The following is a 71,387-nucleotide window of genomic DNA, read 5'->3' as shown; positions in this document are numbered from 1 at the left end:
AACCTCCCTCCATCCCAAAATACTACACTCTACAGAAAGATTCTCCTGCCTCCACTATTTCTTTGCAGGGTTCAGCATTTTCCAAGTCAATCACTCAAACCCGCAAACAGAGAGCGGCCCCTGCCTTCTCCCTCTCTAGGTCTTTCCATCACCAACACCAAACACAGAGCCTCCTTTCCATTCCCAGCGCCATCACCCTAGCTCAGGACTGTTTGACTTTGTTCCTGGATTTCTATAATCATCTTTGGACAACCTTTTTAAAATAAGTTTTTAAAATTATATCTGAAAATCTCACTCCCACCCCCAAAATAATAATTTTCCAAGCTTAATATGTGTCTGAATAATAGGAGCACTCATCAAGTATGTCCTATGTGCCAGGCACTATTCAAAGCACTTTAAATAGATTAATTTATTTAAGCCTCACATCACACAACCCTAGGACACATGTACTCTTATTATCTCTATTTTCCATTCAAGGAGAATAAATTTTTGAGAGGTTAAGCATCTTGCCGGAGGTCACACAGCCAGCAAGTAGCTATTCATTTACTTAAACACATTTTCACATACGTTATATGTGAAATATAACATATGCAAAAATATCGTTTTAGTCCTTTCTCTTATTTTACACAAAAGGGAAAACAGTATGTGTATTTTCTTTGTATTTGCTCTTAACAATACATCTTGGTTATCTTTCCATGTTGGTACATATAAATTCACCTCATTCTTTGTTATATGTTATTACAAAGTATGGCTATAGCATAATTTATTTGACCAATTCACTGTTGATGGATATTCAGGTTGTTTTCCATTTTTCACTGCTGTAAACAATGACGTGATTCCTATGTACATAAATCATGGCACTCATGTGAATAGATTTATAGCACAGATTGGTGGAAATAGCACTGCTGGTATTTCCATTTTTAATTTTGATACATTCTGCCAAACTATCTCCAAAAAAAACCTGCACCGATTTACATTCTCACTAACAATAAATAAAGGTGCCCGTTCTTCCAAACGCTTGGCAACTTGGATATTATCCATCATTTTAATTTTTAACAATCTAGGGTCTCTTTGTTGCTTTAACTTGCATTTCTCAAAATTCACATGCAGTAGATCATCTTTTCAGATGTTTATTGGACAGCTATACTTGTTCTGAAAATTCCTACTCATGCCTTTTGTCCAATTTTCTATTGAATTGTTTGTCTTTTATGTGTATTTATTAAATATTCTACATATTATCAATTTAATACTGTGTTATATATGTTGTAAATAAAATTATCCCAATCTGTAACTTACTTTTAAATTTTGCTTACAGTGTCTACAATTATATCAATTTTTAAAAATCCTGCAGTAACCTACTGTATAGCACAAGGAACTCTCCTCAGTATTCTGTAATAACCTAAATGGGAAAAGAATTTGAAAAAGAATAGATATATGTATATGTATAACCGAATCACTTTGGTCATTCAATCACATAACATTCTGCTACAAAAAATTTTCCCACTGACATTGGGCTAAAGATAAAACTTTTCAGTGTCTGGTTTTCATGTCCTACCTTCTCAAATTTGGTTTAAAGCCACCTCACCAAATTTATTTCCCTTTATTCTTATCCACAAAGTTTTTCAAACAAACTAGTGTACTTGACTGTATCCTAAATAATCATTCATTACCTTTGCTAGACATGCTTTGCAATTAGGAGAGAAAGAAAGCAGATACATCCTTTGTCTACACATCTTTAGTCTGAAGCACTGGCATTGTGGGTCTATCCAAGGTCCACCACTACCCTTTGGCAAGGCAAGAATGGGTGTATTTTCTCTTATTAACTTAAAAAGCTCTGACGTTGAGGGTAAAAAAGAGGGTATTTCTATGATTAAATAACCTATGGCAACATACCGCTCTTTCAGCATTCCTAGGCCAGAGAACTTGGTGTTAAACAAGGCAACAGATAATGGGATCTGAAACTTGAAGAAGCCTTACTGGCATCCAAACTCATAACATTCAGGATACATTTCTTACAGAATCTATGACTTATGAGATGAATATTAGAAAGGAATAGGGAGAGGTTAGAAGAACTGAGATAATACTACCGGAAGAGAAAAGACTGAAGTTAACCTGAAAAATGTTGTATGTATGTGTTCAAAACTCAGAGGAGTTGGGAGCCAGTTCTGCTGAGAAGCTGGGAAGAGGCTGCATTACAGCAAAGCAACCACAGCGAGGGAGCAGAGGACCAGGAATGGTGAGGGGTCAGGGTGGCCACACGAGGGTAGCAGAGAGCAGGCTAAACAGAAACGCTCTGGGTAAGAGTGAACAAGTTATTGGAACCGAACATCTAGACCCAAGAAGTACTTTCTATTCAGACAATGGGCACAGAGCAAAACTGTATGGTACACACAGGCAGAACAGAGAAACATCCCTCACACATCTGCTCTAAGGTGAAGGGGCACAGAGAAAAGTAACTAACATGGATTGAGTTCTTAGCTAGGAGTTTTGCAGAAATGTCTTCATTTAATCTTCACAGCAAGATGGAAAATAATAATGTGGAATATTCAACTAGTGAAAAGACTGATCTCAAATAAAAGAAGTGGCATGGTTGGTATTTAAGTCCAGGACAGTCCAACTTCAAAAGCCATCCTTTGTCCTGCACTGTTTCTACAAGGAGTCAGGAATAGCTCCTTGCAGCTGGACCCTAGAGCCTGTTTAACTTCCTTAGAGCAGGACACACAGCCTTTCCTGGCCTCCTTTGTCCACACCAGCACTAGCCAGGGCTCCATGTGACTGTAGAAAGAACACCCTAATGTACCTGCCTCGGCGTCTGGCTTCATTCGCCACAAGAAAAGCAGCAGCAATGGTCAGCCTGACAGGTGGTAAGAGGTAGTGGGGACAGTAGTTCACAAGGAAGCCCTGGGACTGGAATCTCTGGTGGCGAATCTCATCAAGTGTCACCTGGCAAGAGAATACTACTCGAGTGGTAGCAAGCTCTGGAATTTTAGGGCTTAAAAAGGTCTTAGGACCAACATGGACCACAAGTGATCATGAGTTAGCCAAGAAGACAGATTTAAAATCAAGGATAGCAGAAAAATATACAAGAGAGCCTGGAATAGTACCTCATGTTCAACTCATAACCATCAGCCATGGCCTTACCTACTGGGACCTGTTCTGAACTCAACTATCTAAGAGAAATCAGAGAAGAGGTTCTGAAATAAGAAAGGAAATGGCAGAAGGTTAAGAATTAGGACACTTCACCTGATATATAGGAGGTTGAGGGGTAATTTAATAACAGTCTTGAAGGCTCTAGAGGGACATTACACAGATGCTAGGAAAGAGGAAGAGATGTCTTCTTTCGTGAACCAGAGGGAAAAGCCTTAAATGACAGTGGGAGGTTCTTGATTGTAAAATCAACGTGTAGAATCAAAGAACATGGACACTCTTCTCCAAATGTGATGGATAGAGTTCTCTTTCATGCATTCATTCAAACAACATTTAATAAGCACCGATTATGTGCCAAGCATTCTTATGTGCAATATCCTTTCTGTTTCTGACAACACAACTTGACAGAAAAATTGACAGGGTTTCTTTCCTCATGAAGTTTACATCTACTGGGAGAAGGAGTACAGACAACAAATAAACCAAAGATAAATTATTAAGAAAATAGCAGAAAATGCTAACTGATTACAAGGGGATGAGAAGGCTTCTCTGAGGAGGCGACATTTTAAGCTGAGATGTGCAAGCAAGGCCAGCTTTGCATAGAGCAGAGAGGGAAGATTACAGATCAGGAAGGCCAGCCAGTGCAAAGGATTAGGGTGGGCATGAGCTTGGTGTGTTAGAGATACAAAAGGAAGAACAGTGTGGGAGGGGTAGTGTGGCCAAAAAGTAACATGAGGTCAGAGGCATAGGCAAGGGCCAGATTGCATAGGGTTTTATAAACAAGGTTAGCAATCGCTGGATTGCTATGTGTTGAAAGACTCAGTTATATTTTTTTGGTTTTAAAACTTAACACAAAAGACTATTTACAGACACAGTTCTCTCAGGAGTCAGTCAGCCCCTTATGAGGAGACACAAGCTGTGGTGTGTTGCTTCTCAGGAATGTCAGGACCTAGGCATCATTTGGAAGCACTTATTAACAGTGAGGTCAGGAATCTTCATTATTACCCTATGGAACAAGAATCTCATGGGTACCTGTATTATTTTTAACCAGTGCCCCCATGTAATTCCTATGATCAGGCATAGATGGATATACTGGGTTTCTGGATGACCAAGGACTCCACCAGTTAATGTGTGACTTGTAGGAAGTTACCACATCTCCTGAGCCTCATTTTCTTCATCTGTAAACTGGGAATAATAATACCAACAAGACACAGGGCCGTGTGTGAAGGCTGAATGATATAGCATGAGCAAAGTGCCAGGCACATAGTAAGCACTCCATGAATGCTGAAGGAATAAATACATGTGTGAATATGTGTCACCCTTCAGTAACCACAAGGAATTGGTTCCAGGCCCCCACCCACATCCCCAGGATACCAAATCTGCAGATGCTCGAGTCCCTTACAATTGGCGCTCTGTATCGTCAGGTCCCACATCCTCCAACAAAGAGGGTTGACTATATGTATTGAAAAAAATCCACATGTAAGTGGACCAGTGAAGTTCAAACTCATGTTGTTCAAGAGTCAACTGTATATGAACTCCATGCATGAATGAAAAGCTAAATATATAAATTCAATTCATTCTTTGCAATGCTTTCTGTTTCGAGTCTGCAGTACTCCTTACCACCAGCAGAGAGCCCGGGATCTCAGAGAGAATGGAGGTGAGATCCTGGACCAGAAACTAACGTCCACCCTCTACCTCCTGCCTAGCCTTTCCTCTTCCCTCTCGTTCAATTGGTCTAGCTATTCTGACTCATCGCCACCTCTACCCATTCCCACTGCTACCCTCCCCTAAAACAGAAAAGAGCACGCTCAGCTTTCCTCCCACTCCAGCCTGCCCTGGAGATGACCCTAGCTCCTTGCCAGGGAGATGGTCTAAGTAACAGGTGCCCCTGAATGCAGGCTGTTTCTGCCAGGAACTGCCTAAGGAGACCAACCTCATCTGAGTTTGTCTGGAACTTTTCCAATTTTAACACTGAAAGTCCTGGCAAGTGCCTCTGGCGAGCAGGGACAGTTGGTCATGGTATCTAACTCCTTTCTCTATACAACTTTACATTGCTGTGCACCACTGTGTGTGTCTGTATGTTCCACAGCATTGTCTACACTATATATTGATGTTTGGGGCTTACAACAGTATCCTGGGGTTACCTTCACCCTACCCATAGGATCAGACAAGACCACACTCAGTGGGTCCTATTCAATGTCATGGAACTGGATTTGTGGTCCCCAGAAGGGTCAGGCTTCTGAATCAAATGATGTGCCTCCTCCAGTACATCCATCCACCACTGCCAGAGTTATCACTCTAAAATGCAAATGTGACACTGACATTTCCCTATTTAAAACCCTTCAATGACTGCTTGTCTGCAGAATAAAGAGCAATCTCTAGCATAAATTCCCTTCACAATCTAGCCACAACAGACTATACTGTTGCCTGCTTTCCTGCTTTTGTATATGCTGTTCCCTTTTGCAATACCTTTCATCCTTTTTACACATGACCAACTCCTAGTCATTTCTTAAGGTTTTCCATAAATTTAATCCCTGCCCCTTCCCTGATTCTATGATGCCTTATATATAATTGTACTGTAGCATTTATCACATGGTGTAGTAATTATATGTTTGCCTATCTTTCCTACTGGACTATGAGTTCCTTGAAGGTAAATTTCAGGACTTGTCTTTGTATTCTCTAGAGGCCAACACTAGACATAACAGTTTTTAACATTCACTCCTACTTTATGATTCTAAAAAGTAAGCCATTACTGTCAGATTGGTCTTCATCATCATGAACTTTGCATCCCTGAATATTATCCTGACCCTTGCATTATTCTTTGCAGATAAAGTGAGCCTCAAAAAACAGGGTGGGAATTGGGGATAGGGTAAGAGCATCCACTGATCATTTTGTTTTGTCATTATAAAAATAAAACCTGGGTTTATAGATTTTTTTTATAGATTGTAAAAAAACAGCTGTGTCAAAACACCCACTTTCAACTAGCATTGTGCACTGCACATAAAAACTCAATAAACTATAAATGAATGAATGAATGAATGAATAATCAGAGATCTATTCTGGACAAATGATTTTTTGTGTTCTTATACTCGAGTGTGACTATAAAATGACAAAACTCCTGTTTGACTTTGTTTATATTAAACTGATCAGAATGCCACTGCTCAGAAATTTTCTAGAACTCCTCTTCAGAAACTGCCTTAAGAACCAACATATTAGTCAACCTATAAGCCATTTACTATTACTTTACAGCCAAATTTTGTTTTTGTATTACCCAACATGAACCACCACTTATCTATAAGGCTTGGATCCCAGACTTTGGCTATTTTCAAAATTAAAAGCTAACCTCCAAGGATAAAAATTTTCCACAATTGAAGATATGCAAAAGGAAGTGGGAGGCTCTAAGTTAACTCCAAGAATTACAAAATGTATCTTGAATAAGTGGATGAAAATATGTGTACGTGTGTATTAGACTCATTCACCTAATTTGGGACACACTGTATCTATATGAACACATGCAAACGTACAGGAAGTATACCAATGAAATCAGTGTGCCCATGATTCTGAAAAAAAATCGGTTGATTAAGCCTATGTGTTTGTAAACATATTTCAGTTTAATTCAGCAGAATTAACAGGGAATCTACTATTTTTCTGTTTCTACACTAAGCACTGAGAATAACAAGATTCATAAAATATTATTCCTGCCCTCAATGAGCTCACAGTTAGACGAGAAAAACATGTAGACAAACTATCGTAACACAGTGAGAAAAGTGTAACAGTGGAAGGATATATGCAATATCGTGGTAGCACCTAGCAAGGAGTGATTAACACTGTGCAGAAGGCTTCACAGAGGCAACGACACCTAATCAAATTTTGGATGAATAAACACAAACACAAGTTTCATCAGGCTTAATGAGATGGGCAATCCAGGTACAGAAAATAGTATGTGCAAAGACACTGAGGCATGAAACAACATACTGTGTTTGGGAAATTACAAGCCATTTGATATCGATGGAGCACAGAATGTGAGGGGAGGGATGCGGAGATATTTTGTTGGAGAGGCTACAGATACCCATGTAACTGAAATGTGTATTTTTGTTTGCAGATGATTATGTGTGTCTACTGTCTTTCCAAAATACATCAATCAACCTGTAGCTGAAACAACAGTGGCACACATATTTATTACATGATTTTATTTTTGCCTGAATTCATCACAAAAAATTCCCCAGGTCTCTGCTCATATTTGTTCTATTTCCCTGTTATGCTCTCACCTTTTACTCATTTCCCTCCATTTGCTATCTCACTCCTTTTCTCCTTGTATTGTCTCCTCCCATATCGATCTGAGTCTATCTACAGTCTCATAGGTCATCCTTCTTTCTAATATCAAGCAACTTCCCTACTCTCCTTTAGAACAAAGCTCAAATGACCTCTTCTCTAACAAGCCTCCCTGGTTAAGTCTAGTGGTTAAAAATTGAGGCTGTGTAGTAAGACAAATCTGTCTTTGAAACCTGTGTCTCTCATTCACCATCTTTGTGATTTTGTGCCAGTCGTCTGGCTTCTCCAGGCCTTGCTGTCCTCACCTGTAAAATGGGGGTAAGGCATACTCTGCACCAGGAGCTAGTGAATATTAAAAGGGATAATAAATGTAAAGAGCTTAGCATAGAACCTGGCACACCCTTAGCCTTTAACAGTCATTGTTAATTGTAAATTCAAATTGTCTAGAGGGCCTCACGCCTAAGTCGTGCATATATACGGTGATTTCATTGGTAGGTATTTATTTTGACTTTAAGTGCTTTCCTGATACACAGTGGGAGGCAGGGCAGCTGTGCTGCAAAACTCCAATGGGAACAATGCCCCCAGGGGTAGCACAAGCCTGGGGAGGAGAAGGAGGCTTTTCCTTTTAGTTTGCTTCTTTCCATAGTTTGATTAGTTTAACTCTATAAATACATTACTTTAATGTTTTAAAGTGGCAGTGGGGTTTCTGGGCAGGGAGAATTTGGGCCTTTTTGTTGGTTTGTTTGGTTTCTACTTTGTACCAATATTTTTTTTTTAACGTAACTAATAATATACTTTCAAGAAACTCAGTATTTTAGAAGTTATTCTAGTCAGAATTAGGATTTTAGGAAAAGATGGATCAGAAAGTATTTGTTAGCAGAAAGAGAGATGAACATCAACAGTGGATTTGGATCCACTATTTACAAATTACATAATCTCATTAAACCTTTATTTCCTCACATCTGTAAGGCAGCTAATAATTCCAACCACATTAGGGTACTTTCAGGTACCTTAATGACATACTGTGCATGTAAAGTACCCAGTGCAAAGTCTGGCATACAACGGATTCCCAAAAAATGGTACCTGTGATCATTTTTATTATGCGCAAGTTGCTGTCCTAAATTGGTGGCTTATAACAGGTTAGAATTAAGATGTTGCTTAAAATTAACAATTAAATTGGGGTTGGTATTAGGATTAGTAGTTAGAGTCTGTAATAGATTAGGGTTAGGGTTGAAATTATAATTCAATTAAAGTTAGAATTAAAACACGTACAAAGGTTATTATTAAGGATAGGGTTAATTAAAACTGTATAACAGAAACAAGAAGCAGTATAAGGAATCCTGGTTTGGTTGGGTGGAAAATTAAAGGGGAAAGCAAATATGGAAACCTGTGTAGAATTTACTGATAAAGAAAAAGTCATACAGAGGCGAAGGGTTAGAGGGCAAAGCAGAACTGAGCCAGGCTTCTGAGATTTTTCCTTCAGGTGCCGTCATCCCCCTCCTAGATGAATATGTAGTATTCACCCTACTCAGGCCGAGTTCCTGCCCTCCCCCCTCCCTGAGAGGAGGCGCGTGGGGAAAGGAATGCCCAGGGCCCACACAGCTGCATCCAGCCCAGCACCGGTGCCAGCGCCACATTCCTCAACCCTAGCCACCCAGGCTGCTGCTGAGTGGATAGGGGCACCCAGGAGCCAGAACTCGCCTTCTCTCCACTCCCCTTCACTGTTCCCCCCAGTTTTCACTGTGGTGACCAGTTCTTTAATCCCACAGACAACCTACTCCAGACTTTGTGCAAGTCTCTGGGAAACACAGATTGTATGTCATAGCACTTCAGAGTGAAAAGTAACCATAGAGATCACAATGCAACATGGATACTTTTATTTTACCTGTTTTCAGGATGAGGATAATCCTTGTAGGTCAGGTTTTCTTTGTAAAATTCTATTCCTAGTGAAAAGGGTGCCTGTAAGATGTTGGGTGCACAGGGACAAAGGGCTTTAGAGTGATTATAGGTAACGAGTTATTCCAAATGGAGACATCTGCCTCTGTAGGAGACACTACCCTTTCACTCTGAGACACGCACAAGTGGAAATTCCTCAAAGAGGACAATGCTGAAGAGTAATGATTCTCCTTATTCCTCCTGCCCCCAAGAGTATATCTGCCTCCTTTATCCAATACCTTAACCCCTCTACCACATACCGGCGTGAACACAGAAAGTCACCTAACTTCTCTGAGTTTCATTTTCCTCATCTGTTCAACAAGGGGTATTAATTAGGTAATCCTGAAGGTCCCTTACAATTCTAATACTCTTTTATCCTATAATTCTAAAAGCCAATGACTGCTTCCTATTCCCAGGGCCTAAAGTGCTGCCAAACTGATGCTAATGATGCAGAAAAGAGAAGGAGCCAGTAGGAAAAGAGCATTCCAGAGTCTCATTTGCTTGCTCTTAATACTCTCTCTCCACAAAAGCTCTCGCCCTCTCCTCTCACACTTGGTTCTCATCCCGTGCAGTTACAGCAGAGGGTGGGGACAGACCAGCAGAGTTGTTAGAGAATTAAAGGACAGGCAGAAGGGGATCATGGCAGAGTAGCAGATGGAAAAGGTGATTAGTTACAGGAGCTTGGGACCTAATCCCACATCCTGCCATCCCAATCCCACCCATCCCCACTCACATTCCCCCCAACACTAACCTGTCCTCTCTTAATCCCACTTAGATGATCTCTAAAACTTCTTCTAGCTCCAAAGATAATACTCTTTATCCATCAAGACTCTTTAACTAGGATAACCTGATCCTTCTTCTCTGAAGCCGTATTCTCTCTTTGAAAACACACCCACTCGTTCTTTTTCTCTGCAGGACTAAACTCATGCCAACCTAATCCCACCTCTGTCAGAAGGTCCAATTTTCCCCTTATATCCCCTCCTGTCCCACCCCATAGCCCAGTCTCACCTCTCTCTTACATCCAGTTGTCTGTATCCCTCAACCACACTCCTCCCTCTAGCTTTGCCTCTCACAGATTTCAAGGTGTCAGAGAACCCCCAGGGAGGCAGAGAACCCCAGGGCAGTAGAACGGTTTGGAGTCACTAAGATCTGTCAAGGTAGGCAAGTCAGGCAACCCAAGGTGGTCAAAAACTCTTACAAATAATTCTTAATAAACACCCAGACACTCAGGAAGTGTTCAAGAGGTAGGCAGAGCTCTTCTCCCAGAAACTATAGATAAACTCCACAAACAGCGAGAAGAAAAACAGAGGGGCAGCTTTCTGGCTATCCTCAAGGGTCTTTCTGGAGAATATTCTTTCTCATCCTCTCCACCAGTGACTAACATTTATATAGAGCTTTACTGATTACAAAGTACTTTCCACATCCTTGTCCTTGAGTTACTAGGTGACAGAGACATTAAGTCCATCACAAACAGCTGCGAAAGCCTATCTGAGAGGAAGAAAGATTACCCAAACGTTGCAGATTAGCACAGTGAGGTACAGGCAGTTAGTTCAGAGAGGGGACTGGTCCAGGGCTTAGAAGACAGGCACCCAAATCCCTCATCTAGGGACAAAATTGGCCTCCCAAGATTGGATGACACTTTAATAAAGCATATGATTCCATGCCCTAGCCAACACTGTGTTTTCTACTATTAATTGTCAGTATAACGTTGGGTAGATCAATTCATACCCTTTGGATCTCAGTTGCACCTGTGTAATAAGGGATTGGACCAAATATTTTCTAAGAATCCTTATATACATACAATTCTTTGATTCAGAGATTCTAAAATTTAGGAATGTATTCCCAAAAGCTAAGTTTGAGCAAAACTGACTCAGAAGGATCTCTTTCTGAGATGTACCAAGACTCTTCCAGAGAACTTCAATCACTCACAAAAAAGCAAACCCCAGGGGCTTGGGACTCATGAGCCAAGAGCAAGTACAGACACCCTGCCTCTCTCATTCATCTTATATGTGGCCTCAGGGGCAAGAATTCCATTAGCCACAGATGCACTGGCCCTTAAGTGGGCAGCTTCCTGAGGGTCTGTAGATCGGATCATTCACCCAGGAATCTTACTCACTAAAATTTGAGAAGGAAGGACAAACTCCTTTGAAATATTAAGAAGAAAAATATTGGGGGTAAGGGCTGGGAGTAAAGTGGGGGAATAGGAAGGATTAAGAGGGGAAACCACTGAGTTGCTTTGTAGGCAGCTTGGTTGGGCAGAGTCTGAAGGGAAGTCACTGTTTTTAGATGGGGAGTAATTTCTTTGAGGAGGGATTGAGGGAAGTGTTGATTCCCATGGCCTGGGGGCTTGCTGGAAGATGCCTTTCAAAGGAAGTTGCCTGGGGCTACAAATTGTTACTGGGCATATAACTAGGGGCTCATTTGGTCAGAGGAACTGGGGATGTTAGTGCTTTGGAGAATGACCTGGGTAACTGGTTACCCATGGAAGAGATGTCCCTGGGCATACTGTTGATAGGGGAACCCCAGGGCTCCTGGGGATCCCGGGTTGCCAAAGGAGGGAGGGTGGGGCTGGAGGATCTCGGGCTGGTGGGCACGCCCTTGCCCAGGCAGGCAGTGGCCGATCCCGCCAGTTGGCCCAGGGCCCTGCCCGACCCCTCCCTCCCTCCACTCCGAGCCTAAGAGGGGTGGGCACCAGGTCCCACTGCTGAGCCAGCTCTCTCCCTCTGCTCCACGCCCGAGCCAGGCTGGTGGAGCTCCCGAGGGAGAAGGTGGAAGGCACCACGACTGCGCGCAGGGGGTGCGTGAGGCGGGGGGGCGTGGGGAATGCGGCAACCTGTCCCCCCCGCGACCAGCCCAGCCCCCGTCACCCCCCCTCCACCTCCAACCGAATGGTTTGCTCCGAGCGCCCTATTTAATCCCAGCGACTGCAGCAGCGCCGGCTCCCTCCCGGTCCCCGCCTCGGCCCCGGGCTCCGAAGCGGCTCGGGGGCGCCCTTTCGGTCAGTGTCGTCGTCTACCCCCCTCCCCAGCCCCAGCCCCTGGGGACCCAGGCTCGCCAGCGCCCAGCCAGGGAGCCGGCCGGGAAGCGCGATGGGGGCCCCTTCCGCCCTGCCCCTGCTCCTGCTTTTCGCCAGCTGCTGGGCGCCCGGCGGGGCCAACCTCTCCCAGGACGGTGAGTGAGGGAGGGGGCGGCGCCAGGGGAGGTGGGGTGGGACCGGGGCGGGGGTTCCGACCGGCTGCGGGGGCGGAGGGAGCCTGTTGGCTTTGTTTGGAAGCGGGGGTTAAAGTCGCCAACCGCTGCTGATACCCGTGTCTGTCTCTGAGCGTCCGTGTCTCTGTGGATCGTGGGGTGTGCCGGGTATGCCCCCTCCTTGTACACCGTCGAGTGTGTCTGCGTGTGCAGTCGGGGTTTGGGTCTAAGCATCCCGGGGTATTGATGTATTGATGTCCGTGTGTGTGTCTGGGTGTGCGCGTCTGTGTTGGTGTCTGGTTCTGCGTTTCTGTGTCAGTATCTGTGTGTATGTCTGTGTCAGTGTGTGTTGGGGGCGGAGTGAGATTTGTCGCTGTTTCAGTCAGGGCGTGTGTCGGGTGTTTGTGTATGTATGTCTGGAGGGGTTGGGTAGCCAGTGCAATCCCCCAAACTGCTGTATGCAAACATTTCTGCTCCCCAGCCCGTCCCCACCACCCGCGGCGGAGCTCCGAGTGGGCAGGGAAGGGAGCCTGGGTGAGGCTCTTGAGGGGGGCGTGGGCAAGGAAGTCGGGGGCTTCTCCTTGGAGCAAAACAACAACACTGGGCAGAGAGGGCCCCGGGATGGCAACATCCCTAGCGGTGGCAGAAGCTGGTAAAAGAAACCCAGACGAGAGCGGAGGGGGGTGGGGGGGCAGTGGGGAGAGGCTGGGCAAAGGGAAGGATGAAGATATTTGGGGAGGAGGATGCATAGAAAACCCAATGCTTTCCTGGGCTAAGGATTTATTTTCCAAATTTGGGGTGGGGTGTCTTGCCTAGCCCCCTTTGCTTCAGTCAGGAACTCAAACCTTCTTGGGTTTGTCACGGTAGAAAGATGAAGGAAGAGAGTGGGGGGGGGAGGCGGGGCCAGGGGTGAGGGGACTTGGGGCCCCCTCCTGCCCTGGACCGGGCTATGTAGGTCAGCTCTGTCGGGGCACCTCAGCTTTCTTAAAGGCTGCTGACGATTAATGGGGTGGCAGGGGGCAGTTTGTAGGGAGACCAGGAAGGGAGCCACAGCTTCGAGCCTCAGGTCCCTGGAGGAGGGAGGGCAGGCTGTGAAGGGACTAAAGGAATGCATCCTTCGGTCTCCTCCGCCCCTATCTGAGGCAGGCTGGGCTGGGGGAGGGGAAGAGGGACCGGGACCTCTGCAGAGCCAAGGGATGTGGGGACAGTGAAGGGGAGGGTGGTGGCTATGCCCGGCCAGATGCCAAGGAAAAACAGAAAGAACCGCAGGGGAGGAGAAAGGGGAGGCGGCTCCTGGGTGATGGACCCAGTGGCCAGAAGGGATGGGCACAGGGCGGGGCGGGGGTGGAGAGGGGAGGGGTTGAAACTGGGGATGATGATGTAGAGAATTTCATCTGAAGGAAACAGGCGAAGAGCCAGGGTGCTGGAGGAATAATTGCTCCATCTCGCCTGACCTGCTCCCCCAGCCCTGTCTCCATCATGATAAAGGAGTTTCTGCTGGTATGAGGACACTGGGGATCCCCTACCTACAGCTGGCTGGCTGAGTCCTTCTACTCTGTACCCATTAACACTCCCCAGGGGAGTTCCTGTCCAAGTCACCATAGAGACAGCGGCCCCTCCTCTCCCCTGTGTGGAATCCCCCTTCCCCAGAGGACTGTACTGATGACCCTACTCACTGAGGAGGTGAAGAGAGTCCTGAGGGAGGGCAGGCTAAGTGCAAGGCAAGGAGAGGCTGCTGGGTGTATGTACCACAATAACGAGTCTCTACTAAGCCTTGACTTTCAGCTGCAGCCCCTGGCCTTCCCATCCTGGTAGCTGGGTTTAAAAGAGACAAGCATGACCCAAACTGCCCCTGTTCAGCAATGGGAACTGATGGGGCCAGGCTGAGACCTAAACAGAATGAAGTCATCCCAGAAAGCTGTGAGCTCAATCCTAGGATGTAAACATTGGAGAAGAGAGAAAATCCATACCCTAGCCAAGTCTTTCTTCACCAACTGCACTATTCTTTCTTGGTCTTCAATTTGGGCTCCAGCCCCTACTCAGGCTTTAATGTTTAGAGGAAGAGAAATGCTTTACCCATATATATATATCAGAGCAGTGGCTTGAGGGAAGAGTGGAAGGCAGTAAATTTTGAATGGAGAATGTCCGGAGGAGGGGTTGAGAATTTGGGGGTGGGGAGGGAGATCTGTTCCCAAGACAGAGTCAAATCAAGCATCATTTTCCTTGTAGAGCATCATCTGTGCAGACAGTAGACATATGTCTGGTTGTAATGTCTCAGGATGTACTGATGTACAAGAGGCACAACCACATGTGATCTTCTATCTAAATTAATTCTACTTCTTAGCTTCAGGATCAAAAAAGACCCACTCTGATGGGGGAGGTAGGTGCATAGATTTAATGCTCATGGGTGGTGATCCTAAGGCCATTCTGCCCAGGATCATGAAGAAGGTGTGTCTAGTACCCCTGACTTGGCCTGAGGCCCCTGGGCAGGGAGCTAGGCAGTATATAGCTTACCTGGTAACATTTGACCAAAACAAGAAGAGATGTGGTGTGAAAGTTTAAGGACAAGATATCCTAATACACGGATGCTGGAGTGGTCAAGGGTGTATGGCAGAGTGGCTATTTCCATTTAGAATGAGGAAAACAAACTTAATATGCTGCTGGGATATACAGCTCCCTGAAGTACAGCATACATTTTTTTTTTTTTTTTTTTTTTTAGGTTTCATAAGGCTGAACAGGGATTGAGAGGTTGGAGAAGGGCAAACAACTGTTATCTGAACCTGGCCATGAGTGCTGTGGCTGGAAACTCAGGGATGGCTTAGATATTCAGAGTTTGCCACCTGCCCCTTCCTTCTCACGTTTCTCCACTAGTATTGGTAGACGTTGGCAGTTCCAGCTTTGGGGAATACAAGGCCTGTGAACTTAATGTATTCTGTGGTTGTCTTTCTGGTGAGCAGCTCAACATTCAACATTGTAACCAGACTTCCTTGGATTCTTCCTTTTCAAGTTATTTCCAGCACTCTGTGAGTTGATCTAGTGCAGAGACAGACAGGTGGGCAGCCTCACTTTGCTTTATACCAGGATATAGCAGTTTAACTTTGGACTGCACTGCCTCACACATGAATATCTTTCCCTTCCCAATGACCTTCTGTCCACTGCCATCCATTCTGCAGCCCCCTGGCCAGGTGCCCAGTGCAGAGATCATGCCCAGTGTGCCGGAGAAGTCCAGCAGGCATTCACTCTAGAGCTGCCCACAGATCTGCTTGGCAGACCTACTCCATCCAGTTTCTGTTCCTTGCAGCTGTAGCTGTTCTGTTTCTGTACCTGTTCTCTTCCCAGTTGCAGCTGGGAACCCCTGGGAAGGAGATGCTCTCCCTGCAGACATGTGCATTTTCTGGCACAAAGAAGTTGAAACCATCAGAGAGACACTGATATCATACAGTCTGTCTGATGTGGGGTACAAGCTGTGGCATATCAGCGGCCTATCCAGCAGTTACACCAAAGATTCTGTCCTAAGCTCTCCCTAGGGCTAGGCAGCACTGTTGATTTTAGTAGTTTCTTTTAGTACAGTGGTTTTCTCACTTTTATCTTTAAAGATGTGAAATTCCTTTATCAAATAAATAAAACAGATCCAAGGAGAATTACTCTTATTGAAACAGATAAGTAAGACCTGGAGCCCTCTCACCCTTCTTCTTGTCTTCCCCTACACTCCCCCTAATCCTTAAGGCATAGACAGAGGTTCTGCCACATACAGTTTGAAATCCTCTGCCCTAGACTGACAGTAAATGAGACAGCTCACTACCCTTAGGTGTCTTCTCTCTCTCTCTCTCTCTCTCTCTCTCTCTCTCTCTCTCTCTCTCTCTCCTTCCAACTGAGGAGAAAAGGAGGGCCAAATCTAATTTCAAGAGGGCCTTGTTGGAGACATTCACTATTCACTTGAAGAATGACTCATAGTTCTGCAGCCATAAAATTCCACAGATGGCATCTTTTTGGTGCTCTGGTCACTTTTAAACAGCAGACTAAGTAGTTGTGCCATTGCTCTGAAAATCCTTAGATCTGATTTTGGTACCCCTTGTTATTACTACTACTTTCTTGCAGTCCAAATAATATATACAATAGAATCAAAAGCTGCTTGTCCTTAGGTCACAAAAAAATAACCTAGGAAAAGATCCTCACAGTTCTCGTCAGAGAAATAATAAAACCCCTGGGGCTGTGGCTAGTCACATTCTTTGTTGTTTCCTACTCCAATAGAACCAGCCCAACAATCCCTTTTTTGTCATCTATTTCTCAGTAATGGAATTTCACTGAAGGGTGGTAATCTAGGCTCCAGGTTCTCCACGAAAGCAAGCTGTGGACTGGACGAGCTCCTTACTGACTACTGAATGAAAAAGCCAGGGTATTAGATAATTTGGTTAATTATATCTTCTCCTTTCATTTTTCATGCTAAAAGTTAATATTTCCTGTTTAATCATTGGCTATAGGTCCACGTACTGGAACATTTTGTTTCCTGGATAAGGTCATGTCCTAGAGGTCCATCCATAAATTCCGAGAATAGCCATCCTCATGGGAATGCTTATAAGAAATAGAGAGAAACAAACCACCAGAAAAGCAAGCTATCAGAAAAAGATTCAGGGTCTCTAAGAACTCAGTCAAATTAAGAACAAACACTCCACGTAATTGTAAAATAGAGAAGAACAAGTCTCTGGGGCCAAAGATCTGCTTCTTCCTCTAGGATCAGCAGCAGAGATGATTCTTTACAAGGTCAGAACCAGCTGATGCTCAGAGGTTTTATAACCCAAGTAAAAACCCAATCCAATCCTGTTATAACAAGGAGATCCATCCATTCTAGCACTGAGAAGTCAAGTTGTCAAGAGTCTTGAACACATGAAGCTGCTGAGATTTTTTACAAAATATAAGCTCATTAAAGCTATATATTCTTCACAGAAGCAACAAGTACTGAAAGAGAGAACTATCTGTCCCTTTACTGAAATTCCCCTAAGTCTAAAGAGAGTGGCCAAATTTCCCAACTAACACAGAGGCCTCTAAGTCCTGAGGACAATACCCTTTTTAAGAGTCATAATCCATTCCATTTTTCTGTGTATGATCAAGACTGGACTATTCACAGCAATTTGGGGTGTCTTAGAGCACTCGGACTCTGATACATCTCATACCCTATCTGACTGTAATACACATTTTGGTTTCCTCATGCCTCGTGTGTCTCTGAGGGGACGCAGGCTTTGTGGTGCTCTTTTCCCCACACTGAAAGATACTATTAATTTCATTCATAATTGGTTGTAGCAAGTCAAAACCTCTTCCACCGCCACTGATACTAATGTAATTTTCATAATTACTGAGGCTTATGTTGACAAACTCAGTCTGGTGGCAGTCCTCACTTTTTAGCACAATCTCTTGGTTGTATGTGTGGCAGGTTCAAACAGAGTACTTCAGGAGGCCTCTGAGAGCAAGTGGTGTGTGTGGTGTGATCCTAGCAGAAGCCCTGATGTCTGGTTTGTTTGGTTTGTTTGAGAGCTGGCTGCCTTAACCTATGATCCTGGTTGCCCTGTTCTTTGTGGAACAAACCACAGGTGCTTTGAGCTCTCCATGGTGCTAGACCCTGATAGGGATGCTCCAGGCTCTTCTTGCTGCTCTCCGTGGTCCTGCTCCCCATCCAAGCTCCTAATCTCTTTACTCTCTACACTGCAGCCCTCAGAACAGGGCTGGAATTTCCCTCCCCCTACCACAAACACACACATGATCCTGGTTATGATCCCTGACCTGCTCCACCAGAAAGAGGTACACAAGACCTGTAGATATAGATCTGGAGAGTCTTCATAACCACCTAATCCCCTGTAGGAAGGGGACAGAAAGAGCAAATAATACTGAGGTTGAAAAGAAGTGTGGTTTGCAGTGTTCAGGAGACTAGGACATAGAGTGACCTCAAATGGCCTCAAAAGAACTGAATGTTTTGCCATATATCGACTCATAGATTTAAAACAGAACTACAAATAGTCGTGGTTTAGATTGAGACAGCATTGCTCATATACTATAACCACATATACACTATAAATGTGGAGTGCAAAATGAGTCCTACTCAGTTTATGAGCATGTACCTCTTAACACCACTCTGAGCCTGACAACCAACTCTAATTGTCCTGTCATGGTACCCATTTTTCCTGTCCCCTCAGCCTTAGCAGTAAACGTAAAGACAACGTATAGGATAGGTTATCAGAATAGATAATAGAGGAATTCAATATATGAGAGGCATAGAAGATAAATATCACATCCCTGACTCATGTCCCTCATCATTATAACCATCTAGTACAGACTACATGGCCTTAAATATAACCACCCTATCCCAGAGTCCAAGTCCTTGGCCAGATCTCAGGAGATGGATCTTTAAACTGGACTCTGCTACTCTTTTGGGGTATCTGCCAATGATCCCAATGAGAATGCTCAGCCCCTGCCAGTCTGAGACTAGACAGCCTGTTCCTCCCATCACATCAAAGCTACACAAGCTTCTCTTCCCTTAAATGCTGATTTCCCCATGTCAATTTTGCATAATAATTCATATAATAGTGAACACTTATGAATGACCTACACCAGAGTGAGGCTGGGGAAACAGGTTTCCAGAATTAATTTCCAGGATCCCTCTTCCATTTCCTTATTTGATACAAGGAGAAACTTCATTCCTCAAGGACAGGTAATGGAAGTGATTTATCTCCATGAGCGAGCCTTCAAGAAGACAGAATTAGGGTTATGGTAACAGCTGGAGTTTCTCCCATCTACTCATCTCCCTGAGACCCCGTTCTCTTAAAGAGCAGACATGTTTCTGAAAGGATTCTAATGCAGAGACTCCAACATTTTTTTCAATATGTGTATCATTCTTCTACGTGAGCTCTTACCTCTGGGATCCTTTAGCCCTCTCATCTCTCTCCATCTTTCTCCTGGACATCTCCAGGAGAATAAGAAAGCTAAATAATATAAAGAACTAAAATGTTGTTTTCTCTAAGGATTTATTTTTCCTTACCCCAGCTAGACCTACACTAATTGTGTATTGATTGCTAATTATAAGCACCTTTGGCTCATTTACTTCCAGTTCAGGGTCAGAAAGGTCAGATGCATCACCTCACCCTAAGAAAAAAAGAAAAAGAAATGAAGGCTGATATTTCAGCCATTCATCTCTAAGCTAGCCATTACTTAGCTCTCCATTTCCTTCATATAATCCCAGGTGTTACCAAAATAGAATGGAGAACTATACTTCCAATAGCAGATTTCATTGGGAATATGCAGATCCTTGTTTCTTGTGTTCATTTTTCTTCTGGGACCTGGCTCTTTGCTTCCAATTTGGATTCTAGAATTCCAGCCAAAGCCTCAGACAGAGTAAAAAGCTCCAGAAAGTGAACTGGTTTATTGAGTCTCTGACTTAAATACCCGATACTCCTTGGAAACCCAGCAAACCTCTAATAAATACATCGATGACAAGTAACTTAAGGCTTAGCCTAGCCTACGTCAGTCTTTGAAGAGCCTAGAGTCAAGTTCTCTCATTATCATAAAATGAGGGGCCCGTTTTACCATCTGCTCTTAATCATTTGTCCCTCAGCAAATGCAAACTTAACAGTGAGACAGTTATACTCACTTGTTCTTACTCGTTCTTACTCTAGTTCTTAAGGATGAGATATTTCCAAACACATATTATATATTCCCTCCTCCAATCTCCATCCTATAATCTCAAACAAATATAAAAACCACCATCACTAAGCCCATGGGCCTCACACATTCTCATTTATCCTCAACTGCTGCTTAATGCCAACTCTCTTCTGGTTTCCAAGCCCTGGAGTCCAGTGTCAGTGACAGATGGACTGAGCCTCAGCCCTGGGGAGAAAAGGATTCTGGCCCTCTCCTGGGGAGTTTGAGCAGGAGAGAGAGCCTGAATTCTGCTTTGGGGAGAGTCTCTGAGTTTAAACCATATGGTTTGCTGGACATTAGGGGTTTTGATTAATAACGGGCTTGTGAAAAGGGCTCTGTATCTGGGTCATAAGAAAATGCTATGTTTATGACCAAAAAAAAATGAAAACAGAGATACAAATAGTGAAAATTGTAGTTGTCATGTGTGTAGTGAGGGACACATACTGAAGGAGAAAAAGAGAGTCACCAGGTTGGAATATATGTGCATCTTGGGGAATAAAATCGAATGTATATCCACATTGAAGAAGAGACTCTCAAGAAGATTTAAGGAGAGGAGCTCTTTGGGTCAGAACAGAATTATTTGCCATATCGGGAACTGTGAGGTCTGCAGACTTGGAAGAATGTGTCTATCTCACAGAAGGGTTAAATTCCCAGGAAGGCCCAAAGTAAAGCTAATTGAACAACAACCTGCTGAAAAATACATTTTTAGGTGAGAAGAGTGAAGGGCAGAGACTACATCTCAGCTAGGATTGGCAGAAGAGGGGAGCCCAGAGTAGTGTGGGTGTGTAGAGCAGACCACCGTTTTCGCCATGTGGTCCTCCTGATCACTGCCCTGAACCTGTCATCCACACCCTGATTCTGATGACCCAGTGAAGAGAAACAAGTCAGTAAAATGAAAGCCAGCCGAGATGAATGCTTTCTTGCCTGACTTCTAACAAATTAAACTTTTTCACAGCATTGTTATCCCACCACACCAAGCCATCAGCCTGAAATATCTAAAGTGCCACATTAAAGAGCAAAGAATAAGATAGAGCTTGTTGAGAAGGGAATGCATCCATGCACTCAAACAGGTATCGAGGCTCTGGAGGGTTAGGAGCAAGCCTTTGGTACCTGGTTGGAGATTCCTCAGGGAATCTGTTCTTTACTTCTCCCCAGGGTCCCTGGGCTTTCCCTCCCATTCCCAGTCCCTATTTTCTCATAGCTAAACATATTTTCCAACAAGTTAAACTGAATTATGCTTTCATTTACTCCATGCTGACTCTGTTATGTATCCTTTCCTAAGTACTTTCCTAAGATGGGGTGATTTTTTTTTCCCCAGTTCTATTACATACGTGTGAAAGCAGCTAGATACATTTAGGGAAAGGGTATAAAAGTGCCTGCACTTGGTTCAAGGGACATCTGAGAGTTCAAAGTCTAGACTCCTGACTCTCTATTGCATTAGAATACAGACTCCAGGTCTGTATGCCTGTTGTGATTTCTGAGTGTGTGAGCATGGTGGGAAGGGAATGAGGAGATAGGGGTAAAAGGACACTTCTAAAATGGCTCAAGGCTGTCTTCAACTGGAGTGATTTCATGCCCTACCTTAGGGACTTGCTTGAGAAATAACTGATGAAAGTCAAAGCCCTGCACAGAACCCATGCTCCCAGCAGCCCTTACTGAGCCATCCGTTCTGCTGTGTCTCATCACCTCCCCCCAGCCTCTTAGTACAGAACACTAGACACTTGTCTGGAGCACAGAGCCCAGTCCTAGAAGGTAGGCGCTAAGGCGAGGAAGGGGCTCTTTTGGGATTAGATCCCCTTCCTTTCTGTCTCCCAACTTCAGTTCTTACTACAACACAGTATTGGCTCCAGAGGGGCTTGTTTTTGTTGGGGTCCAGCCCAGGGCTCCCTCCCAGTGCTAATGCACCGAGAACACTGACTCAATAGCAAATCAAAGCAACAGCTGTCCCCACCTCCTTCTCTGCCACCCACTTCCCAGTCTCTGCTCCTCAGAATCTTAACTAAGTCTCCGAGAGCCCCTCCACCTCAGCCTACTGCAAGCCCACTTCTGCCTCCAGATTTTTTCTCTCACTAGCTCAAGAATAGGAAAAGCTCCTCTGCGTTCTTCTCTCTTCTAGTCTCTGTCTCCCACATCACAAACAGGTTAGCATCCTCCAGCTCTCCACCACACAGATGCTAACATGCACACGTACACACGGCCTGTCCTCCTCATCACCCTTTTAACCCCTAAAGGGCACGGAAGTGGCTTCTGCCCCATGGCCTCCTCTTTTGTGAGAACCGGGATCTGCCATGAAGACCCTGACATTTGTGATGATGCCATTCTTCGCACCTTCAGGGACTCCTTCCTCATCTCACCCCAACTTCTCTAACCTGCCCGGCATTTAGTAGAGTTACTTCCCTTGAGATCTAGGGTCCTGGGGTTCCACACTACAATGCACAGGGAGATGGGAAGCAGGAAGAGTGGATGTCACTGGAAGTAAAATCACACTAAATGGCAACTTAACTTCCGAATTAGCTAGTTCACAGGACTGCTATCAAATGGCAATGAGAACAGAAGACTGGGGTTATAACCACAGCTCCCACTAGCTGCCTGTGTGACCATGCTTAAGTTTCTAAGCCTCTCTGAGCCTTGGTTCTTCATCTTTTAAATGGGGAGTTTGTACTAGATGCTACTTAAGATTCTTATCAACTCTAAAAGTCTATGCTTCTAAGAATCATAGATGGGAAAACATTTTAGGAAGAATGAGGTGCAGAAAGAGAAGGCAAGGAATTACTGAACCTTGGTAATAGGGAGTCATCCTCTGTCTAGAAGACTCAAAAAGATCTTAGGAATAACCACCTCTGGCCATTAGGGGTCAGTAAAAAATGACTAGAACATGCAAATTGACTGCAGGGTTTTAGCAAATATAGTTACTCACGGCATCTTAAACTTGTATACATTTTTAACATTTGGATATCGGAAAACATTTGGAATAACTGTTTTTTTAAATTTTTTTCAGTGAAAAGAGGTTTAACATCAAGATGTGCTTTTTGTTTTAACCCCACCCTCACGCCCACCATAGGCAAGCTAGCCAACTAGCCAAGTACCCTAAAGATTCCCTCCTCTTCATTCAGCCTAGAAAAGCTAAGCCCCACACCATTCCAAACCCAGGAAACAAAAGCCTTTCATTTTCAACAACTGCTTAGGATGGAACCAAAAGGTATCTGCCTTCATGCAATAATAAACCTGTTTGAGCCCAGATCCATCCTTTCCAAACCTAAATCTCTTGGATCATCTAACAGAATAGGATCCCTGGTTCTATAAATCTGTACCTCTTGGCCACACTTTACCAAGCTATGAGGCTAATCAGTATAGTAGGAACTTCTTACAGGGAAGGTTCTCTTCCCCACCCTATTCACCTTCCAGTTTCACTTATATCGGGTACACCTCCTGGGAGAGTAAAGCTACACCCAGAGAGTAGTGACTTCGGGCCCAAGAGGCTGTTGGGAGCCAGAGAGAAAGTAGATAAACAAGACTCCAGGAGGGAAAACCAGACAGCAACAGAAATAATGGAGGGAGGGAACACAAAGGAGCAAGGTCTCAGCAGCTCAAGACAGAAAGGGTGGAGGCGCCAGCGAGCTGGAGAGAAGGCCTAGATCAGGGAGGCAGGCAGCTGAAGCGTGACTGAGCTGTGAGGCTCTGAAGTGGATGTGAGCCGGAGCATATCTGAGCTGAGCAAGGAGATCCTTTAGGGGATCCTACTGCCTGTGAGGGGACAGGGGCCTGCCCTGAAGAGCAACAGGAAGGGAAGGAAGTACACCTGAAAAGACAGACAAGCCCCCATGACAGAATAACTCTTATTTACCTCTATGGCCCCAGCTTCCTTTTGTCTGACCGCACTATAACATTGGGAATGGAAGCGAATTGGGAGCTTGGGGAGGACAAAGTTAGAAAGGAACGTAGAGCAGCAAGTGAGAGAATATTTTGACACTCCTGTCCTCAGTGTCTTAGACTAGGAAAGTACACAGTAACTTCTGCAGAAGTAGCATAATTCCTGGCAACCTAAGAGCAAATGTAGAAAATTAAGTTTAAAGAGAGTCCTTTGTGATCAGGGTGTTGTGCTCTAAAGTTACTCAGGTCAAATTAACTCCCCTCCCAAATCTTGGAGTTATCTATTAAATCAGGCCTCAGATGAGACTGGTCCACTTTCCTCCAAATGCAGGAGCAGATGTCCACTGCTAAAGAAAAATGTGGCTCTGCGCATAAAGAAAAGATTAAGGCGCTGAGTTCTAATTCTGATTTCATGGCCATTCTCTTCAGTGTGTGATCGAAATACATATAAGAATTCACTGCGTAGCTAGTGTTAGGGAAGAATCAGAGTGAGATCACCTGGTCAGGGAGCCCAGTGTTGGGGGTGGGTAAACCATTCTAAAAGTGGGTCCCTTCAGCATTCTGGGCCACAGCCCCCAATGTGTTTTTCCCTTGGAGATAACACTCCTCCACCCACCTGTCATGGTAGTCGTGAGGAATAACAAGTAGGCTGGGATGAAGAGTATTTTTAACTCTGGAGTTAGAGAAATGCTGAATCATCATCATCATCATCATCACCATCACCATCAACTCCTACTCGGGGAGTTGGTGTTCTCTATAATTTGGGAAGTGGAGTTCTGGACCCAAGCACTGGCAAGGCCAGCAGCAGTTATGCAGGGGAGCTCTGTCCCCTTGTCCCACCATCCCAAACGTGCACCCGTGACCCTGTACATGGCCCTAAGGCCCATGCAATGTAGATTCCCGAAACAGACAGGACAGGGAAGATACATAAACCAAGCAATAAGGGGTTATACTGACATACAAACTTCCTTACTAGCATCACTTAAATTGGAAACATAATACATTTTTATTCATTTGAGTTACTCATTTATTTATCCAATAAATATTGAGCACTTACTATGTGTGAGGTCCTGTACTATGGATGAAAAATGAAATCAGAGGTGTCAATGTATGCTTTAAAAGGCACATTAGTAAGTCCCTGGTTCCCACCTCTGCTACTCTTAATATGAACAATTAATCAGAAGGAAATCAGTGGGTGAAAGGGCTACTTTGTCCTTTAAAATGCTGGGAGTCTTAAAGCTACTGGAACCCATGAGTAAATAGACCAAGAATTAAGAAACCCTCCACACAACTGAGAGCAAATAAGAAGACAATCTTAGTTCGTAGCCTAGGTGCTAGAGTGCTATGAAAATGTGAGGGCATTCTGTTAGTTTTAACCAAACATGTCTATTGCTTGGTTAACTGAAGAATCATCCCAAATTATAAGGCCTTTGGGGTGAGCCCCCAAAGATATAGATGAAGACACACCAAGAAATCCAATTAAAAATGCAATTCAGTGGATACAAATCACACCACCACCACAAGCACCCATTTCCAACTCGCTACACTGTTATTTTTATCGTATTGCAGGTAAGCATTGTGAATTTTATTTAGGTGAGCACCCCCAGGCCAGCAGTGCAAGAAGGAATCTTTCCACCTATAACCTCTGCCCTCCCCCCCCACCCCCCCCCACACACATGAAGCACATGCTCCTGCAAAGGGAGGCAGTGTACTGAAGATATGCAGAAAGTCTGGGCTTTGTGGTCAGAGAGATCTAAGTTTATCCCAACACTTATTGGATGCATCATGTGGATAAGTTACTTAACTTTTCTGAGTCTTAGTCTCTGAGTCTTAGTTAACTCATCCTTAGCATGTGCATAATAATACCTATTAAAGGGTTATTCTGGAATAATGAATATAGAGCACCTCACTTGGATCATGACACACAGAAGGTAATCAATAAATAGAGATTTCCACCCATCTTGTAAACTTATAGAGCTTCAGCTTCTGGATGATCTACCCTCTTCCTTGGCCCATTTCTTCCTAGCCTTTTTGGTTTGCTATTTCCTCTTCACTGGCAGATTTTGAACCTAGTTCTCACAGTTGAAGATGTTTAGCATCTTTGATTCATTTATTAAATAAATACTCATTAAGTACCTTCTAAGTGCAGTATGCTGTATTAGGGCCAGTACCAGATACAGAGACAAATCAGATATCAACCCTACCTGCAGAATCGTTAAAATTTAGGAAGAAAGCGAAACTTGCAGTACAAAGTAAAGAGTGACACATAATTTAAGAAAAGTAGATAAAGTGTTGTGACTCAAAAAAAATCAGAAATTATTTCCATCTGAGGGAATCAGGGGAGCCTTCTTGAAGGAAGTGCCACAGAAAGTAGGCTTTTTAGGGCTTAGATGTGTGAAGATGGGTGAAGAGTATTATCAACAGAGTGACTGTGGGAAAGGGAATGTATGCAGGAAAGGAAAGGGTTTATAGAAAGAATTCCAAATAGCGTCATATTTCTGGGATATGGGGTGAGTGAAGTAAAGAAAGGACAAAGCTGAAAGGCATATTGGCATCAGACCGTGCAGGATTTTATAAGCCAGACTAACAAATCTGGATATCATATGCAGACAATGGGAAGTCAGTGAGGGTTTCTAAGCAGGGAAACAATATGACCCATATGACTGGAGCTCTCTTTATCTGTTTTTCAATGTGACTAACCTGGGCCTCCCCTTACTAACGGTCTTGTGGACTCAAAGTCTGCATTTCCTTCCAATGACCCTGCCTGAGCAGAACTGTCATTATTTCCACTTCAAAGTGCATGCCACCTTTTCAGAGCACTCGTAAGTTTTCCTTTCGAGTCTGAATCCATTGAGGGAATTTATGCTGATGTCACAAACAATTGGCAAGCTCTAAATCCAAAGAACAAGGCTTTCACATTCCATTCCAGGTTATAATTTCTGCCATTTATCCATGTTTCTGTGAATAACATTATAATCACTCATCTGCACCCAGGGGAGTGGCTCTTCGGAATTTATCATTACAGGTATACGATTTTATAAAAACAGCAAGAAAACTTTCAGGCATATTAACAGACAGTTCTCAAGAGGAGACATGAGATCATAAGTACTTTGGAGAATTACAAGGTAAAGTATCACCCCCAGGAGGAAAAAAAAAACCCAGCTACTTCTTAATCAGTTTCTTAAAACACAACAAACCAGAGTGAGTTCCTTGTAAACCTACAGAGACAATACTGTATATCAAGCATATCCCCAATATACCATTTACTAGAGATTATTTGTTTAGTTATCAGACCCCTCATCTAAACAATTCAGTTTAGTTTGAATGATCAACATCATCATTTCACTTATTCATCCTATTCAGAAAAAAAAAATGCCAGCAAAATGCGGAAGGAGGGGAGGGATGAAAGGAATATAAGCAAGGAGAAAAGCAACTGAGGAGAAGGCAGAAAACAGCACAAATGAAATAAGGAGCAAGAGAATGAAGACTAAACCTATGCTATCTGGACAGAAGACATGTTCTGCCTGAGTAAGAATGGACACAGCGAAGTGCCAGTCGTGACTGAATGAATTACCAGAGCCAAATAAATGTACTGAGAGCCCACTATGGGCTAAGTGCTGAAAATACAAAGATGAATAAGGGAAGGCTCCTTCTCTTCACCAACTCTGAGTTTAGAGGAGGAGGCTGGTAACTAAACAAGTAAATTGCAATACAGTGGACTGAAATGCTATAAGAAACAGAAGCTGTTGAAAAAGCTTTGAGTGCACCACCAGCAGGAGAAAGAGGATCCTTGAGAGGGTGTTACTTGTGTGCCTTAGTTAAGTCACTGAACCTCTCTAAACCTCATCTCTAAAAAGTGATTCTATCTGGCTGCCTCTCCCTCAAGGTTGTTTTGACATGAAATGAATTCATGATTGAAAATCCACTCTGCAAACTGAAAGCCCTATGCCAGCGTAGGAGGTGGCTATTTTATCCATTTGAGCAAAGGTCTATTTAGTGCTTACTTTCGCACTAGGTACCAATACTGTGGTGTGGGGCACTGACCCCTCTCTGGCTTCTCCCTGTCCCTCCACCATTCCAAGCTTTAGCACAACCAGTTTGCCTTCCCACTGTGTGTGGAAGCGCCCACAAACAGACGACCTGCAAAATACCGTGAAACACTCACCAACTTCCGGTTGCCTCCATTCTTGATGTCCACAGAAGGCAGCAGGGTGAGGGCACCCAGGGGGACTCTCTGTTGGATCTGAGAGCCCTTGTCCTCTTCCTGGCCGCCTTTCCTTCTCCCATTCTCATCTTTCTTGCCTCTCTTCACCAACACTTTCCTTGTTCGCTTTCTTGCCTACTTCTACCTGTTACAGATACTCTTTTTTTTTTTTTTTTTCACTGCTTTACTCCCCCTCCCCATTTGGGCATTAGCGCTTCTCCTGTTCAGGAACAGAGTCATTTCTCAAACCTCCTGGAGGATGTCTGAGGAACAGTGGAGAGGGGAGGCGTCTCCTTGAAGGCCAGTGAACCTCTGAAGCTATCTTAGAGCCCTATCCCGAGGCTAGGACTCTTTCTAACACCCTCTCCCTTCCCCGGTACTCCCTTCCCTCCCTCCCCCACTCTCTCCTCTCCCTCACCCTTCTTTCCCTTTGATTCTGCAACTCTCGTCCTCGGCCCCTTTCTTCTCGTGGACCCTAAGACCACGTCCCACTTATCTTTTTAGTCTCACACCCCTGCTACCCCGTACCCTCCCCACCTCCCCTACCCATCCTCCTCGGTCCCATCGCCCCCTTCTCGTCCTTTCCTCTCCCACCCCCCTCCCCCGCTGCCTCTGGAGCGGGCGCGCTGGGACAATTGGCGAAGTTCTGCCGGACTCCAGGCCCGGGACAAGGAGCAGTTCCGGACTCTGCTCAGCAGCCGATGACGTTACTGAGTTTTGCGCATGTGATTGGCTACTGGCTTTGCAACAGGAGATCTGAAAAGATTCTCAAGCCCGGTTTCTTTGTCCGTCCGTCTCTCAGGTTGAGTTGGGGAAAATAGGCCATGGAAACTACACAGTACTTCACAAAAGGGTTTAGGGGCTACCTACTAGGAAGAGAGCCGGTGACTCAAGTCTTGGGCGTGTGTTGTGCCAGATGAGGGAGCAGAGTCAGTGATATAAAATGGTGAGACTGAGAGTGGAGGAGGAAAGCTTGAGAATTGGAGCACCGGATAGAAGGTAACAATCTAGGAAGGCGTGGGGTAACTTTCAACGCCAGCTGTGGTCTCTGTTTTCAGTGCTAAGGGTGTCACCTTGAAACAGAGCTTTGGATTTGGAATCAGGCATTTAATTTCCAGTCTTTGTTCTTCTGTTTGTAGGACCTTGGGCAAGTCACTTCATTCTGTTTCCTCTCTTCAAGGTAGTAATGATAATACCAACGTACTTATTTAAGTGGTTTATTAAAAGGATTAAATGGGAACGTACTTTTTAATTATTAAACCTGTCATTATTTTAGTAGATAATTTGGTGTAGCAGAAAGAATCCCGGATCAGGAATGAAAAGTCTTTGGTTATCTTTCCTGTTTCTGTATGACCTTCGCCAAGTCACTTTTAACCCTAGTGGGCGTCAGTGTCCTCACCTGTGAACTGGGAGAACTGGACCAGATGACCTCTAAGATCTCTGTTGACTCTAACATTATGTGATTGACCGCTAAAGCTTAGCATCCTCCTTTAATTCACCCCTTCGGAGGAAGACTTCACTTCCTTTTTCAGGACTTGAGTTAATCTCCCCCTTTTGTGAGAAAGCCACCTTCTCATAGGTACCCTGGTGAACCTGCTTTTCACAGGGACCAGTCCTCTCCCCCATCCTCAACAATGAAAGTACAGATCCCAAACGGTAGCAGCTTACATGTAGGGCTCATCCTTCATGGAGACTCTCTCCCCAGGCTACTGGCAAGAGCAGAATTTGGAGCTGGGGACTCTGGCTCCACTCGAAGAGGCCATGAGCTCCACAGCCTGGAGCAGCCCTGACATGCTGGCCAGTCAAGGTGAGAATCCAGGCCGCCTCATCTCAATGTCCCGCAGTTCCCTCCACCATCCTCACATCATCTCCCACTCATGTTGCCTCCACCCTGTGTTCTCACTCCCCTCATTACCACACAACTCTTCCCGGTCTCCATTTGACATTTTAGTACTTAGTTCTACACCACCAACTCCTCTGGCACCTACTCCTCCTTCCCTCACCCCGGTACAGGGACCTCTGTATCCCTTACACCTTTTTCCAAAAATAAAATGAAGCCCGGGCTTCCCTAGTGGCGCAGTGGTTGAGAATCCGCCTGCCGATGCAGGGGACACGGGTTCGTGACCCGGTCCGGGAAGATCCCACATGCCGCGGAGCGGCTGGGCCCATGAGCCATGGCCGCTGAGCCTGCGTGTCCGGAGCCTGTGCTCTGCAACGGGAGAGGCCACAACAGTGAGAGGCCTGCATGCCGCAAAAAAAAAAAAAAAAAAAAAAAAGATTCCAGGAGGAGTGTATTACTCAGAATAAAGAGGTTCTGGAAAGACAGAATCAAGATAGAATTCTTCAAAAGGACCCAGGGACAATGGGATTACCAGTCAAAAATCGGTATATGGCTAGCAGTAAATGATAGGTTTTCCCAGACCTTTTGTTGAGATATTTAAGGAAGATATCACTTCCACCTTTATTCAGCCGGCTCAGTCTCTGGCCTGCTAACATTAAAGTTGTAGTTTTGATTCTCAAGTTAGATGACTACCTGAGGCGCATTCCAGTGAAAAGAGCACTGCCTTGAGAGTCAGGATTCTAGTCCTAACTAGAATCACTGATCGGGAGAATGATCTTAACCAATCACTTCACCTCCATTGCCTCATTGTCTACATCTGTAAAATGAGGGAATTGGATTCCATGATCCCTAAGATCCCTGTCAGTTCTCATTATTATGATTCTAAACACTAAAACTAGCAGCCAGGCTTTGGGCTCCAATTTGGAGACAGTCACTCAGAAGCGTTGGTGTTTGGTGTCAGCCCCAGCTGACAGGGCCCCTTCTCTGCTAGGAACGCTCATTGAATATTCCTTGGAAATGGAGCTCTGGTGACCAGGAAAGACAGGAATAAGCAGACAGGGCAGGGGTAAGGTTGGTGCCATAGGGAGCATGAGGATTGTTTTAAATTGCTCAATCAGGGAATGTCGGAAGTACGTTTCTTGGTTTCTGATTCAGAGGCGACAATGCTGGTTAAGTAATTTAGTACCATAGAAGAAATTGTGTGGATGTTTCAGGAATCAGAGCTAGCAGGTGTTATTTTAGCTCTGCAGAGGTCAGTGCCATTGGGTCACAGGAAGTCAGGCCTGAAGATGAGAGAATCAATATTCGGAATCAGAATCCATGCTTTGGGGAACATGGGACAATATTGGGTGGAGGAAGCAAGTGTCACACAGACTGAAGGGCTCACAGCTAGGCCTGATTAGAAGGCACATTTGAGATTCAAATGACTCATCCTCACGATATCTTACTAGTCCTTCTTTTGTTTAACTTGACTAAGTAGAGAGGGATTAGAAACCATATTTCTATCACATCGAAGGGAAAAGTTTAATCCATTATTCTTAAAAATAACGTCAGGATAGTGATTTGGGAGGCGGGTAGTACTGATACTGAAAGGAATATGTTAAGGGAGCTGATGATTGAAGGGAAATTGTTGGAGGAATTGAAAAGTCTGTGTCAAAACGTTTTAGGTTTTTTTAAAAGTCCTTTTTGCTTATTTTGCAGTTTCATCAGCTACCTCTTGTGTAAATGAATGTGCAACCCACATTCTTGGGGGTTGGCCTTTTCTTCGCTTTTAGTTTGGGCATTATTACAACCACTTCTGTTCTTGCTCTTATATGCAGGTGGTGGCAGGAAGGTAAAACAGAATGACAGACTCGTATGTGTGTTTTCAAAGGTGAATGGTAGAACTCTATCAGAAAAGATACATGGGGAGTGGTATGTGTAGATTTGGGGTGCCTTTATCCCTCTAAATGTGTGTGGCCCTGTCAGTTCATTCAGCAAATATTCAACAAGTGACTGTTTTTCTGTGCATTCAAAGCAAGAGGAAGTAAGGTCTGTCTTCCCCTGCCTCACCCCCACCTCTATTCCTTCCCCCATGATGCGTTAAGAGAATACAGAGACATGGGCCTTGGATGGTCTGAATTAGATGAGGTGGACTGTGGCCCAGAAATGGGTGGAGGGGCTAGTGCTGCCTTAGGAAACTAACCCAATTCTCCTCCTGCAGACAGTCAGCCCTGGACATCTGATGAGACAGTGGTGGCTGGTGGCACCGTGGTGCTCAAGTGCCAAGTCAAAGATCACGAGGATTCATCCCTGCAATGGTCTAACCCTGCCCAGCAGACTCTCTACTTTGGGGAGAAGAGAGGTAGTGTCCCACGGGTTATCTGCCTCCATGGGAAACATGGGCTGGGGAAGGGGGCTGCAGAGCTGAAAGGAAATGTCCCTGTAGTCCAGAGGCTGAGAAACGTGAAGGGATGCTATTTGGGGAAGCAACAGGCCATGGGCTCCTCAGCTGGTTCCAGAGAAACTTCATAATTATGGCTCTGACCTAGGCCATGCATGGTCTTATAGGGTCCTGGAGTGACTCACCCCAAAGCAGCCCTAAGAGACAGCTGATGTCAGTGTTGCCCCAATGTGGCCCACACATCCATCCTACTTTTCTGAGTATCTCTGAGGCTACTGAGCACAATGGCCCAGGAAAGTAACTGAATAAACTAAAGACTACTCAAACTCAGGAGCAGTTTTTTTTTTTTTTTCCCCTGCCCCAAACCACACTAGACCCCTTCTTGAAAAAAAAGCTGGCCCTGGGATTGGAAGATAAAGATGAAAGTCACCAGTAAAAGCCTTGCTTCCAATTCTTCCAATTTCCCCCAGCCCTTCGAGATAATCGGATTCAGCTGGTTAGATCTACGCCCCATGAGCTCAGCATCAGCATCAGCAACGTGGCCCTGGCAGACGAGGGTGAATACACTTGCTCCATCTTCACTATGCCCGTGAGAACTGCCAAGTCCCTCGTCACCGTGCTCGGTGAGGCTCCCAAACCCCAGTGTCTCCACAGCATGGTTCCTTGCAAACAAATCTCCCTGCATGGGCCCCTGAGGCAGCCTAGAGCCAAGCAAGTCTCCAAGCATTTTGGGAAAGTTCAGCGTGTGTTTCTGTTGCAATGGAATGAAATGCAAAGAGTGCTGGGGTCTAATCTTTTCTCCTTTGCTTACTGTTTGCTCTGGGACAAATCTCTTACTCTCTTTGAGCCTGACTTTCCTAACCTGTAACAAAAGGATGATAGTGTCTTTTCCACTTACCTCCCAAGATTGTGTAAGGGAAACATGAGAAGTATGTGCAGTGTATGACTATAATTTTCAAGATGAGTACCCCAGTTGTCTGCATGCTCTCATCTTGATCCTACATTTTAATTTCTTTCTTTGCTCCCCTGAGCCTCACATATATCTGTGGCCACCCAGTTGTGCTTTTGGGTTGTTGGGTCATGTATCATCTCAGGTATAGTAAATCTCCCACCATCATATCTCCTCCCCCTGGGGTGGTCTTTCTCTTATCAAAGAGAAAGATAATTTCTCTAGCCTTCTACCCATCGTAAACCAAAATAGAACTCAGATATCCTAACCCTCAGAGAGTCTACCTCAGCAGGGAGAGATGAGGTGTGACCTCAGGGTGCTTTTCTTTCCTATCCTGACCATCTCCTATCCATGGCAGGAATCCCACAGAAGCCCATAATCACTGGCTACAAGTCATCGTTACGGGAAAAGGATACAACTACCCTAAACTGTCAGTCTTCTGGGAGCAAACCTGCAGCCCAGCTCACCTGGAGGAAGGGTGACCAAGAGCTTCATGGTAAGTTCCTCCTGCCTTGGGCGTGACGGGAGGAGGTGGTGCTGGGACAGCGGGGAGGAGAGAGGGAGTGAGAGGCACATGTCTATATGCCTATGTATGTGCACATAAGACATGGTGTAGAAGAAGAAAGGGGAATGACAGATATTCTGTGTACAGTCGTGTGTGTGTGTGTGTGTGCACATGCGCGCGTTGGGGACTCCATCCTCCTTGTGTGTACATATCCATTTCACAACTTCCTAAGTCTGCCTAAGTTGAGATGCACCATCTGTATGTCTACAGTGGGGCCCACACAATCTCTGCATGTTAGGGCTCACTCTGTGTCTATGTGTGTGTGCGAGTGTGTGTCTGTTTCTGCTCTCTAGGGGAACCAACCCGAATACAGGAAGATCCCAATGGCAAAACCTTCACCGTGAGCAGCTCAGTCACCTTCCAGGTCACCCGGGAGGACGATGGGGCAGACATTGTATGCTCTGTGAACCACGAATCTCTAAAGGGAGCTGACAGATCCACCGCTCAACGCATTGAAGTTTTATGTATGTTATGGGCTTGTGAGTGAAGAGGCTCTGGTATGAGATGGGGAGTGGGGAAAAGAAAAGTGTGGGTTACTGTATATGAAGCACCAGGCAAAGATAAGTAAATAGGTAAAAAAATAAGACAAGAGTTGCCAGGGTTAGGCCAAGGGTCAGCAAACTTTTTCTATGAATGGCCCAATAGTCAACGTTTTAAGTTTTGAGGGCCATGTGGTCTCTGTCTCAACTACTTAACTCTGCTGTTGCTGCAGGAATGTAGCCATAGATCATATGTAAACGAATGAACGTAGCTATGTTCCAATAAGACTTTGTTTACAGAAACATGTAGCTGGCAGGATTTGGCCCGATAGGTAAATTTACCATCTCCTGGGCTAGGCCAGTGTTATGCATCTAGATTGTAAATTGTAGCAGTAACTGTAGCAAATCAAGAATTAGAAGACAGATTCTAGTTTGCCCTTCACCGCTTACTAGCTGAGTGATGTTAAGGAAATTACCCCACTGAGCTTGATTCTTTATTTGCTAAATGAGAAGATGGACATGGAATCACAAAGGCTTCTTCTTGGTCTAACATACTATGAGTTCAAGAAAAGAGGTGGTAGGAAAACATGCTCTCTCTGGCATCATTATTCCCAGATTTCTCGCTACAGTACCCCCACTAGTCTGCCCCAGGTCTGTGATCTTTCTTGGGATTCTGACCTGAAATGGCCACTGTCAAAATCACTACTCCCAACCTTTCCAAGGATCCTCAACCCTCTATGGAATCTGCCTTGAATATGGGTGGGAAAAAACCCACTCACCTGAGGAAATTTACAAATTTTCAAAAAGAACTTTTCTGAGTAGAAAAGTCAAGGGGAGGGCTTCCCTGGTGGCGCAGTGGTTGAGAGTCCGCCTGCCGATGCAGGGGACGCGGGTTCGTGTCCCGGTCCGGGAGGATCCCACATGCCGTGGAGCGGCTGGGCCCGTGAGCCATGGCCGCTGAGCCTGCGCATCCGGAGCCTGTGCTCCTCAATGGGAGAGGCCACAACAGTGAGAGGCCTGCGTACCGCAAAAAAAAAAAAAAAAAAAAGTCAAGGGGAAATAAATGAAGTAGAAAGGCAGAAGATAATGAGTTATAAAAGAATGTACTGCTTGTCCTAACTTATCTAAAGGCTGGGTGTTTTTCTAAAATAACTCAAACCTTTCATCTCTTCCTTATGGAAGATCCAGGCCTGACTTCAGTGCTCTTTAAATCAATTGCTAGACCCATTGCTGAAACTTGACCATGAGGTAGGCTTGGGGTGGTGTCACTGTCCGTTTAGCAGACTCTCAGTCTGGAAACAGACAAGCTGGATTCTAGCCTTCTAGCCACAGAGCCACTGCTTACTAGCTATGTCACTTTCACCAAAGCATTCAATCTCGTTGCGGCCCCTTCTTACTTCAGTGAATTTTCATGAGGTTAAATGAAACACTATATAATGAAAGAACTTTGTAAACTTCAAAGTTCTGTATTACTATAAGGTGTTTCTCTGATTACTAGTTCTGAATGTAAAGCCCCTGGCCTTGGGCTCCTTGTCCAGGGCCTGGTCCCTGGCCAGGGCTAAAGAAGGCCCTCCCCTGTCTGAGCCCCAAAGGCTCCTCTGTTAGGTACTGGACCATCTGGCAGTTACTCTCCAGGGATCATTTTGGCCCAACTGTGATCAGCCATCAGTCAACAAATGCTATACTACAGGTGCTGCACTAGAGGCTTCTCTGGCTGTGAGGCCCTGGAACACCCGTTCTCTCACCTGGCCTGATTCTCTTCGTCCCATTTGATTGGACTGAAACATGTTCATTAACCGGATGTTAAGGTTGGCTCTTTCCTTAGGGGAAGCTCGGCCTCTTTATCTGTTGTTCTAAACCGGCATCTGGTTGTATTGTTCTGTGTGGCCATCTGGACCCAGCCTCCTAAGCAGCCCTTCGGCATCGGTGGCAGATGCCATCATTCCTTCCCAGAACCCATCTATGTTGTGTCAGGGCCTTTTGGCAGCCAAAATATGACCTCCATCTCTTGTTGTTTCAAAGCTCTCACTTCATTTTTAGACCAGCTACTAAAAATGATGTTCTGCATTAAAGCATTGCTTCCTGTTTAAGCTCCCTTGCAGAGAGGATGGAGAGGTTGTGAACTCAATCAGTTATTAAATTCAAGTTTATTTGTTCCGTCAGAAATATGTATTAAGTTCCATTTATGTGCTAGGCACAGATGATCCAGTGATCTCCCTTCTCAGCTCTCTGTTAAGACATCCCTTGGGTCCCCAGCAAGGACAGACCTTCCATAATCCTACCTCTGCAAGGTTGCCATATGACTCTCCCTCACACATCCAACAGCAATAGTGGTCTTTGCTCACAGAGGTCGGGGGGTGGTCTTTGTTCACAGCCTCTTGGGCTCCTAGGCCTTTAGGGGTGGCGGCAGAAATGCATAACTGGATGATTCTGAGATCGAGGTGACCTTGAGTTTCACGTTGACTCCATTTCCTTCTCCACAGACACACCAACAGCGAAGATTAGGCCAGACCCTCCGCATCCCCGCGAGGGCCAGAAGCTGTTGCTCCACTGCGAGGGGCGTGGCAATCCTGCGTAAGGAGATCCATTTCCTGGGTTGTAATACACCTCTACAGACTAAGACTTTGCCTAAAGTCTTTCCGTCTCCTTCATACTGTCTGAGCCTCTCATTTTCCCTGACACTGTCTAACAACACCCATCCTCTGACTGCTTCTCCCATCCTCTGACTGCTTCTCCTGACTGCTTCTCCTGTTCTTCTCTTCAGAACATTCTCCCCGGGGGGCGGGGAGAGGGGAGGGAAGAGGAAGAACAGTGGATAACCTCACTGTGCTTCTTCCAGATTACAACATCACACCCACCCCTCCTATCATAGAGCCCCAGGGACCCTCTTCTCCCTCCCTCCCAAGCAGAGCATAAAAACCAGAGCATACGTTTTTTTTTTTTTCCAAATTCCAAGTTTTTTTCCAAAGTCCAAAGACTTTGCCTAAAGTCTTCCCATCTCCTTCGTACTGTCTGAGCCTCTCATTTTCCCTGACACTGTCTAACAACACCTGTCCTCTGACTGCTTCTCCTGCAAAGCAGCAGAAGTGGGGAGGGGCCGCCCCCTGGCTGAGCCCCTGAGGTTCCTGTAAGGAACCAAGTCACAGTTAGATACAAGCTAGGCAATCTCCCTCATCCCCAGACTGAACCCCAAGGAGTCCCTCTCCGCCTGCCTCTGAGCAGCTCAGTGTCTCTGGCCCCTATAACTGCTCAAGCCTTCATCAAACTGTCCTTGACTTCCTTGCTCCCAGTTTTGTTTTGTTTTGTTTTGTCCTTTAGCTCCCTGCCCTACTCTTTTCTGAACCCTTCAATTTCTCTACCTCAACAGCCCCCAGCAGTACCTATGGGAGAAGGAGGGCAGTGTGCCACCGCTAAAGATGACCCAGGAGAGCGCCCTGATCTTCCCCTTCCTCAACAAGAGTGACAGCGGCACCTATGGCTGCACAGCCACCAGCAACATGGGCAGCTACAAGGCTTACTACACTCTCAATGTGAACGGTGAGCCCTCCGCAGGTCTCCTCCAGCAAACCCCTTCTCCTCTCCTCTAACATCTGGTACCCTGGTCTTTCCACCTCCTGATAGCATCCCCAGATCATAGTTGGTAGTGGACTTGTAGGGCAACAGCCCACCACCAGAGGGCCTGAGGACTTAGGCTCTAGGTCCATTCCAAAACGTGGAATAAGGAAAAACCAGAGGAATGGTGGACTTTCATCTGCCTTTGTTTAGCAGTGGTGACCCAGGCGACACCATCCTCCAGCCCCTGCACTCACCTGGCAACAAGAATAAGAATTCTGTGTGTAGAGGCCCCCGAGCCGCTCAAGTGTGAGTGTAGATGCATCTCCCTTTGCAACACGCTGTCCTCAGAGTTGCTTCTCCTGTGACTAGTGCAGGATACATGCTGCTGCTGCCGTCTCCTTTTCTGCAGACCTTGGACGCAGTATACAGGATCCAGGTGGAAAATAGAGATGAGTTTGTACTATGCCGAGAGACGGTCAGAATCTTTTCTCAGATGTCATATTTTCTAGAGAGGCTAGATGATGCTCCTTCTCTGAAGTTCTTCCCAAAGGTGTGACCACACAATCCAGCTTCAGGAGAAGTGATAGGCTAGGCCAGAGGCCTCTTTATGCAGAGTTGGCAGGAGGTTTTTTGAAGACCCCAACAGCAGTGGGATCCTTCCAGAGAGCCTTAATAAGCCTTTCCTCAGAACAGGGGAAATGCATCATCAGGGGAACATCAGAGACTCCCTTATGTGAAATGCCCAGTAAAGCAGTGTAGGGATAGCAGCCAGGCCTCCCGGGAATAAGAGATCGGAGATCTTGGGACCAAAGTGTCTAGATGGGGTGATTCCAACTCCAGGAGCAGACCTCAGCAAGTGGGAGCTGCCTCAGCACAACAAACAAAGCTATTGTAGGGTGCCAGGAGCAAGGACAATGCACTGAGGTCCTGTGTCTGCCCCCAGATCTCTGACGATGATTGGCAATGAGAGAAAATTCCTGTGCTCTTGTGGTTGGTTTCTTGCTGATCCCCCCCACCCTGTGGTAGAAATCGCGGTCCTGTTTGACTGCATCTGCTGCCAGTGCTGACGCCTGGTGGTAGAATGAGTTACTGCATCTCCTTCCAGAAATCATCCTAAACCGTGTTGACTCCCAACTACCTGGAGTGAAATTAAATGCAGCTCTACCTAGAGAGAGTGACCTGTAATTGATGACCCCAGAGTTCATTTTGGTCGTGCAGACCTATGCTCTTCTAGGGAATTTACATTCCCATAGCCTCTGGGATAATTATCCAGGACTGATTTTTAATGTGGATTGTGTCTCACATTCTCCCGGGGGTGGGGGGAGAGGGGAGAGAAGAGGAAGAACAGTGGATAACCTCACTGTGCTTCCTCCAGATTATAACATCACACCCACCCCTCCTATTATAGAGCCCCGGGGACCCTCTTCTCCCTCCCTCCCAAGCAGAGCATAAAAACCAGAGCATAAGTTTTTTTTCCAAATAAGGCGGAGACAGGCAAGGAACTAAAAAGCTGGTCCAGTCTAGCCTGAGGAGACATAAGGTAGGAGAGACAAAATGTATGAGGAGTCAATGAGGCATCAAGGCTCAAGCTGAGTCTATAAAAAAACAATAGCTCTCCCATGGGTGGGAGAGCCGCAACTACGGCTCATGTAATTTGGGACACATCAGAACTGTGTCCTGGGCCTGTGCACTGTCTCCTGAGATCTGCGGAACTCTGACTAAGGCTGCGGCTCTCCTTCGCATGCCTGGCCAAGCCTGTGCTTGGGAATCTATCCTCTATAGATGCTGCTATGGAGGACAGATTCTATATCCAGTGGCCGAGACCTTGCCATCATGGGAGGAAGCAGTTCAGTCTCTGTCCTTCCCACAAACCTTTAGTTGGTGGGGAAGTGAAGATGGAGTCCCAGACCTCTCTGATGAGACCTGCTGGAGGATTGCATCTTGCTGGAACTCTAAGCTCCCCTGCCAGGAAGGAACACTGTTCTTTATACAGGGAGTCACAGTCCATCGTCTTTTGTAAGGTGCTCTCAAAGTGCCTATTACTGGCTCCATCAGTTTTTCACTTCTCCTTCCCTATCTGATATCAGGACAATGGGTGAATATGGTGAGAAGCCCCCCTAGAAAGGCCAGCTCAGGATGTAAATCAGACGGGAGGGTAAGAGGGCATGGGGGATAGGGAAGAAATACTCTGATAACCCAGAAATTGAAAGAAAGAGAGAGACACACAGACACACCACACACACACACACACACACACACACACACACAGAGAGAGAGAGATAGAGAACAAGAGATGATTTAGACATTAAAGTGATGATCTTTGACCAAGGTCAAGCTTCAGGTTCACAAATTCAACTTAAAGGGTTAAGTGTGAGCAGATATATCTATTTATTCATGATTACATTATTTTAAACCAATTACTATGTTCCAGATAGTCTGTAAGAAACTAGGTACAAAATAAGACATATCCCTTTTTGCTGGAAGATGCCACTCCATTCTCCTTATGTTAGTCCATGTTCTCCGCTGTGTAAGATGATTCATGGCCAGGTCAGAAATGCTGTGAGATAAAGGTTCTTCCCAGATCTGACTGTGTGCATCCCACCTCCCTCCAGATCCCAGTCCAGTGCCCTCATCCTCCAGCACCTACCACGCCATCATTGGTGGGATCGTAGCTTTCATCGTCTTCCTGCTGCTCATCCTGCTCATCTTCCTTGGCCACTACTTGATCCGGCACAAAGGTCAGAGGCATGAGGGAAGCATCAGGAGGGATTGGGATTGGGTAGGAAGTGAAGGGCAGGCTGCAGGAAGGGCCTTTGGAGACTCAGTCAGCCCCTTGGAGAGTTTGAGGAAGAAAGAACACAGCCAACCCTGTGATAACTGAGCACCTCCAACCCCACAGTGGAGCCTGATCCCTTGGTGCTCATCCAAGTAAAATCAAACCTTCCCACTCAGTCAGCTGCTGCTCCCATGCTGCTCTGCCTCCAGGGTCTCCTGCCATAAGACAGAGAACTGCTGAAACTCTGCATCTTCTTCCCATTCCTTCCTGCACTTTCCTCCTTTCTGTTTAGCCTCATGTTTTTTGTCCTTTGGTGTCCTTGTGCCCTGTCCTCACACCACCCCTTTACTTTTCTCTCCTCTCCTGTATCCCTGCCATCTCTCTCCCTCCCCTCTTCTCACATGCCTTCCTCTCAGACCTCCCCCTCTGTTATTCCTTCTAGCCAGCAGCTGGACTTACGTGGACCAGGCAAATGCTAGCCAGATCTCAGGTTCATTGTCATGGAGCTGACCTAGCCGTTTCCCTATCACCACCTTACATGCACACGCGCATATACACACACACACACACATATACACACCATTTTTTTTTTGGCCTGTATTATAGATCAGACTCTAATTAAAGGCAGGATTCATTAATTCTTGGAGGTGTGGTCAGGTGACGGATGTTGGCAGCAAGATGCAAATTCGGGCAGGTGGGGAGGAAGAAAGCTCTAGGCAGGAGAAAAATTACAGAAGCAAGGGGTGGGTGGGTGATGGGAAAGTGGACAGAGAGGCTTCAGAGGTTTGGAAACTGCTCCTAAAAGAAGGAGCCTCTTTCTCTCCCCAGGAACCTACTTGACACACGAGGCGAAAGGCTCTGACGACGCCCCAGATGCGGACACAGCCATCATCAACGCAGAAGGCGGGCAGTCGGGCGGGGACGACAAGAAGGAATATTTCATCTAGGGGCAGCCCCCCAGGGACCCCGTGGGGACTGCTGGGGTCATCACCAACCTGGACTTGTACAGAGCGACCCCAGGGCTGCCCCTCCCGCTTGCTCCCCAGCCCCCCCCCACCCCCCTGTACAGAATGTCTGCTTTGGGTGCGGTTTTGTACTCGGTTTGGAATGGGGAGGGAGGAGGGCGGGGGGAGGGAGGGTTGCCCTCAGCCCTTTCCGTGGCTTCTCTGCGTTTGGGTTATTATTATTTTTGTAACAATCCCAAATCAAATCCGTCTCCAGGCTGGAGGGGCAGGGGTCCTGGGGTGAGGAAAGCAAACAACAAAAAAAACAAAAACAAAATAAAAAAAAACCCAGAGTGTTAGGAGGAGAATGAGGAAAGGGTAAGGGCAGGAAAGAAGTGGGGTCAGTTTGGTGGGGGGCTCTCACCAGCCCTCCATCTTCTGCAGCAGGGGCTCTTCCCGGACTTCTCCAGGGACGGGGAGGTTGTGACCAGGAGCTGGAGGTGGCTTTTCCTGTGTTAGTCGCACACCTTGAGCTCTGGACACAGGAGCAGGTACCATCTGACACCCGTTCTCCACCCCAACAGGAAAGGAGTGAATGGGGGTCCCCGAGGGGATGTGACCTGCAGGTGGCATGCAGCCACACATGCGGGGGCCCAGGGCTTCCCCATGGGGGAGGACACAGGTCCTTGCAGGAGGGGCAGATTTGGAGAGGAAGGATGGCGGAGATGGCCCCCCCACGATGAACGAAGCCAGGCCCTTTTCCCAGGAACCGCCCTTGGGGGGTGGATAGCAGAGCAAGGCTGCCCCTCCTTGCTCCAGCAGCTGTGGGAGAGGCACTGCTCTGGGCCCTAAACTGCATCCGCTTCCCCGCCGAGGGTCCCTTCACTCTCACCCGAGCCCCTGGCCTGTTGCACGTCAACCACTCATCTTATGGCATTGCTCAGCAACTCCTCCTCCCCGTCTTGTGCTGCCCTGTGCCCCTTCCTGTTCCCGAAGCTGTCCCTTAGTCCTCCCTCCCTCCCTCAGCAGCCAGGCAGACATAACAACAAAAATACTAAAAGGAGCTTCACTGCACTGAGCTGTTTCCTGCCCAAACGAAGGGAATAATGTGAGTGCGTGTCTGTGTGTGTCTGTGCACATATGTGTGTGAGTGAGAGGCAGAGGGGCTCCTGGGCATGTGGGCGGGCTGTGGGAGGAGGGCTCCTGTAAAGGAGGGCTTTGGGAGCTGATGGTCCCTAGGCAGGCTGTGTACCTCACCTGGGATGTTGCTCCATCCTGGTATTTTCCATGCCGTCCCCAGCGCCCATCTGTCATGGAGAAAACAGTCCCAGGGTGTATTTTTGCTTAGTCGTCCACCTCATCTCTCCCTAAAACACAGGGCATTCAACCCCCGCCTCCATTTCGCCTCTCAGAGCCACGGAGTCAGTGCCACAGCCTTTGCTATGCATCCCCCAGGCCTCTCCCTGGCGCTGACCCTGGAATGACCACTGTCACTTCTTGTTCCCATAGTCTGTACCCGGTGCGCTGAGGGCTGGGAGGGATGCTGCCTGTCTCCTTCCCATCTCCACCCCTGCTTTTGATTTTCTGTCTTCCTTGTGGCCGAGCTGGTTGCCGTGGAGACGAGACTGCTCGCCCTCCCCGCCAGCCGGCCGCCCTGCCTCAGACCCAGGGTGCCCCTGGGCACTGCTCTGCCCCTCCTCCAGCATGTCCTCCTGCCCTGACAACCCAGGGGCGTGCGAAGTGGGGGCAGCTGCAGCCAGCAGATCTGCCACCCCTTTCCGTTCAGGTAATACCGTTGTCAATCTTCCAGCCGCTGGTTAGAGCCCGGGGTCCCCTCCTCTTACAGCAGCAAGGCAGCCTAGGGCCCCAGGCCTGTGGGCTCCCTGCCTCCCAGCACCCGCTTTTGGGAAAATGACTTTTCCTCTTCGAGCTGAACCACTCTTGTCCATATTACACAGAAGCCATATTTGTACGGGGGGGAGGGGGAGGGGCCGTTGTGCTGTGTGTGTGTGTCTGTCGGGGGGGGGGTGTGGGTGGCGGGGCAGGGAGCAGGGAGGGCATCGTGTATCTTTATAATCTTTCTAACTCTCCTGTGCTAATCTCAGAGGGGCCACCCTCAATATATCTGGATTATCCGTGTCCTTCGGCTGCCTCCTTCTTGCCGCTCTTGCTCCAGTTGGGATGCGTGCGTGTAAGGGCTGTTCTGCTGGTGCCCCCGCACGTGGCGCCTCCAGGGGTGGTGTGTGCCTTGCCGTGCTGCTCGCCCCAGGGCATCTTGTATGGAATGGATATAACTCTCCAAGGGAGAGAAGTGCGTTCATCCCCTTTGGCCAGGTCCCTTCATTTCGCAGTCCCTGACTGCTCCCCATGTCCCGTGCCAGGCTGTGCTGGAGAAGGAGACCCCCCCCCAACGCCATTCCGGGACCACTTCAACAGACCCCCCAAACTCCCTTTCTAGCCCACCTCATGTTGAACCTGAAACTGAAGCTATAGAGTCCTGGGAGAAAGGGGACCATCTTAGCAAGATGGCCATCCCTCTGCACCTTTGCTTCCACCTCCAGGCGGCGCTGTGTGAGTGGGAAAGACCACTCGTCAGAACTGACGCTACCACATCCCGCGCTTTCTTGGACAAATGAAACAGTGTCGCCTAACCAACCCTGTTTATCTCATCGTTCCAGCTCGGACACTCCATGACTCACCCCTCCCAATGTCCAGGCTAAGTGTCCCCAAGTGAAGAAATAAAATGCACGGTAGGGGTGGAGGGAACTAAAGAGCAGAGATCACGTGAAAGCAGTGGGATGGTGGGGAGAGGGGGTACCAAGGAGCAGAGATGTCGGTTTAGGGGCATCCTCCTGCAGGGTACACGCCTTTTCTCCCTGTGCCAACTGGAGAGAAATAGCTCTCCCCCACCACAAGAAACTTTACATCTTGCTAAGATGCCAGACCAGTGTAGCATTTCCAGAGCTTTTATATCCCCCAACAGAAATATGAATAGAGATTACCCCATAGGCAACAGTCCCATTTTAAAATATGCTGTCCCATTGTCCCCCAGAGCCTGCTTTAACTTGTCACGTCATGTGTTCTGCTTGGTATGGAAGATGCATTCGCTGTGCCCATAGGTGGCTGGGCAAGTGCCCAATCGCTCCCTGAAGTAGCTTCATTATGCAACCTTGACAGCTGCCCCCAAGCCCTCCCTCCCCTCACACTGAAACACCCAGACCTGGAGATAGATAGATAGTTACACACACCAAGACACCTGCCTAAAACCTAGCACTAAGATATGATACACAGGACACACAATACACAGCCACACACACAGACAAGAACAGATAAGTAAGTACATTCCTACACCCAGACTGATACACAAAGAGCCCCTGCTCACACACATGTGGCTCAGGCTGTCAGCATCACATGGATCCAGCCACAAGCACCACTAACACCCCCTCCCACAAACACGTCCCTTTTGAACTACATTTCCTTGGATCAAGTTCAAGGGGACAGAGAAGCAGTGAGAGCCATCAGCTGCCCTTTCCCTCCAACTTCCCAGCACATCTCTTATCTCTGTCTCACACTTCACCTCTGGCCCCCTCTTCCTTCCTTGTGCTTGAAGAATCCCTTTATGCTGGGAACCCCCTGGCTTCTCCACCTTTGGAAAGCCTCCCTTTCCACCTTCGGGAAAATACCCACCTTCTGGCCCCCACCTTTTTCCTTTCCTGAGTACAGGTCCCCACCAGCGGAATCCACCCTCAAAACAGGAAGCCCCGGGCCAGGACCTCAAGTGGTCCTGAGGCTCAGGCAGGCAGTGGGCGTGGGGTAAAGACTTCCTGAATGCATCCCCGTCCTGCAATGCCCGCCCCATAGCCCTGCCCAGAGCCAATGGCCTTCATTAGTCCCTGGCACTTATCTGGGAACCACAGCCACTGACAGAACTATCCCAGCCCCTCTCTCTGCCTGCCCTGAGCCCAGCAGTGTCATGGGGAACTGTCTGCACCCGGTGAGTGTGGGTCTGAGCCCACAGCCCCTCCCTCTCTGCCCCCCACCACTCCTTCTGTCTGGCCCTCGGGTCTGTATACCTCTCTCCTTCTCTCATCCCTTGTCCCTTCCCTCGTTTTCCTTCTCCCCTTCTTACCCCAGTGTCCTAGGTCCTCCTCATTCATCTTTGTCAGTTCCATCCAGACCACCCGCCTCCCCGCTCTCCCAGTCCTGTCCACTCCCCTTCCCTTGCTTTTCTTTTCTTTTCTTTTCTTTTTTTAAGATTTTTTTGACACGGACCATTTTTTTAAGTCTTTATTGAATTTGTTACAATATTGTTTCTGTTTTATATTTTGGTTTTTTGGCCACGAGGCATGTGGGATTTTAGCTCCCGGACCAGGGATCGAACCCGCACCCCCTGCACTGGACTACCAGGGGAGGCCCTTCCCTTGCTTCTCTACAACTCTTTGCTCCTCCTGAGTCGCCCTGCCTTGTCCTCTCCCACCATCCCCACTCCATCCAGCTCTTCCAGCCCCCACTTCCCCACTGTCTTTCTCTCCCCACCTCTTGCCCTCGGTTCCCAGGATACCCTTCAGTGGGGTAACTAGATGCTCTGCTTGTCCCTTCTGAGAATGTCCTCCAGGTGGCTGATGACAACTCTACGAAGTTGGCCATTGAAGACGACACTTGGAGTGAATTTCTTGAGATGTACGATGCAGACTATAACTTCACCGATGTGGAAGCAGCTGCGCCCTGCCACTCCTGTATCCTGCTCGACGACTCCTCACTGCCCTTCTTCATCCTCGCCAGTGTCCTGGGCATCCTGATCAGTGGAGCTGTCCTCTATGCATTTCTCAGGCCTCTGTTCCCCCGTCAGGTCTACCAGAACCGGTCTATCCTGGTGCAGTTGGCTGTGGGCAGTGCTCTCTTCAGCATTATGGTGCCCATCCTGGCACGGGGGCTAAGTGGGGCCCTCATCACCTCCCTGTGCCACCTAGCTCACTTGGTCTCGTATGGCTCAGCCTTTGCCCAAGCTCTGCTGATAGGGTGCCACTCGTGCCTGGGCCCCAAACTGTGTATAGGTCACGTCCCAGGCCTCAGGCTGGGGATCAGTGTGGGACTTTGGGGAGTGGCTGCCCTATTGTCACTGCCAATCACGCTGGGCAGTGACACTTCCCAGGGACTCTGTACAGTGACCTTCAGCGGGGAATGGGAAATTTTGCGGTACATACATGCTGCAGCCTGTTTTGCCATCTTCATCTTGTTGCCACTGGGTTTGTTGGGAGCCAAGGGGCTGAAGAAGGCTTTGGGCAGGGGGCCATGTCCCTGGGTTGATATCCTATGTGTCTGGTTCATTTTCTGGTGGCCTCAGGGCATGGCACTAGGATTGGACTCCCTGGTGAGGTCCAGGGCCATGGTGGTGTCAACATGTCTGGCCCAGCAGGCCCTGGACATGCTGCTGGACCTGACAGAAGCCCTGGCAATATTGCACTGTGTGGCTACACCCCTGCTCCTCGCCCAGGTCTGCTACCAGGCCATTCAAACTTCTCTGCCTTCCCTGCCTCTCTCGGCAACACAGTCTTCTCATCTGGACATCCTTGGATGCAAATCCTAGCTCTCTTCCCACCTGTCAACCTGAATTAAAGTGTACGCTGTTTTTATGAAGCTGGTGGTTTCTTGTTTTGTCTGGGATTGTAGAAGAGAGGGAGGAGAATGGAGAGAGAGGGAGAGAGAGATTTCACACCAGACTTTCCTGGCAGCGTCTGCTTCTCTGGCTGGCCTGGGGAGAGAAAATGAATGATGTGCAAACATCCTCGGGGCACACAGATGTTCTCTTGAGGTGTGGGGTTACTGCCATCTCAAGGGGGAAGAGCAGGGGGACCAGAATATGAGGAGAGCAGCTCAACCTAAACTAGAAGAGATGGCTTAGCTAGTAAAGAAAGAAGAGAAGCTGTTGCAGAAAACAAATGAAATCGGAGTAGAAGCCAGAGAGAGAAAAACAGAGAAGACTGAAGATGAGGCCAGAGCATGACTCCTCCTCCCGGCTCAGCCTGTCCAGCCTTCCTCTCTGCCTTCTGTCTCCCTGTTGGCTTTGCTTAGAGATCAGGGTGGTGGTAGGGAAGGTGGAGAAAAGCATCCTGAGGGACCTTACTTAGTCCAGGGAACATATCAAGATAATTCTAAAGCCACTTCTCAGGAGTCATCTCTCCGAGGTTTACTCCTCAGCATAATCCTAATCCCCGTGTGTGTGTGCGTGCATGTGTGCATCTGTCTGTCCTCAATCTGTTAGAACCTGTATCCACATTAGATGCATGCGTGTAATAACATGCATGTAATAATCTACGTGTATACTTGCCTCTCCATCAGTGTCTGATTTGCATTTGTGTTTGCTCTGATCTCTCTCAGGCCTCTCCCTCCACCTCATTCTGTTCTCCTTCCTTGTTCTCAGGATATGGAATCAGGATTTGCAACTCACTCCTTACCAAATGAGTTTTCCTTACTCTGGTTTCTGTATCTAGTCTTCTCCGTGAAGAATGTGTACAGGGAACTAAACAAACCAAGTTGTGAAGCCTGAGATACTTAATGGGGAAGGGCCTGATCTGGCTGGGTCATTTTCTTGGATGCCAAGAATTTGGATCCCAAATTTCCCTTTCAAACACCTTTCAGCTCTCAAAATAAACCTTTTTTGTTTGCCACACAAATATATCCTTCCGCTTTCCACGCTGTACCCTTTCGACCTGGGCGCCCTCCCCGCCCCCGCCCCCCCCACCCCCTTCCCCCTTTCTCTGGATGCTTAGTCATGATCCTGAGGGCTTTTTCTCAGCCAAGTTCAGGTGATGATGGGAAGGGCCATGAATAAGCCCCACTTCATAAGGGGAACAACTTCTACCGGCACCAACAAATTCACTGTCTACCCAAGATGTCACATACACACAAATGAGTTTCTCCCTCCAACCCAGTTAAAAAGCTGGGGAGACTTGAGAGGTATCTTATATCTGTCTGAATCTAGGTATGGTCTTTTCATTTTTCAAAGATGTGCTATAACTGGTTTCTCCCCTAAACCGTTTCTGCTTGACTCTGGACTTGGGAGCTAAGTAGGAGAGTACAGGAGAGGAGCAGAGATGAGTTAGAGCATACTAGGCTCGGGGAATTTTCCTGGGTGGGTGCAGTGACAAATCCTCTCAATCCCCCACCTCCTGTCTCTTAGCAACCACCAGATTATATGCCGATTGGTGTATCCTAAATTGAAAGGCGGGATTTAGGGACCTATTGAGAGGCGGGAGACATTCTGAAACAGAAAGGAAAGCAGAGAAAATGAAGAAAAAAATACATAATTTACAAACCTAAATTATGCTAAGGTCTCCAACCACAGTTTATGCATGTGTCCCAGTGTTCTCTTTTTTCTTACTCCCTTTCCCGCCTATTCTCGTAGTTTGCCCCCTCCAACACCTGACCACTCTCAATCCTTCAGACATTGGCCAACTCCTTTACAAGCTACTGGATTCGGAGGCTGACCTAGTTAAGGGGGAGGAGAGGGCACTTTCAACTTGCTGAATCTTCCAATGTCAACCTGATGCAAGGGAGGCTTAATTTAAGACCACTGGGGTTGTCTTATCTACACCCCAAGCCATGCCTGCAGATAGAAATCCCTCTTTGCTCAGTCCTGTTAGAGAGACCCTCAGATAGCTCTACAGCTCTCACATCTTTCACAAAAGAAAGGCAGAGGCAGAAGCCTGCAGCTGATAAGAGGTCAGGATGGGTTGGAGACACCTCCCCATGGCTATCTCCTCCCCATTCCATCTCCACAGCTTTGCCCCAGTCCCCTAGGGGGCTGGCCTTTCCCTGTGTTATCTACACTGCATTTGGATAGTTCTTCTGTAAGTCTAACCCTGGCCTCAGTCATTTCTTTAAGCTTTTCCTGGGGTCCTGTCACCCCAGTCCATTTAACCCACTGAATGCCACCAGCCACTCCCAAACTAGTCTAACTCTGGCATCTTTTCTGAAACCCTTCAGGAATACAAATCCTATTTCCTTTGAACCCTTAAGAATTTAATCTCAGGGAAGGCAGAGACTTTAGCTGTGTATGAGTTATTGGGCCTAAAGAAAAAATCCTCTCAGAAAGATGACAGCCAGGGAGCAAGCTCCTGGGAACACTCCACGCCCTGGGTAGGGTCAGTCTGCATTGCTTCTTTATGGAGAGAGACTTATTTCCTAAGGGAAGGTGGAAGATCACATTGACGCCCATAGTTCATTGATTTCAAACTGCAGCCTCTCCCAAAGGATTTAGGAAGCAAATACCTGGTCCTCACACCCTTTTATCTACTCCTATTTGTGTAAACCCCCAGCCCCATCATCACCTTCCTCCAGAAACCACCCTCAGAGAATTCTGATTGAAAGCTTCACTGGGGTTTCAAACCCAATTCATTGCCAACTCTAATTGCCAGGGATTTGCATGAAAACCGTTGTACGCTATCCAATTATTCTCTGGGCACAAGGAGAATCACAGTTTTAACTAACAATAGCGCACCTTGCAGACGAATGTGACTGTTTAGGTTAATAAACAAGTCCAAGCCCTTCCAAATCATCTCTGCACATCTTCTAGTGATTTGGGCAGGAGCGGCGTGGGGCACGCGGGGTGTGGGGGGAGGTTAAAAGTCCATTTAGCCAAACTGCGTGTCAGCTTTCATCTTCCCTATAACTATCTGGTGAAGGGAAGAGGAAATCTCCAGGAGAAAGGGGTCCTTGAAAAAATTGACTTAGGGAAATTTAGGGGCATAGTATTAGGGGAATTTTAGGCATCTTTATATCACCCTTAGACTTTTAGAAACCTTTTAGACACAGTTGTAGAAACAAGAGAAAGAGGTCCTTGTAATGCTCAAATATCTCTGATTCATTGTCCAGTTGTTTGCAAATTTGATGTCTTCCTTGAGATCCCCAACATTCCCAACCCTGCCATTTCTCCCCGTATTTTGGGGTATGTTCTTACCATATTTGGGGGACACTTAGACGTTGTTTACTCCCTAAGATTTCACAGATAATGTCCCAAGTTCCACCCTTGACCTCCTCAAGGATCATTCTTTGTACTTTTTTTCCTGGGTAATTCTCTGCATCCTGGAAGAATTCACTGCATGTGACTCCAAACTGGATGTTTCTGAAGGGCCTGGGCCATCTCTTCTCCCTCTACTTCAGGTATCATCAACATCTGGGGGAGAGGAGAGTGCAGGTCTCTTGGAAAATCTGATGAAAACTGTGAAGTCTCTTTTCAGGAAAACATAATATTACACCCCAAATTTGGTATTTAGTTCTCCCCTGCTGCACCCAGAGCTAAACTCATATGCTTTCCCACTGCCTATTGGGACGTCCATAAGTTTCCTTCCTGCTTACTAAGCCAGAGGTCCAGTGACCTAGGGGACTTTCTGTTCTTTGAATGGGTGAGTCCTGTTTCCACTCTGAGTCTTTGCCCTTTACATCTCTTCTGCCCAGAATGCTGTTTCCTGTGCTTTTTCAGTGACTGACACCTTCCCATACTTGAGATCTCAATGTGAATCTCGCCTCCTCCAAGAATGACCTTCCCTGACATCCAATGGGCTATAGCCCCCGGCCACCTCACGCACCCACTGATTCCCCACCAATTCACCTGAGATGTTTCCAGTGTACCATGTATCACACATTGAAATTGTCTCTTTCTTCATTTGTTTGCTTACCAGCTTATTGCTAATCTACCCTTCCTCCCACCACTAGAAAACTAGCACCAAGAGTGCAAGAACTTTTCCCCTTTTGTGCCTGGAGCATAGTCAGAGCTCAGTAAACATGTGCTAAATATGGGAATTAATTAATTTTATAAGAATAAAGCATGGTCCCCACCCTGGAGGGTTTACGGTCCCGTGGGGAAGAGGAACAAGTAAGCAAAGAATTAGCACAGAAGAACTGCCAGAAAACGGAGCTCCTCTCCCTAAGTCTTATAGGCCATCTCTCCCACACCATGCAAGCATTTGGGGGCTGAAGAGACTGGAGGGCTGTCAGCACACGATTTCTGGGAACCTGTTTTCTGGATCACCTTTCAGGTGGCTGAAGCTGGGGGACTTCACAGCAGTTCCCCAGCCATGTCGGAGGAATAATGTGTGCTTTCCTTTGGAACAAAACTGCGAGCTTTGGACAGCAGGGGAGAGCTGGGAAGGGCTGTCATTCTTCGTCTTTATTTGTGGAAAAGTGAGTCCCAGGAGACTCACCAGAGTTCTGGGAGACAGTTTTCCATTGGCTCAGAACCAAATTTGGAGCCTAGCCACCTCCTCACATTTCATCACACTCAGCGGGAAAGCCCACACCCTCCTTGGATCTAAAAGTCATTTCCGTCTCCTTGCTGATTTTTTTCTTCTCTGTTCTCCCTCTTCCTCTTCTTTAGTTCCAGTTTAGTGCCTCTGCCCCCTAGCCTTTCCCAACCTCTGAACTCTGGGTCCTTCTTTCCCATTCTGGTCTCTGTAGCCAGAATGTGGCATTTATCTCTCTGCAGTTCTAGGTACTTGGTCGGGTTAACCCTTTAAGGCACATAAGGGTGTATAATTCATTTCATTTAAAGGATGTATTGAGTGCCTTCTAAGTTCAAGACACTGTGAGAGGTCCCAGAAGACACAGAAGTGAATCAGACACAATTCTGGACATCAGCATGTCTCTGGACTCATCTGGTCCCCTCCTGTCCCCTTCCTTCTTTGGTTCGCAGGCTTTCCCAGCCCTCTCTCTAATAACCCTGAATATATCCGGATCCCAGGACACACTGGAAATCCACAAGGCCCTCCGTCACATGGACCGCTCCGTCCAGGCCTCTGTTTCACAGCTACAGGCCCTTAGCAAACCATAAAGCCCATGGCCAATGGGTAGTTCTGTCTCACTGTCACATCCAGAATATTCTCTATGTACAGAGGCAGAGAAGATACAAGAATAAAGGACATTTTTCCTTTCACACTCTTATAAGGTAGATGTGGTGGATTCTGGAAGCCAGTGCAGTGAAGGCCAATTACCCAGAAAAGAGGGGATGGGTGTGGAGCATTGGAAAAGAAAGCTGTTTACAAATCAGTTGGCCCTTTTCTGTCTGTGGCCTGAGAAAGAGGTGAGGAAGAAGTGGACTCTCTTGACTATCAGCCTGGAAGCTTCCAAAAATATGACCATGTTTCTCTTCCTCTACACCCACTCTTTCAGGCCCCAGAAGAGGGCTGCTCACTTCACATTCTTGATTGATTGGCAGAGGGAGATCTATGGAAACTCTGGAAGTGTGAAAGGAGTAAGTTGGAGGGAAGGTCACTGAGATAGAAAAAAATTTGCAGAAATTAAATAAAGTTTGACAGATTAATGTAAAACCTGTGTTTAAAAAATCAGTTGCATATGGGCTTCCCTGGTGGCGCAGTGGTTGAGAATCCGCCTGCCGATGCAGGGGACACGGGTTCGTGCCCCGGGCCGGGAAGATCCCACATGCCACGGAGTGGCTGGGCCCGTGAGCCGTGGCTGCTGAGCCTGCGTGTCCGGAGCCTGTGCTCTGCAATGGGAGAGACCACAACAGTGAGAGGCCCGCGTACCGCAAAAAAAAAAAAAAAAAAAAAAAAAAAATCAGTTGCATAAAAGCAGAATGGAAGAGGCCTGGCTCAACAAAAGTTCTTATGAAAAAAAAAAATTAGATGTTTCACTTGGGCACAGGCTAAAGATGATTCAATAGTGTGTGTAGCAGCCAAAAAAGCTAATGCAGACTCCAGCTGCATTAAGAGATGTGGTGTACAGGACAAGGTGGGGCACTACACCATCCTCTCCTGCCCAAGACAGGCCATTTGGGGAATAAATGGCTCAGCTCTGGGTACCAAATGTTAGACACTAACAAATCAGAGCTCTTCCAAGGGGGGGTGCCAAAATGATGCCACTCTGGAGACCATACCTCTTCTCTAAGCATGGGCTGGAAGAGCAGGGTTGAGTGCGGGTGGGGCATTGACACTGGAAAAATGTAGAAAAATACATAGCTATCTTTGTATAACTGAAGAGTTGTCCTTGAAAGAAGCATTAAACATATATGTAGCTGGAGCTTTAGAACTAGAAACACGGGATGCGGAGGAATAACAGAGATTGATTTTGACTGAATATTAGGAAAGGCTTTCCTCAACAAGACTGCAGATTACAGGGATGGGCTGTGGCATTCATTTTTTTTTTTTTTTTGCGGTACGCGGGCCTCTCACTATCGTGGCCTCTCCCATTGAGGAGCACAGGCTCCGGATGCGCAGGCCCAGCGGCCATGGCTCACGGGCCCAGCTGCTCCCGGGCATGTGGGATCCTCCCGGACCGGGGCACGAACCCGTATCCCCTGCATCGGCAGGCGGACTCTCAACCACTGCGCCACCAGGGAAGCCCTGGCATTCTTGATAATGTAAAAAAATAACACACACACACATGCACATAAACATATAGACACACACACTATGTGCTCTATACTGCTCTGTGTTCTTGTTTCACAGTGATGAGCATAGCGGATGAGGGCCTTGCTTTTGTCAAGTTTAGAGACAAGAGAGGCAGAGATTAGACACGTAACACACAGATAAATTACAAATGCTGTTATAAGAGAAAAGAACTGGTGCCATGGAAAAGAATAAAAAGATAGAACTGATTTGAGTCAGGATTTCACAGTAACAGAAAGGACTCAAGCTGAGGCTGGACAGTAACAAATCATCAAAATATAGTAGAGGGATATCCCATGCTTTGGGATAGAGCCAGGACCAGTCCAGCAGCTTTTTCCCAAATTGGCAGTGCATCAGAATCTCCCGGGGAGAGAGTTTTTTCAACAACCCTTGTCTCAATTCAGGATATTCTGAACCCGAATAGTTGGGACTAGAAGACTCTGAAAACCCTAAGGTGATATGTTAAATGAAAGAGCTATAGACTAAAATGCATATTCTTTGATTCTGGTGTCTGGGTCTCACTTGTGACCATTTTAATCTCTTTGCTTGGATCCTCGAATTAAAGCCCTCTGGTTCAGAGCTGGGATGCTTTGGTCTCTTCCAGACCTGGTTTGTAGAACAATAAAGGGATTCTTAGCCAGATATGCACCTGACCTGAATTTTTCCAGGCGGTGGGTACCATTCCAGGCACCAGCTGCTGCAGAAAAATTGTAGCTGGTGCCTGGGGTCCCTCTAGTGGTCAGAAATTATCACTTCAGCTCCACTTCTCCAGACCCCCATTTAGCCAGAGAATTATTTTCTGACACAGGCTCTATGAAGATGAGGGGCCTTATGAAAATAAAGCAGAGAAGCCTAAATACATATTTTAGAAAGTTATTCAGTAGAATTAACATTAATAAATAGAAGTGGTAAAACTAAGAAATTGCTTTCCAAATTCCTCCTGCCCCTTGCCATGTCTTAGATGATCTCAATTTAGGTAACTTCTAAAAACCAGAGTTGACAACTCCCCAGGACACCAGGCCATCAATTAGGGACTCCATGGGTCATTTCAATTCCCTGGGAAAATATAAAATATATGAGAAATGAGTATTTGGATAGAGCATTGGGTTGAGTTGGGAGATAGGGATCATGGCATTCTGAAATGTGTCATTTACCAGCTTTTTGAGGTTTAGTTTTCCCACCTGAGAAAAAGCAGGTAAGAACATTGGCCTGCCTAGCTTACAGATCTGACATAAAGATTAAATGAACTGGCAGATGTGGGAGCTGTAAAATGAGTTACAGCTAGGAGGAAATACAATGCAATTAGTATTAAAGTTTGCCGGGCAGGCAATTGGGAAAATTGTCCATTGCCTTCTCGGTCATTCCACTGAAATGTTTTTACAAAGGCAATAGTACATAGAATGAGCTGGACTGCTGAGACTCACCTCCACCTCTGTCCTTGTGTCTCCACTTAACCCTGTGACCAAAGGGCTAACGGAATCTGTCTGAGACAGTTTAATAGGAAGCTCCCAGGAAGTGTGCCTTTAAAAGAGAGGCTGACCCAGTGTGGGTGATGGTGGTGGTAATAATAGGGACTGTTGCAGACATCTTACTGGCATTTGGGCTGACTTTTGCTGCATTACAGTATTATTTAAGGCAGAGCACAAAGTGTTCCCGGACTGCCAAAAAGTGATATCACCTAAATGCTGTTTATGATACCCAACCTTTCCCCAGGGACCCTAAAATGACCACATTCCAGCTCTTCTCACATGGTCTCTCCTATATTTTCTGCCCCTTGGAAGATGGCATCTTTTGGAGGCTCCTTATTGTGGGAGAACTTGCCTGCTCAGCAGCCCATGGTGAGCTTCCCCCAACTCTTTGGGAAAGATTAACGCTACGTATTCTACACCCTTACCACTCAAAGTGTGGGTCATGGATCACAATATTGGCAAGACCTGGGAGCTTGTAGTAAATGCAGACTCCCAGGCTCCACCCCAGACCCACGGCTGAATCAGAATCTGCACTTTAACAGGATCCCAGGTGATTTGTTGGCTCATGAAAGTTTGGGGAGCACCGCACACTTTGTTGGGTATTCAACCTGGGCTCTGTTTTCATCCAGCATCCCCCATCTACCACCCCACCCCCAGCAGGTAGCAGACCTGGTTCCCTGAAACTTTCCCTTCTCCACTCTCTCCTGTCTTCTAGACTCCACTTCAAAATTCAGGAATTATCATGCGGGGGGGTGGGGGGAGGTCCTGCAAAGACTGTTTCCATGCTTTAGACAAAGTGAGATAAAGACCACACCCAGGTTCCTTCCCAGGCTCCCTCTGCCCCAGAAGGATAGACCTTCCTCAAGTCTTGCCCCAAATGGCACAGGTTTGAGGGCTGTGGGGCAATGGGGAATACAGTCTTTCTACCTTTCTTTTCTCCTCTTACTCTGGGTGAGCGGGATCTCTAGGAAGGGCAACAGTGGGAAACTGTCAGTAAGTCACATATGAGGTAAGAGAGGATAAGAAGTGACCACGTGTTGAGGGGTTGCCGGCCACAGAATGGAAAAGGATCAGTCCCTCTAGGTAGCGAGGGGACCGCACAGGGTCACACCATACACAGAGGCAGGCAGGCACACTCACACTTGCCTGTGGGCACAACCACACATCACATTCCCCTTCCAGATGCTGTCTGGGCACCATGCCCTTTAGGCAAAGGCCGTGCTGCCCCATCCTCACAGGCCAGTGCTTGTCTGAATTTGGTGGCACAGACATAACTCCAGCAGGCTGTCTCGGATCTACTGAGTGGTCTGAGAGTGTCAGGGATGGGAAGGGGATGGGACGGGATGGTGTAGGGAAGGCCCCATAGTCCAATCCCTGTCACACATATGTCCACTCTGCTGATTCCTGAAATGACTGCTGTTAGAAAGCTCTCTCTCATTGGTAAACATTGCCCTCAATGGGGTTCCTCTTTTAACATATATATTCCCTTAAGAGGGGCAATGAATTAAGAAACAGACACTAAGTGCAAGTTAATTTATCAGAAATGTTGCTGCAAGGACGGTCGAGGGCAACAGCAGAAAATCAAGCAGCTGAGGAGGAAAAAAAGAACCAAATGGAAGGAGGAGCAGAGGTGGGGGAGCCCAGATAGACTCTCCCAGCCTCACAATTCTGCCAAGGAGTAGCTCTGGTCCACGGGGTAGGATGTGGGCTGGGATTACACAGATCCAGATTCTTGGGGTAAGTGGAGGAACTAGCATTTCCAGCCTCCTGTTGGGCCCATCATCCTAGAGGAAAGCCAAGCTTTAGCATGGCACCTACAATCCTCCCGAAGTTTCCCCGAACCCACCTCTCCAACCTCACCAAGCATCCTGAGTTCCAGACATGATGCACAACTCCCCAAAATCAAATCACCTTCTCTCAGGGCCCCATGCCTTTGCATGGGGATGCTCCATTGGACTGAAAAGCTCTCTACACCTCCCCTTTGTCTGGTCAATGCCTAAACTTGTCTTTGAAGATTTGACTCAAGTGTCCCCTAACCTGTAACTATCCTCTGTATCCTCATAGGCTGGGTTGGTGAACTAGGCGCACCTATTCTGTGCTCCCAAAGCATCTTGGGCACAATAGTTACTTTACCCTGTGTTATTTAGTCTCTGTCCCTGTGTGTTGTTCCCACTTAAGACTAGGTGTCTTAAGAACAGAGTCTATGGCTTCCTTATCTTTCAATTTCTATAACCCAGACCAGTACTGGACACAAAGTATGCATTTTAAATGTTAAATGTCTGTTGTGTGTATTAACGCATGTAAGGAGGACAGAGGTTAAGTACCAAAAGGGAATATCTAATCAGAAATTATGCAACTTGTTCAAGCATAAATGGTTAGGAACCAGAAAAATCTAAGATTTGAACCCGGGTCTGTGCTGCAGAATGACTTCAACTTTAAAGCCCTTGCTTCTTCCTCTCTTGCATCCAGCTGGTGATGAGTCATCTCAGCACAGCCCTGTTGCTATATTTTCCATCAGCGATTCCAGACATTCAGATCTGACCTTCTGGGAGGGACCTTAAAGAGAATCAGGTTCTGCCTTCTTGTTTTCTAGCTGATGGTTGAGGCTCAGTGATATAGAATGTTCCCTTTTTATTGTGGTACTGAGAGCAACATGATAATGTTGTCATATTATCACATAATGGTCTGGGCCAGGTTGGGATGGGAGGGGCTGGGGAATGAGGAAGGGGCCAGAAAACACAAAGCCCATCTTCTCCAGATCAGATCACACTGAAGCAAAGCAATATATATTGATTGATCAAGAGCTACGTGCCCAAATCCCAGCTGTGGGAAAAAGGTGGCCTAGAGAACAAAGAATATGTTTATCCAGCCACCCCTGTCCCCCAGCCCAAAGGGAGAACTGGGCAGAATCCATCACTTAGAGCCCACTTCCTTCTGGCCTCACCACAAGGGTCACATCCAGATACAGAAACTAGTTAAGAGGGTCTCTCATTTGGGTTCATTTGCATACATTTGCATACCCACCCAAGAATGCATAGTTCATTCTTAGGCAGTTTTCAAGTAAATGTGATAATTGCCACCTTCAGGTTGTCATGGATAGATTTTGCTCTTCTCACTTTCCTTCTCATCTGTCCACAATCCCCGAGCCTTGACACTGGATGACTGTGTACAGGTGTTGTGGGAAGGGCAGTGCTGACAAGGGGACAGGAACATCCAGCTCCAGCTTGGTGGCAGAGAGAGGGGCAGCAAGGGCAGCTCCAGCAGCCTCGCTTGAGTCCCTGTCCTCAGGACAAGCTGAGGGAGGCTGCTCATTCACATCTGCTATTCTCAGACTAAGATAACACCTATGCTGATTGGACGTTCTTGGCAAGTTACATGGTTTCTCACTGTTCTGATGGCAGTGCAATACAATAAAACCCCTTCTGCACACAGGACAGTGGGCACATCATGAACATTATATTAATATAAACTGTGAAGTCAACCACCGGGCTCTTGGTCCCTTTAGAATCTTTCCTCTTCACCATATTATCCCAAGTCCTCTCCCCTTTTCTCAGAGAACCAGCTTTTCCCACTATTTGGCTCACAGTGGGTTCTTCCCAACAGCCTTTTAACAGTGCAGAAGCTCAAAGAGACCCAGAGGGGAGTCTATTTGGTCTTTCAGGCTGCAAGGTAGGCAGCTGGTGCTGCTTGGAGAACACAGGAAATAAAGGACAGGGTCCTTGTTGTTCTCCTTGGCATGGGAGGAGAGTCTGAGAAGCAATAGAACATCAGGACTTTCCTCCTTTGAGTTGGTAAATCAGAGAAAAGACTGTCCTTGCTGGTGATTCCTGTGAAATTGAATACTCAGACAGCATATAAGTGAAATGAGAGAACTGTTTTACCAATTTCATAGATTCAACATTCTCCTATACTAATTTGCTGATCAGCTAATCAACAAATATCTTTTGTGCGCCTCAGGAAGCCCTGAGCTGAACTACAGTAGGTATTTAATAAATACCTTCTAATTTTGTTGAATGCAGTAGAGGTACTGTGCTAACATCAATTGTGGGATTTGGAAGCTAAAATGTACACACCCTGCCATCTAGGAACTCAGAGTCTAGGAAGATATTTGAAATACTGTGTTTGTATTTAATAATAAAACATGTAATACTGTCGTTGAGAGCAGAGGCATTGAAGGCAGAGACCAAAGTTGAATTTGCAGCTGTTTGACCTGGGATAAGTCATAGAACTTCTCTGAGTCGGTCTCCATTGAAAGTGGACCAGCAACTACTGATGACATAGGGTTATTTAGAGGATTAAGTTGCCTCACATGTAAAGAACTTAACACATTGCTTGGCACTGAGAATGCTTTCAGGATGTTAGCTAAAATATAAGAAAGGCATAATTTGGTAACAAAATGTATGATTTAGAGGTGTACAATTTTTGGAATTAGAAAGAACCTTAAAAACGCTCTAATCCAATGTTTCCCAAATAATGGGCTGTGGACTGTTGCCAGTTTGTGACAAATTTTTTACCAGTCTACAGCAAAATGTGAAAACAAAAAAAGCAATGTAGCAGTAGACTATTCTCTCGGTGTTCAGTTTCCTTTTTTTAACGAGCTGATAAAAGGCAGATGGTAAGAGTGTTAATCCTATGTCGGTCCTCCATTTATTATCACTATTGTTGTTGTTGTCACTGTTTTGTTCATGAAATTTAAATCTGAGGACCACTATGGTATCAGACCAAACTCCAATCAGTAGCATAACCTTATAAGCTAATCTCTGGGTTCCACTTGAACACTTCAAGGATCAGGGTGCCACCCTGCTGGGAAATTCCTTTCCCTTTGGATCCCAAATAGAGCTAAGAGAACAAATATAACCCCTGTTCTACACAACTTCCCTTCAGATGATTGAAGACAGCAACCACGAGGGAGTCTGGGATAGTGGGCAGAGCTTTTGGTGTAAACTAATTTCCAGTTCTGCAAGAGTGTTGGGTTCCTCCTCTAACCTTCTTATAAAATAGGCCAGGAGCATCTACTGTTGAAGAATATTGTGCGGATCGAGGAAGATAATGCACCTGAAGGCACTTTCCGAATGGTGATGTACCATGCAATCGTTACATCTATAGTCACAGGGGGGCCCATTTCCATCAGGAGATCTTCGTACAGCACAGCATCTACTCTTCACCATCAGCTTTTCCTCCTCTGGACATGGATGGAATGGTTGATGAATGTTTCCCACAAAATAGTCTGTCCAGAACTGAGCAAAATCTAGTCAACTATATGGAGTGAAATGAGACAAAGAGCTGAATTGGGTGGTCTTTAGGGTCCCGGATTCCATGCCTATCACCCCTTTACCCCTCCTGACAGGGGAACCCTGTATGCCATCACAGCACAAATGGGTCTTGTTTCCTTTCTGGCCAGCTAAAATCCCCAGAATCCAGGACAGCTATTATTTTGGAGCAACAAGAAACTTTTTCCTTTTTATTTTGGCTTCCATGTTACAACCATGTTTAATCTACCTTTTCCAACTTAAAAATCCTCACTTCAAAGAAAATGGCAACAAAATAAGAGTTTAATAGGACTGCTTTTCCTTTGACATCTGTTCCCATTTTGTCTCCTCCATTGTCTATATTTCCTTCTTCTTCCTGTTACAGGAGTATCCCCTTTAAAAGCCATATTAAATTATTATTTTGCCAAAGACCTATGCATTCTGCTCTTTAACCTGCCTATAATGGTCTGAGAAGAGTTGTGAAATAGATAAAAGTAGAGCATAGGGGTGAAGAGTACTGACTCTGGAGCCAGCTTGCTTGGATTTAAATCCCAACTTTTTGGTTTTTTGACCCTGGGTCAGTAATTTAATCACTTTGCTTTCTTAGAACCTTCCTCTGTAAAAGCAAGATAAATTTTACACCTACTTCATAATGTTCTTCCAAGGAATCGATGAGTTAATATATGTAAAGTGCTTAGAACAATACTTGGCACAACAGCAAATCCTCAGTAAATATTGGGCATTAATATTATTACTGTCTTTATAGGACCATGTGGACTTTTGGATTTGTTATGAGTTACACTTTCTTTCTTATATCTTTTGTGCAGGGCTTTATTCAATCTGAGCTCATCAAAGAACTCTTTATGAAGCCCCATGGGTTTTGTTAGCTGCCTTCTCCTTTTTTTATCAGGATGACTCATGGTTATATTATTTGAATTTCATTTCTTAGAAGTACCCATCCCATTAAAGAGTGGAACTCCATTATTATTTTGCATCATGGGTCATAAGATTATAATCCTTTGCTCTGAACTTTCAGAAATCTGCTCTCCTGGTGTCTGGGGTACACTGATCTGAATATTTTAATGAATGTGTTCATATAATGCTTCCCGAAAGGTATTGAGAAGGTTGCCATATTTTATTATAATAAGAGGATACTCTATCATTTATTATTAGTTTTCAGAAATGCCATAGTCACTTTCCCCCAGTTTCCTACAACATATACATCATGATCCAGGTCTTTCTTACTGGTCATAATTAAGTCCTGAGTAGCAGTTCCCCCTCATTGCTTTTTCTACCTACTGAGAGATTAAGTTGTCAGCAAGGCAAGGGAAGAATTCATCAGCTGGTCTGCATAAGACCTCCAGCAGATGTCCTGCTAGCTGAAGTCCCTCATCACCACTAGATCTTGCTTCTCTGCCAATTTTTGCAATTCAGAGAAAAGAGGTTAGAAAGATATCTATATGCCAATTGCACAAGGACCTGCCTCATCGCCTCTGTAAGAATGAAACTTCCCAGAAGACTTCCTATTCTAAACACCCTTCATGCATTCCTAAGACTCTGCTGGATTTATTTATTTATTTTTTTCATCAGCTCTTCTCCAGACTTCCGGATTTTTCCTCGACATGGAGCTGCTTTGAAAGAAGTATCTGTTAAATACCCCTTTGGTACCTGACTCTGTGCTCTGTGCGTCAGAGCCCTCGCCACCCCTCCACAAAGTGTATATCTCATCCAGAACCCTGCAGAGAATATGATACCTGGGCTTCTAGTGGACTTCTTATCATAGGCCTCTGACTGATGCTGAATCATCACAGCTAGCCATTCAGCTGAACTGATGGTTGTTGGCTAGCTAAATGTATTTCTATGTGTCTCCCATCTTAATAGTAATACTTGGTGTCTCAGCTACCCCTCCTATCAGGAAAAGATCATCATTCATAGTAGTAATAATCAATGTTAAATGGGAGGTAAGTTCCTTGAGGGCAGGGGCCAGCTCTCTGATTTACTCCAATTAGCAAAGGAGGTCAGTGAAACAACAACAATCATTTATTGAGCATCTACTATGTGTCAGACATGTGTTGGGATAAAGAACACAAATAAGACATGTTCGTCTTATTTCAGAAACTCATAGGCATTGTGGAGATAGGCATATAAACAGATTATTGCAACATAGTGTAATAAGTGCAGTGAGAGAGATATTGTTCTGCCTATTAAGGGACACAGAGGAGAGGCATCCAGCCCAGCGGGAGGGGAATGTAGAAAATGCTGCTTGTTAGAGTGATTTCTGGTCAGTGGTGATGTTGAACTAAGTCTCAAAGCTTAGCAAAATGCCTTGTTGTAAATAAATGTCACCAGTTTCTTTCTAACTAGAGAGATAATGTTGTGGCACAAAATAAACACCTTCTTGCCCTCATTGGGAAAATGATCAACCTTTGGGTTTAAAGACTGGACAGGAGAAATTGCCAGATGGCCCAGATCATAACCTGATAAATAGGCTTTTAAGAAAACGTATGGGCCCTGATGGACCAACACCCCTATTATATAAAGATGGAGGAATCACTCCTTGTTGGAGAAGATCTGAGAGAAAAGGTGAGAGGACCTGGGGGAGACACAGGAGAGAAAAGTGTCAGGGTCCTAAGTCCCTGAGAGAGCAGTTTATAGAGACGGGATACTGGGCCAGGAAAGGCCAGGGTTGGTGGACAAGAGAGCAGGCCGCTTGGATGTAGTACCTACATAGAGGACCACTCCAGCAGTGGCTGCTAGGGACAATCCTCCTGCAAGGGTAGCTGGCCATCTACATCTGGAACCCTGACCACTCTTGCTCTCTGGGTACTCAGAGTCACTGCATGCAATCTGTCTCTGCCTCAGAGAGGCCATCCACAGTTCTTCAGTCAATGCATTGCATCCAGCAATACTGAGGATTCTCACCCAAGCAAAGCTCTTGGACACTTCAAATCTTTAGAAACTCTCTGGTCACTTAATGAGGGGGTGAAAGGATTGCTTTGAATTTTCCTCTATCACAGTCCATTGGGTAAGGAGTTCAAGAACCTGTACTCAGTAGATGGTTGGAAGCAACCTGGAGAGAGTGAAATGGATACCTCTGTTACCTAAGGGCAGATAAAGACTAGCTAGGGGAGGGGAGGATCCAGGCAGAAGGGAGGAGGACTGAGCTGGCACAGGGAGGAACCACATCATGGTCTGAGCAGAGAATGGCAAGCAGGTGTGTGTTACTGTAGCACCCAGTGGGAGGCAGGGAGTGACAGGGAGGTAGGGAAGGTTCGACTATGGGGAACTTCGTAGAACAAGTTAGGGAGCATACATTTTATCCTATTGACAGTGTGGACTCATGAAAAGATTTTGAGCAGAGAAATGAGATGATATGGTTTGTTTTTAAGATATCAGAGAAATATCACTTTGGAGATTGTATAGAAAGCTGCTATAATCGGCCAGATAAGAGTTAAGATGGCCTGAACTAAGAAAGTGATGGTAGGGATGGGGAGAAGGGGATAGATCTGAGGAATATCTAGGCAGTAAAATCAGCAGGACAAGGTAGGAGAGAAGGTAGAGGAAGGAGATGGAGCAGTCAAGGATGATGCTTGGGTCTGCAGTAGTTTGGGTGAAAAAAACATTTGCAGTGTCTGTCACATAATGGGTGTTTGATAAATATTTATATAAATACAGTGCACTGTCATGATGATGGCTTTTTCTGTCATTAGTACTGAGTGTTACTAAAATGAACACAATAGGGAGTCAAGAGATTCAGATTCTAGTCTCAGTTCACCCACCGTGTGATCCTGAGAAAGTCACACTGTATTTTCTATAAAATGAAAGGTTTTCACCAGATAAATTCTGAAGTCCTTTCCGTCTTTGACTTTTCTGGCAAAATATTGTGGACCAATATTGAAAACAGATCACAATTTATGACAATGTTTTCATACATAAATGTACTCCAAATTTCCAACAACTAACAAAAAATGAAATTTTGGAGAAGCCTTCTAATTTAAGCACTGCCAGGACTCTCTTATATCGTTTCCTTTTTTCTCCCTCAGGTATAATTTCTTCATGAAGATAAGTCTTTACCCATCCAAAAAATTTTAAGAGACTATGACATATGTTTTGGATCCCCTATAACATCTGGTAAAGTGCCAGGGATATTTTCACCACTCAAAATTGACTAGAGCTGAATTAAATTGTGTCTTTCTGCAGGGGTTTGATTCTCATCCCAAATACTTCAATCGCTCAAGTATACCTTCATTCACTCAAGTATACCTTCATTCACTCATTCATCCATCCATTCAATCAACAGATACTGATAGAGTACACAGTCAGGTATAAAAAGAATAAGGCAGCAACAGTTTACTCAATGAGTGAGCAGTGTAGCAGAGAGATAAGACATGGGTGCAGGATTCCATAACATGTGCTGGGAAGTTAATGATGCCCAATGGAAGAGGTGCAGGTAAAGTGATGTGGCTATTAAAAGAAGAGATTAATTACTTCCAGTGAAAAGGACGTAAAGGCAGCAGTCTTTGGGAGGTTCTATATGTACAGATTTGTGCCCCACACAGAAAGCTTTATAGTTATTAGCCTTGTTTGAAGGTTCTCAAGCTGAGAACTTTGAGATGGCTGATGGAGCACTGTGGGGTACTGTCTAACCTACCAGTCAGATTCTGCTGGAGTGAAGCTCATCAGACCAGTGAATGGCCAAACTCCAGCCCTTAGTTTCACAGGGAAGCAGTGTGTAGAGAGATCACTGGATTGGAAACTAGAGTGCTTCGGGTCCACTCTCATCTCTAGACACTTCTGCATTAGGTGAACTTTGGCAATCAGTCCAGCTTGTCTTAACCTCCAGCTGCTTCTTCTGAAGGGTCCCTGGGAATGCCTCTTCAGCCTTGTGAAGAACAAGGGACATGATAATCATAATAACATTGTAGTTAATGGTCACTGAGTGTTTGCTATGGGCTGTGCAACTGTCTGAAGCACTTTAAAGTATTAATTTATTTAATCTTCACAGTAACCCTACAAAGTAGGTATTTTTGTATTCCTTTTGTATAGCTGACATCACGGAGGCACCAGGAACTGTTCCAAGGTCATGCAACTAGGAAGTAGTAGAGAAGGTATCAAGACCAGGCAATGTGGCTCTTGAGCCACCACTCTTTTATGATTATGCCCTATTGCCCATCTTCTAGCCTGACAGCACTTTGTAAACTATAATCTGATATTCAATGTGAACAATAATATTGTTCACAAGAAGTAGGCTAATCAGTCCAAACTAAAGATAAATAGAGGTAGCAACATAAACAGAAAAAGGTGCATATTACATACATGCATATCTCAGAGATATTGTAGGTTCCAGACCACCACAATAAAGCAAGTACTGCAATAAAGAGAGTCACAATTTTTTTGGTTTCCCAGTGCATATAAAAGTTATTTTTATACCATATTGTAGTCTATTAAATGTGCAATAAGATTATGTCTTTTAAAATGTATATACCTTAATTAAAAAATACTTTATTGCTAAAAAATGTTAACCATCATCTGATCCTTCAGAGTCATAATCTTTTTGCAATAGTAACATCAGAGATCACTGATTACAGATCACCATAACAAATAAAAGAATAATGGAATGGACATATATACACTACCAAATGTAAAATAGATAGCTAGTGGGAAACAGCCGCACAGCACAGGGAAATCAGCTCGGTGTTTTGTGACCACCTAGAGGGGTGGGACAGGGAGGGTGGGAGGGAGACACAAGAGGGAGAAGATATGGGGATATATGTATATGTATAGCTGATTCATTTTGTTATAAAGCAGAAACTAACACACAATTGTAAAGCAATTATACTCCAATAAAGATGTTTAAAAAAATAATGAAAAAGTTTGAAATACTGCAAGAATTATCAAAATGTGATACAGAGACACAAAGCAAATACTGTTGGAAAAATGGGGCCAATAGACTTGCCTGACGCAAGGTTGCCACAAAGCTTTGGTTTGTAAAACATGCAGTATTTGAGAAGTACAATAAAGCAAAACGACATAAAACGAGGTTTGTGTATAAATATTAAGAAGTGGAACTAGGACTTCTCTGGTGGCGCAGTGGTTAAGAATCCACCTGCCAATGCAGGGGACACGGGTTCAATCCCTGGTCCAGGAAGATCCCACATGCTGTGGAGCAACTAAGTCTGTGCGCCACAACTACTGAGCCTGCGCTCTAGAACCCACGAGCCACAACTACTGAAGTTCACGCACCTAGAGCCCATGCTCCGCAACTAGAAAAGCCACTGCAGTGAGAAGCCCGCACACTGCAATGAAGAGTAGCCCCCACTCGCTGCAACTAGAGAAAAGCCCACACACACCAATGAAGACCCAACGGAGTCAAAAATAAATAAATAAATAAATAAATTTATTTTAAAAAACAGAAAAAAGAAGTGGGACTAGCACTCTTATGCTAGATTTGTGGTAGGTTGCTCTACTCAACAGATAAAATTATAAATGATTATAATTTACACAATCTCTTAGCCCTTCAAAGTCACACAGTGATTATCTAGCCCAGCCTTTTCATTGAATGTTTAAAGATATGCTCAGAAATTTAAGTGCCTCGACTAAGGTCACACAGTTGGCAAAGCAGAGAACATAAAGCTATTTAGCAATTGTATAATTCAGAATTTAAGCAGTGGAATGTTCTTAAAAGCTAACAAAAAAATTAAACAACAGCTGTATTAAAATAGAATTCACATACCATACAGTTCACCCATTTAAAGTCTATAATTCAGTTGGTTTTGGTATATTCACAGAGTTGTGAAACAATCATCACAATCAATTTTAAAACACTTTCACCACTTCAGAAAGAAGCTCCATACACCTTAGCTGTCATCTCCCAGCACTGCCTGTGCCCCTAGTCTTAAACAATCATGAATCTACTTTTTGTCCCTATATATTTGTCCATTCCATGCATTACATATAAATAGAATCTTACAATAGGTAGCATTTGTGACTGGTTTCTCTCACCATCTTGCTTTTAAGATTCCTCCCCATTGTAGCATGAATTATTACTTCCTTCTTTTTTATGGCCAAGTAATATTCCATTGTATGGATATACCCAAGATTTGTTTGTTTTTTTGTTTGTTTTGTTGTTGTTTTTGTGACCACTTAGAGGGGTAGAGTAGGGAGGGTGGGAGGGAGACGCAAGAGGGATGGGATATGGGGATATATATATATACATATAGCTGATTCACTTTGTTATAGAGCATAAACCAACACAACATTGTAAAGCAATTATACTCCAATAAAGATGTTTAAAATAAAAGCTAACGCTTTAAAAGTTTCTGTTGATTGGTAAATTGACTTTCTCTTGTTAAGGTATATTTCTCAATAATTGAGTAATCGAACTGCATCTTTAAGTCAATGTTAGAGACATACATTTCATTTCAGTGCTTCTTGTAGAAGGTAACAAAGTAGAACCTTACTGCTCCATTTGTATTATATCACTTGTGTTATGACATAGAAAGTCTGCAAATTCATCTTCTTTCACATTCACAGCATTTAGAGGTGGCTACTTTCTCCAAGTGTATAAGAAGCAATTCCATCCACTATGGGTGGATTACTGTTTTTCTGTCATAGTCATTCAAAGGATTTGGTTTTTGTTTAGACTAGGAAATTTGAGCCTCTTACCAGTGCCACTTTGAATGCTCTTCACTTTGGGGACAAGGACACTTCTTTTTTACTCACTGGGTTCCATGGTTCTGCTACTTTGGTCTCTGGCATGTGGTTGAAGCCAATCTGATAAAATGTAACCTATGGTCTGGCTGATAATGACTGTCTGTGTGATTCATGTAAGATGTGTGTTTCAACAAGAGCTTTCACAAAAGGAATTTAGGGTTCCAGGACAGAGCCCCAGTAGAGGTGGAACTCTGGGGAGGGGTTTGTAAAACAGAACAACAATAAATGAAAACTAATAATAAAAACATAAGCAAAACCGCTGTTTATGGAATGCTTGATCTGTGCCAGAAATGTGGATTCTGAATGGGATTTCCTTAAATGTTCTTTGAGAGAATCAAATAGAGATCAGACAATTTTCTTTCTGACTTTAATTATTTTCTGTTTTTAAAGTGTCTTTATATGCAACCCAGGAGAAAAAACTGGTCCCATAAGGACCAATCTGGGACTGGGTCCCATAAGGCATTTTCTCAAGGAGTTTTGAGTTTGAGAGAAAGGGGGCTTTTATCTTTGGGTGGATCAGAGGAAACAGAGGCTTACATGTTTCTTACAGAAGCCAAAAATTAAGTTTAGAAGCAACATTTTATTCATTAATCAAGGAATCAACCCCATAAATAAATATTTATTATGCATTTTTAAAATCTGAGGCCTGGAGAAAGATTTATTCAAAAGAGGACCAAGCTCCCTATCTGAACTAGAGGCTCTCCTGGCTCAGTCCCACATACCCCTCAGAGCAGGGAGATATTGGTGTTTACCCACTAGTGCCTGGGCCATGGGCCCCTCTCCACACAGAGAGAGCAGTAACAAGGGCATGGAGAAACACTTTTAGTTCAGTGGCAGGGCTCAGGCCCACAGCTACGATTAGGTCAGGGCATAGCATTTTGACCACTGCTCAGTGACCACAAGTTCAGGATGTTGGCACAGAAATAGGTGGTGTCCATCTGGACTGGTGAAAGCACATGATCTGTGAACATGTGATACTGCGGTTGCCCAGAGCAGCTCCCAAACAGCAGGCTCTGTGGCCACTTTTGCTGCTGAGTACATTTCCACTGCCACCACAGAAGGCAAGAGTGAGTGGCTCCTCCGAAGATCATGCCCCAGAACCCACATCCTTTCCCCTTCACCTCTGCTCTGCCCCTCCCTCACAGCTGTTTCAGAGTACAAAGATGCTTTATGGGGATAACATACAGAGCTCTCAGGGTATAAACTACGTCTGGGTGAATCCTTATAAGCATAGTTTGATTACTTCAGCTTGGCATTTGCTGACACATAAAGCAAGTCCTTACTGTCATCTTTATCCTGCTTTCTAGTTTTAACTTTTGTTCTCCCCCCACCCAGCCCCAGGTCTAGAGTTATTTTCCTTGCTTCCCTGGGTCACTGAGGAACCAATGTCCTTTCTATCTTGCCCTCAGGTCCACACCTCATTTTGAAGCCAAAGCTATCACCCTAAGTGCTAGATTTTAGGCTGGTGAGTCCATCATTCCTACCCCTAGATTTCACAGGACAAGTTGATAAATGGCACATGTTTGAGAAAGCCCAGGGGTCTGGCAAACACACTATGTGTTAACTCCTGATTAGATGAGAAAGATAACTGTGCAAAAGGGAGGTGACCAGTATTCATGACCTTTCATTGGTTGCATCTTGTCTGATATGTTGGTTAAATGTGGGGAGCATTATGAAATGGTTAGGTATGGAGAGGTTAGAGACAGGAAAAGCGAGGGCCTGGAACCACATAGCTAATTCATTTAAAAATACTTATTAAGGAGCAGCAACAGGCATTTCTGTGCGTTTCATCTGTGCCAGTCATTATGCTAAACACTTTCTATGGATTATCTAGTTTGATCTTCACAATGACTATATGAGATAGGAATGATTATTATCCCCATTTAAAGATAATGAAATCAAGAGTTATGGAAATGAGGTGGCTTGCCACTGCTTAGAGCCTATATGTGGTTGATCCAGGATTGGAACCTCAGAAGTCTGACTTCAAAGCCCATGTACATGCTTAATATCAGGTATGAGGTCATGTGCTTTGTGCTGGGAATTCAAAAAAATGAAAGAATAAGACTATTTCCATTCACAAGAACTTTACAGTTTGTGCAGAAAAAGAAATGAATGAATATTATATGTGATAAGGGCCATGATGCATGCATAACTTGTTCCTGTGATAGAACATCACTGGACCTTTTGCTTCCTGCATCTTTCCCCTTTTAGCCAACTTGCAAATGAATACAAAATTAATCTTCCTAAGGAATTGGATCTTTATACTTATAAAACTACAGTAAGTCTAAACCCTTCTCAACTTGAACCTGTTTCAGAAAGAACTGAAAGGACTAAGAAAGTTTACTCTGGAAAGAGGAGACTCAAGGAGAACACAGTAGTTATTTTTACAGGCTGAAGGAGTTATCTTATGGGGAAGCAAGTAATCAATGGTCCAAGTAATTCCCCAACATATGTGCAAAGACCAGTAGCCTAGAGAACCTACCATGGGCCAGGGACTATGCTTGGTTCTGGGGATATTAAAAGAAAATCCTAAGTATAAAAGGCAAACCTGAAAACTATGAAATTTTAAACTAAGTGGTTTTCAGGCACTAGGAAAATAAATAAATGGGAAGAAATGGTGGCAAAGAGAATCATGGGACTGTGGAGAGAAAGGCAAGAAACAATTGCATCTAGGGCATCTAAAACAAACGTTGTTTTGGGGGGGTTATTTATTTGTTTGTTTATTTATTTATTTTTTTAATGGCGATTCAGTATAAGGGGGCTG

The 71,387-nt window shown here is 45.5% G+C and overlaps 2 protein-coding genes across 4 annotated transcripts; both read left to right on the top strand.

Moving 5' to 3' along the window:
* The first annotated feature begins 12,276 nt into the window (after positions 1-12,276).
* Positions 12,277-43,761, top strand: CADM3 (cell adhesion molecule 3). 2 transcript variants are annotated; one of them, XM_081226206.1, is made up of 10 exons: positions 12,277-12,522; positions 30,006-30,107; positions 32,344-32,484; positions 32,994-33,146; positions 33,831-33,968; positions 34,331-34,501; positions 37,000-37,090; positions 37,884-38,053; positions 40,684-40,809; positions 41,676-43,761. In XM_081226206.1, the coding sequence occupies exons 1-10, from the start codon at positions 12,441-12,443 to the stop codon at positions 41,792-41,794; spliced, it is 1,293 nt and encodes a 430-aa protein (XP_081082332.1). In that variant the 5' UTR covers positions 12,277-12,440; the 3' UTR covers positions 41,795-43,761. The 2 variants fall into 2 exon arrangements, with proteins under 2 accessions (XP_081082332.1, XP_081082331.1); XM_081226205.1 differs by lacking the exon at positions 30,006-30,107 and having other exon boundaries at positions 12,327-12,522.
* Positions 43,762-45,392: 1,631 nt separating this feature from the next.
* Positions 45,393-47,428, top strand: ACKR1 (atypical chemokine receptor 1 (Duffy blood group)). Of its 2 annotated transcripts, none has more exons than XM_081226213.1 (2): positions 45,393-45,785; positions 46,407-47,428. In XM_081226213.1, the coding sequence occupies exons 1-2, from the start codon at positions 45,765-45,767 to the stop codon at positions 47,376-47,378; spliced, it is 993 nt and encodes a 330-aa protein (XP_081082339.1). In that variant the 5' UTR covers positions 45,393-45,764; the 3' UTR covers positions 47,379-47,428. The 2 variants fall into 2 exon arrangements, with proteins under 2 accessions (XP_081082339.1, XP_081082338.1); XM_081226212.1 differs by having other exon boundaries at positions 46,395-47,428.
* Positions 47,429-71,387: the final 23,959 nt, after the last annotated feature.

This window comes from Mesoplodon bidens (assembly GCF_964165515.1).
Source record: "Mesoplodon bidens genome assembly, chromosome: 2".
NCBI classification, from domain to species: domain Eukaryota; kingdom Metazoa; phylum Chordata; class Mammalia; order Artiodactyla; family Ziphiidae; genus Mesoplodon; species Mesoplodon bidens.
Note: the sequence above shows the minus strand (reverse complement) of the source record. Positions and strands in the feature narration are given on the sequence as shown.

Excerpts from the sequence above, each read along its gene's own strand:
- CADM3 (XM_081226206.1), top strand. The coding sequence starts at position 12,441 with ATGGGGGCCCCTTCCGCCCTGCCCCTGCTCCTGCTTTTCGCCAGCTGC. Across the intron at positions 12,523-30,005 it reads GGCCAACCTCTCCCAGGACG|GCTACTGGCAAGAGCAGAAT; the intron begins GTGAGTGAGGGA and ends CTCTCTCCCCAG. Across the intron at positions 32,485-32,993 it reads CTACTTTGGGGAGAAGAGAG|CCCTTCGAGATAATCGGATT; the intron begins GTAGTGTCCCAC and ends AATTTCCCCCAG.
- ACKR1 (XM_081226212.1), top strand. The coding sequence starts at position 45,765 with ATGGGGAACTGTCTGCACCCG. Across the intron at positions 45,786-46,394 it reads TGGGGAACTGTCTGCACCCG|AATGTCCTCCAGGTGGCTGA; the intron begins GTGAGTGTGGGT and ends GTCCCTTCTGAG.